At 44.7% G+C, this 72089-nt stretch overlaps 3 protein-coding genes and 4 long non-coding RNA genes across 7 annotated transcripts; 6 read left to right on the forward strand and 1 right to left on the reverse strand.

Annotated features, from left to right (window-relative positions):
- Window positions 1–744: 744 nt before the first annotated feature.
- On the reverse strand, window positions 745–2919 carry LOC135387141 (uncharacterized). The gene is made up of 3 exons (XM_064616507.1): window positions 2368–2919; window positions 2179–2255; window positions 745–1280 (listed from the first exon to the last, which is right to left on the reverse strand). Exons 1-3 carry the CDS (start codon window positions 2463–2465, stop codon window positions 1099–1101), a joined length of 357 nt encoding a protein of 118 aa, XP_064472577.1. The 5' UTR covers window positions 2466–2919; the 3' UTR covers window positions 745–1098.
- Window positions 2920–5696: 2777 nt separating this feature from the next.
- Window positions 5697–6170, forward strand: LOC135389516 (tigger transposable element-derived protein 6-like). Its single transcript, XM_064619555.1, has one exon. The coding sequence runs from the start codon at window positions 5697–5699 to the stop codon at window positions 6168–6170; it is 474 nt and encodes a 157-aa protein (XP_064475625.1).
- A 5594-nt stretch (window positions 6171–11764) lies between these two features.
- Window positions 11765–12907, forward strand: LOC135387142 (uncharacterized). Its single transcript, XR_010420888.1, has 3 exons — window positions 11765–12014; window positions 12297–12329; window positions 12618–12907. It is a non-coding gene; the product is annotated as an uncharacterized LOC135387142 (long non-coding RNA).
- Window positions 12908–32425: 19518 nt separating this feature from the next.
- LOC135388506 (uncharacterized) lies at window positions 32426–32932 on the forward strand. Its single transcript, XR_010421432.1, has 3 exons — window positions 32426–32508; window positions 32679–32747; window positions 32861–32932. It is a non-coding gene; the product is annotated as an uncharacterized LOC135388506 (long non-coding RNA).
- Window positions 32933–33591: 659 nt separating this feature from the next.
- LOC135387143 (uncharacterized) lies at window positions 33592–34205 on the forward strand. Its single transcript, XR_010420889.1, has 3 exons — window positions 33592–33694; window positions 33787–33858; window positions 34139–34205. It is a non-coding gene; the product is annotated as an uncharacterized LOC135387143 (long non-coding RNA).
- Window positions 34206–34473: 268 nt separating this feature from the next.
- Window positions 34474–35142, forward strand: LOC135387144 (uncharacterized). Its single transcript, XR_010420890.1, has 3 exons — window positions 34474–34547; window positions 34712–34774; window positions 35083–35142. It is a non-coding gene; the product is annotated as an uncharacterized LOC135387144 (long non-coding RNA).
- A 9842-nt stretch (window positions 35143–44984) lies between these two features.
- LOC135387145 (uncharacterized) lies at window positions 44985–46630 on the forward strand. Its single transcript, XM_064616509.1, has 2 exons — window positions 44985–45832; window positions 45952–46630. The coding sequence occupies exons 1-2, from the start codon at window positions 45098–45100 to the stop codon at window positions 46567–46569; spliced, it is 1353 nt and encodes a 450-aa protein (XP_064472579.1). The 5' UTR covers window positions 44985–45097; the 3' UTR covers window positions 46570–46630.
- The last annotated feature ends 25459 nt before the right edge of the window (window positions 46631–72089 follow it).

Genomic DNA, 72089 nt, shown 5'->3' on the forward strand with positions numbered 1-72089 from the left:
GCAAGCGAGCTGGTGAAGATGATGCATAATGTAAAACCCTCAAGATTAGGGAACACGAAGGGCCGGACATAACACGAAGTCTCAAACGTCTCAAAAGTTTTTGAGACTTTGTGTTGTGTCTGTCCATTCGTGTTTCCTAGTCTCAGGGTTTTACATTATGCATAAGCCATTTTATTTTATCTTTGTGATCTTGACCTTCAGTCCAGAACCTTTCTCACAAGTGTAATATCCTTTTTTACACTGTTTGTACGACACGTATTGTCCACGACAGTACAGTCTTCCCAGCCTTCTCACTCTCTGTGTCAGCATTTCAGGGACGAGGGCGTACCTGACAAAATGAAAGAGACCAGGAAGTAGGTGCGTTTCCCACAAGAAACTGTCGAAGAATATGCGCTCCACATGCGTCGATCTTGCACAGTTTCCAGCATTCGTCCAAATGACGAAATCACACCACTGGGGTCCAGCCGCTGCCATTTGTCCCTGGACTTGATAAAAGTAAGCAGGTTTTTTCACAGCTGGACCTCATTGTCTACAAGCTCACAGCAAAAGTTTTTGTTTTCACAAGCTCGAATGGGTGTTAAACCAACTTTTGAGAATGGGCACTTCACTTCCAGTAGCCCTACGTGTGGTCCATCCCTAACAATGTGATCAGGAGATGCTGCGAGGAACGGGTACACAGTGTGCACATGCAGTCCTGTTGTTTCTACCGAGACTTCTCTATCGTGTGCAACCATCAATGCACAATATGCTTGGACTGCCACTGCTTCCTTTCTTCTTCCATAGTCCATTGCCTCCGAGTATGCCGATGCTTTCGGATAGAGCACGTTTTACGAGACCATCGGGCTTCCTGCACCTGACGACTCGTTTGAAAATGGAGGAGGTGATGCTGACAACCCTCTCGTTGTGCCACGCCTTGTTGTCAGCCTAGCTCTTTGTCAGTGTTGTACTTGATGCACGTTCTTGAGCTATAAGCGGCTTGGTTGAAAACAGATGGCTGTTTACTGCTTGCATCGCTGTCTCGCATATAAGGCGGATGTCATCAGTTATGGACGGGTTGTGCTTTGGGACAACCTTTTTTGATAGAGCAGCATAGCGTAGTTAAAACATATTTGCGCAGCACTCTGCCATATTCTCCACAAGGTCCCTGAAGGCCTGGCTCTTCTCAGTTGTGTCCTTGCAGGGCTTGTAGACTCGCTTTCTTGACTCCCTTGGCGGCTTGTTCACCAGGTACTTTCGGAAGCTTATGTCCTCCAAAGGTGTGGGAGAAATGACCCTCTTGCCTGTAATTGAAATATCTTACTTGAACATGTGACGGGATACACCTACTCGTGTCTTCTGAAGGGCTCTTCACATAACTTTCCAGATTTTGTGTAAGTTATCAGTGACTCAGTGTGGGGCAATGGGGCGACATGATTCTGTGGTTCTTTGGAGGAAGGGCGACGACACGACTGACTTGTGGAAGAACGAAAGGGAAATTTGCGTATCTCCTAGTTCGGGTCACCAGTGTGTGGTTCTTGGAAGGAAGGATGAGTACATGACCGACTTGTGGAAGAACGAAAGGAAAATTTGATACGCGTGATGGTGAGTCATCAGCAACGGTGGCAGATGGCAGTCATCGTCTTCTGAGTCCACCGCACATCGTTGTTTTCATCCCAAACGTGAGCCGCGCACGCGCAGTACAGTCTCAGGAAAATGGTCCATTGATTATTTGCGTCACACACTCAGCCGCAAATGAAGAAATATGCCAACACAGTGTTCAGTAACCTTTTGTTGCAACCTGTTCATACTCTTGAAACAAATTTTTAGCTTTCAAGTTGAGATGAACCAATAAAATATTGCTGCGTCTGAGAACTTTTGTGTCTAGTCTTATGCGCCCGTGTCTGTCGGTCTTCTTCATGGCACTGTTCATGCTCGGTCTGACTCCGTATAATTCAGTTCTTTTTATACGCTGTGACTATTAAATGTCGACTTCACATATGTAACAGGAGCTGCTCCCACAACCACCCTAGCCCACCTTTCCTGGGGTGAACATTCCAGATTTTTAGATCAATTTGATAATCTAGATGATATGGTTTGCTGACACATATTTAAGCCCTCACCATATTTCTATTTGATTTAAACCCGATTTGTGCCACCAAGTGCACATCACCTGTAGAATAATTCATAAGATGTACAGACCTCGTGGGGGCATAATCCAGGCACATGGTAGGTCTGTACACATTGCTGTGCTGATTGCATGGCATGTTTTGCTCAACCTGAAAGGACCAGATGATGGACATGATCTTATACCAGAAATATACACACATAATTGGTGAATACTGGTGCACATAGCGCAATTGCAAAATGTAAAACTGAGTAGATCCTTACCCTGCGACGCATTGACAGTGAGCTCCACCGATGCCCCCGTTTCCTTTTCTATACCATGCTGACACAGTGTAGAAACTTTCTTCACTGAGGGTGAACATGCAGCCCTTATCGGCATGAACTCTGAGTTTTCCGTTTCGTCACTGACCATAACGTTGCGAACAAAACCTTCTTTCAACACCCAGCCATGATGCGCTTGGCGTAAAGTTGACGTGGTAGAGCCCAAATAGCGCCACGCTTCATCCATAGTGACATCAGCGCAACGCGAAAGATCACGCTACCATCGCAGTGGATGAAAGCAGAACGGCACGTTCTCTTCGTGAGTCATTGAAGCAGAAGGAAAAGAGAACGCGTATATCGACCGGCGCGGCTGGGATCCAAGGCGTAATAGGAGGTTATTTTCCAACCACCATAGCCAACCAATTGAGCTAAGCTAACACACTTATCCAACGACTTCCAAGGGCGCGTCATCTGTAGAGACCATAGGTGGGCATTTTGGTGAAACCTCACTCGCCCTCACCCTCACGGGCACATGCCCTCACTCGCCCTCACCCTCACGGCCCTCATGGGCACATGCCCTCACCCTCACGGCCCTCATGGGCACGTGCCCTCAATCGCCCTCACCCCCACGGCACTCACAAACGCAAACCCTCACCCATGAGGGTCTTATCCTCATAAGGTCTCCCGTGAGTGCACTCATGAGGTCTGACGGGCGCCAGGTCTGTGTGAGTGAAGTCACTGGTGAGGCCTGAGTGGTGTGAGGTCAGTATGAGGGCATTCAGAAATGAGGTCAAATGACGCATACCGCAAGTTATGCGCAAGTTATGAAGGCATTGATGGTATGGTTCCAGCGACACAACCACCGGCTGTGTGCACTTTAAAGGGCTGGTGTGCATGTATTTAGAATTTCGCATACGTCGCGCTGGGAACACAGCAAAGCGTCCTGAGCTGACTGATTACTTGCTGATATGGTTGCAGCGACCCAACTACCGGCAGGGTGCACTTTGAAGGGCTGGTGTGCCCGTTTTTAGCAATTTTGTCTACGTCGCGCTGGTAACACAGCGAAGCGTCCTGGGCTGACTGATTACTTCGTGATCAACTGAGCTTTGCCCAGGACACTTGGCTGTGTTCCCGGCGCGACGTAGACAAAACTGCTAGAAACGTGCACACCAGCCCTTTAAAGTGCACCCTGCCAGTAGTTGGGTCGCTGGCACCACTAGCAGGGCGGTTTAACGTCAACTCGAAAATGATGCGAAGGCATACACAGAAATACACGAAAGAAAGCGAGCCCTCAGTTGTCAGTCTCGCACCCTTTTATTGCACCGTCATTCTAGACAACAGGTTCTAGTCAGCATGGAGAAGGCTCCCTGGCTGTTGCACGTATGTGCCTCGTTGACAAGGTGGGACCATCGACGCTGTAATCCTTCTTCTCAATAAGAAGCTTCCGAATCCGCTTCCTGAGGTGCTGACCTTGTACACACGCGCGTATACTTTGTAGACCACCGTGGCTGCTGTCCGTAGGGGGTGCCGCGCTGCGATAAGGACCTGCCAGTGCGGCGCGCAGGCACTCAACTTCAAAAAAATTTTCTCGCTTCAGACAAAAAGTGTTTTGTTTAAACTTTCTGATCCGATTGGTATTGGGTCATTGTATCAAATGGTATAACTATCGTGCTTTTACTAGGACACCTCACTATGCAAATCGCGACTGAATGTCCACGACAAAGCGATTTTCGCTAATTTCATCAATTTGTTTCGACAATTTGTCTCGCGTTTTTTAATTTAAATCGCATACCGTCGGGTTCAGCACGTCGTCCGATTGACCGTTTTAAAGCCTTATGTGTTCAAAAAAGAACTAGAAAAACACGTCATTTGGTATTTATTTCGGCTGTCTGCCCCTCCATGAAGAAACGAAATAACGGACACCAAATGCATTACACATTAAAGTGTCTTGCTTTCAAAGTGCACTGTACAAGTTTCAAGCGTAGAAAAGCAAAAATCGATTTTTTACAATTTTTCGAAGAAGGGTAGGTTCTACGTCTACCCACGGGTAGACTTTAAAACGGCCGCCACGGACAGGATTTTTTTTTTCATAAAATATTTTGGCTAGACACTTTGGACACTGCCAGGAACAAGCTAAACTTTTTTAGCGTGAATCTGGGATGGTCGAGCATAAGGTCTGAGACGTTTGACATGGAACGACTCAGTGAGAGACCACTTATAATGTAACCGCTTATAGTGCAGAACCGCTTATAATGCAGCTTTTTCCGATCCCCAATATTCTTCCCATAGAACATAAGGCATAGGAATATCGTTTATAATGTTCCATCCCGACGCAGGATACCGGTTACAGTGCGGTCACGGACATCCTCCTCGAAGTAGGTGAAGGACCGACAACGAATTCCGAGGCGTGAATCACCCATCACGATGAACGCTTCTGCTACCTCCACGTGCCGAGGCGGGCGAGGAAGTTGTGCGAGGAGGTTTGCCACCCAGGTATCTTTGGGGTGTTGCAATATTGTTTTTTTGGGGAGTGGGTACCAGGTAAAATACCTGGTTTTAACGCTTTGAGCAGCATGGTTGTGCTGAAGTAATTTCACACTGTTAAGCCTAGAGCTGAACATCAAAGCGGTAGTGTATAATATAATGTAGAAGTCAGTGTTGTTCAAGATGTCAGTTTGGTTAACGCACACAACAGACTAGATCCCGACTTTCTTTTCAGTTCCCAAAACTGTAGCATAGCGACTGGTATGTATGACAAGAAATAAGAAACTTCATTTGATTTGGGTTTTTCTGAAGCACAAGCTATACTAAGGTCATAATGCGCCAAATACTAAATAAGAAACTAGCGCCGCACCACTGCCAAAAACTGACTTGATGAATTTGGACGTCATTCTCCAGTGCAGTTCAGTCTTCTTACTTCTCCTCCGTGTGGGAAAGTTTCCCACTCCTCTTTGCATTACACATTCCATTCGTCATTGTTCCGAAGCCACCGGAGGCTTGTCATCCAGCTTCAGTACTCCTAGTGTCACGTGTTTCAGTTTCCTGATTCCCAGTTTCTCTTAGTGTTGTACGCTACTGTACCCTGCACCGTCAATGGCCACAAAGCGGAAAGCTTTGTCATTGGAAACCAAAAACAACATTGTCAAAGACTTCGAAAGCAGCATAAGGAAAGTCGAGGTGTCGAAGAAGTAAGGGATAGCCGGTGCAACCGTGTCTGCCGTATGGAAAAACAGACAGAAGCTTCGTGAGGAACTACAGGAAGATTCTGCGTCGCTGACGAGAAAGTGGGTTCGTACGTCGAAGTACAAAGATTTTGACGCTGCATTGTTGAGATGGTTTTCAGAGATTTTCGCACAGAACGTTCCTGCCAGTGGTCCCATGCTGCAAGCGAAAGCCATGGGCTTCGTAAACCTACTCATGATGACTTCAATCCATTGAACGGCTGGATTCAACGTTTCAAGGATCGTCATGGTATCAGCAGTAAAGTCGTCGCTGGAGAAAGTGGAGAAGTGTACGACGCCAGCATCCAGGCGTGGCTCAATATCAACCTGGAGGCAATGCTATCATCGTACGCAGACTGTGACATCTACAGTGCTGACAAAGCAGAGCTATTCCACTACCTGCTTTCAAGCTGTACGCTTGCACTGAAAGGCGAACCCTACACCGACCGCAATGTGTCAAAGGACCGTGTTATGGTGTTGTTCTGCGCCAACATGGATACCTCCAACAAGTGTCGCTGGTTCATCATCGGAAGATCTGCACGGCCACGTTGTTTCAAAACCCGTGGATGTCTAACTGTAACCTAAGTGGCAAACAAAGCCGCCTGGTTGACGAAGGAGTTGTTCAGCAGTTGGCAGCACAAGTTTGACGCGAACATGGTGGCTCAAAAATGCCGAGTTGTACTGATCTTGGACAATTGTACAGCCCAGAATGTGCAACCCAAGCATACAGTGGTAAAATTGAAGTTCCGCCGCCGTACGCGACATCCAAGAGCCAGCCTCCTGACCAAAGCGTTATAGTGACAGTCAAAGCACTGTACGGAAAGCACATTTGCCAAAAAGTGGTTTTAAACCCTCATAGGAAGGAATCGCTCAATGTGGAAGTCAAGGCTGCCAATGCAATCATCGCTGCTTCCTGGTGGCAAGTGAAGGCTACCACAATCAAGAAGTGCTTCAGCAAGGCTGGCTTCGATCGTGATGCTGGCGCCTCTGACATTGATGGTCCTAGTGATGCCATTAGTGAAACAATCAACGCACAACATGCGGGGAATGGTCTTGTGGAGAAAGACTCTGTTTCGTCAGTGGACACTTTTGATGAATTTGTTAACACGGGAGGTGAGGACTATGGTGGCTGCGAACAAACAGCCACCGATGAGGCGATCGTGCAAGCCGTTCGTGATCGTGAGGAGTCCGTGCTAGAAAACGACTCAGATGACGATAGGGACCTGACGGCATCAGAGGTCTACAGCAAAGAGGCCGTGGAGTATGTGCAAAAACTGAGAGACCTCTGTACTCAGAATGGACTTAGCCATGAGGCGTTTAGTTGTGTTGTAACTCAGCAGGCAGATGTTTTTCCTGACAACCGAGTTATTGTTCTTGGCCTCATTTTGTGTCCTGGGCTTCATCTCACCTCGGATACCAGCCTCACCAGAACATATAATGGTTTCCGTCATCAGGAGACAGGTTTCATCCCACCGTCACCAGGAGACTCGACAGCGGACGTCGATGACATTCTGGAGGAGCCACTATCCACTGTTGAACAGTGGGACATCCTCGAGGACAAGCTACAGGACAGCGTTCTGCGAAAGAACCTGGTACGTTATTGGAATAATAGACATCGATCAGACAAATGTCCCTCGGATGTAGCCATGATGTCTGGCAGACAACATTCTAGTTCTGTGCAGCTAGTGCCGGTCTACCACACTTGCATCGCTGTTGTAGCATTTGACATCATTTTTTTACAAATAAGTAGAAGTCTATTGGACAAAACTGGAGCACACATTTTAAGAATTGGAACTGCCACACTTAGTGAGCACTTTCATTTGTTCCAGGTGGATCGCCTTGCTGTACATGGGGGCAGCACACTGAATGATGTCGTGCGCCTCATCATGGAGGCGTGCACAAGGAAGTCGCTTCAGCAGCTAATGACTGTTGAGGGCCGAAACGGAAAAAAGGCGTTTAAAGGCTCGCGCCTTTTTACTTGTGTCATGAGTAAGTAGCCTAGTCAAGTGACAGATACTTCAGCTGCAAAAGAGGCTTTGGTAATGGAGACCAGATATTCAGGTAGTCAAAATGCTGTTTTAGCACCTAAAATAAGCACTAAGAAGCCTGAAATAGGCACATATTGGCACCATAAAACCTCCTACTCCAGGGAATCAGGTTCGGATAAATTTTCCCTAGGTCCTATAAGTGGCGACATTGCTAACAATGACTAATTGCAATCACGATATCTTGGTACTTCCTAATTTTAACTAATATGCTCGTGCTAGCTTTATCACTGTACCGGGAACACGTCGATTTCAATTTACCTATGTAGGTGTCCACGGAATCATTACCGATGTTACACGTCATCCGGGGAACGCACGTTAATGCTGTGCACCCCGTACCCTGTTGTGAATAAATCTAGTCACCAGATTTGCGTCACAAAATGTACCATTAGATTCCTGTGACTGATACGAACCAGGCAAGGGTTATGGCAAACAATGCACACGCAAAAGCCCAGAAATTGACGCTACAAGACACGGAGGAATGCTTAACAAAAAAAGGGTACAGGTGCGAAAATCAAAATTCTCAGTCACAACTTAACACAAGGAGTGACAGCATTCCCTCGCCCACATGCAGCATGATACCCAATGCTCCTTTACCATTTAGCTAAAGATGTCCATTGTTTGTTGAACAGTGTCCTGTTTGCAGATAGTGGCAGTGGTAGGCTTATACATTGGAGATTATGCTAATAATACACAGAAATACCTGTAAAAAGCATATGCTACTATTAGGCAAAAGTACACGCAAAAAAGGCATTTGTACTCAAAAAGCCCAATATAGGCACTAACATACAGGCAATACGCATTTTGTCTGAAGATCTGGTCTCTAGTAATAATGCGTTTTTTGTACCCTTCCAATTTGTATACTGCTTGGGACACGCTTGTCTGTAATCTAGGTTTTGCAGCGTTCTGTGGCCTACGTGGAGGACTGTTGCAGGTAATGAGTATTAAACAGGTACTGTAGATCTCTCTGAACCTGTCTATTACTGACTACCTGCGACAATCCTTCACAGAGGCCGCAGAAAACTGCAAAACCGAAAAATCCAGATTTCAGGCAAGCATATCCGAAGCAGTACATAATTGTGACCTGTTGACGATTCAGATAAATGTTAATCTACCCAGTTACGTGAATTATGTGACATGTATACTTAACACCATGTCTACCAACTTCGAAAACTGGGGAATTTTAACGTCTAGGGGAATTATCTGTATAAGGGAAGATTGTCTATTTGAAGTTGCCATGGTGGCCCGGACTGTGGGCCGCTGTCGGATTCTCTTTTCCCATTAGTATTTCCTGCCGTCTCCGGTGTAAAACAATGTTACATTATGTCGTGAAAGTCAGGGAACTTCATTGAAACCGCCGGAGAACCTGAAGAGGTTGGGGAATTCTAACAGTAAAGTTTGGTATGCACCCGAGATGGATGATTAAAAAAATTGTTTTGTTTTGTTTGTAGGCGCTATCCACAAGAGGATGGATACCCTGAAGCAGCCTGTGACTGATAAGGAGATCACCTCCAAGATTGGACGCTATCTCACGTGTGCTGGCGATCGTGAGGGAGGTCGGAAAGAAAGGTTAAACAAGTAGAGAAATATAAGTGTTTTCTGAACATCTTTGTGGTTGTGTTATTCTTGTGGCTTGTGCAACAGTAATTAAGCAAGTTGTATTGGAAAAATTCATCGGGTGCAAGTCTGAGAGGCCAGTTGGCATGACATCGGGAACAAATCAAGTTCGATCGGCCCAATGTCAGGGCCCGACATCGGCCCAACGTCTCTGCCCGACATCGGCCCAACTCCGGGCAATGTGTCACTGCGGACATTGGCCCGACATTGGGAATGTTGGCAAGAAGACATCGGGCCGATGTTGGGCCAAGATCGGTGTGCTGCTTGGGTAAGCACTAAAATAAGCATCGACCCGGTGTCATACAGAGTGGTCATATTGAAAGTGTAACTAGTTGCAGTGCTGAGGAGAAGACGAGACGCAAGCGAATGCTGCCTCGCGACTACTTCAGGGACTACTCTGATTCCTATTGCTTTTGTATCCCTGCTCTTGCTTTTGTATCCAGCAACCTACTCGGGTCACGTTTTTCTGTCGGTCAAGGCATATCTGATCACGAAATGGTCATAGTACATACACAGGTTAAACGGCAAAATAGAGTTCCAGAAAAAACTGTCGAACCATACAGATTTAGTCAAGCGCCTGATAATCAGATTTTACACATACTTGAAGACCACTTCAAAACCTTTGTGTCATCCTCCATGTTGACGGAAACGGCTGCTGACAAATTATGGATCCAGTTTAAGCAGATAGTATTTCATGCTCTCCAGCTCGTCTCAATGTACCGCAGGCGAGTAGCCAAGCATAGACCATGGATCAATAGGGAAATAATCCACCTCAAAAGAAGGATCTCGCGATGTAGGAATAGGTTAAAAAGAAAAGCCAATTCTACGGAGATAATTACGCAACTAAAAACACTGGGAAGGCAACTAAATGTGGAAGTGCCTAAGGCTAAAAAGCTATATCTTAGTACTACACTGACCGATTTTATGACACATGAACCCTAGTTTTGGAGACACCTGACTTCCAAAAATAGGAAAGAAATTACAATACGTGGCACGTGGTAAAGTTATTGACTATCCCTATGTAATTGCGTGTCGTTTCAACCGTTATTTTTTGAGTGTATTTACATCAGAAGGTTTGGAGAGCTACCCAATACACACCACACCAGCTCCTCCAATCACGAACCCTCTATTTTCTACACAAGGCGTTTTAAACTTATCATTAGAAATAAACACAAAGAAAAGTTGTAGACCCAATAATGTTACAAACGAATTCCTGCGTCGTTATGCAACTTGGTGCACCCGATATCTACAAGTAATTTTTCAAAAGTCTTTTGAGACTGGCCTCGTGCCAACGGATTGGAAAATGAGTAAAGTGATTCCTATAGATAAGACGGGTGATCCTCAGCTTCCTTCTAACTATCGTCCTTCATTCATTAACTTGTACTTCCTGCAAGATTATGGAACATATTTTGTTCAAGCACATTATGAAATATGTAGAGGATAACAATTTACTCAGCTCTAGGCAACACGGTTTTCGGCGCGGGTTCTCAACTGTAACACAGCTTATGGATTTTCATTTTGATCTTGCTGAGGCATTGGACAGTGGTTACCAGGTCGACGTCATCTTTATTGATTTTGCTAAAGCGTTCGATTCAATTCCACATAAAAACCTAATCACGAAGTTAAAAACAATTTTAAATAATGCAAAGCTAGTCGGATGGATAGAATCTTATCTCCGGTATCGAAAACAATACGTTCAAATAGCCTCCACTAGGTCACACATTCTGGATGTAATATCGGGCATGCCAGAGGGCACCGTTTTAGGTCCTTTGTTGTTCTGCTTGTATATTAACGACATTCCCAACGTGGAGGGCCTGGTACTTACAATGCGTCTGTATGCAGACGACACAGTGCTTTATAAACGTATTTCTTGCATAGACGACCACGTAGTACTTTCGAGAGCCTTGGAAAATATTGTTCAGTGGTGTAGTAAATTCCAACTAAAAGTGAATACAAAGAAAACTGTGCTTATGCATGCATGTATGTATGTATGTATGCCTTTTATTTAATTTCCATTGGAAACGAGGATCAGGTAACAAAAATCTGTAACAAGAAAACATATTGTTCTGCCGCATAATTATTCTATAGGTGATGTCTCCTTAAAGGGACTGTCGCATCCGGAAACGTGGTTACGAATCCAATACCAATGTGTTCGGTACACTACCACCGAGCTATTTGCCAAATTTTCTCCTTCCAAAACGGACTGGGTGATGAGGAATCGAATTTAAAAGATCCGGTTTCGTTTTGATCCTCGAAAGTGCCAGCGCCAACAACATCGCGTGACGCAAGGTCGAATCTGGCTAATCCGCTGTGAAGGACGCTGTCGTCTGCCGCCAAGTCTGGGGCTGCTTTGTTTTTTTCCGGCACGTCGCCCGTATTCACATGTGACACTTTCTAGTGACTCGGATACTATCGCTACGCTTGCATCCTTCACGTGGGATGTCGTTTGGAAACCGACGCAGCGTTCCCGACTCCAGGAAAGCTTCCTTCGAAAACCTCGATGTTTGATTCCGCACGCCAAGGATACAGCTACAGCCAGACCCCAGACGAAGCGAAAGTTGGAAGCAGCTACATCACTAGCGGGTATCCAGATGAAGCAAGGAGTGTTCATGCTGTCCGTGTATGCTCCTCGCATTTCACCGATAATGTGTACCTGGATGAGAACATCATGGAAGTGCAACTTGGATTGACACAAAAAAGGAACGAATTGAAACTTGACGCCGTTCCGACAGTGTTCCACGAACAAAGCGAGCCAGCAACTTCGACAGTAAGTCACAATGTCTATGTAGTTTCCCAATCGGGTCTGTCACTCTTGCGCGTGAGTAACTTAGCAGCAAAAGACGAAATCGGTACAACGTAAGGTATCCCCTAACCTATGATTAATAACTAGATAAATAAAATACAATAAACAAGTTCAAGTGATGTCATTCATATGAACGTGATTGACTTTTCTCGTTGTCGGACGCGTTATCATGAAACTTTCACTGTTACTGAACCTGTGACTTTTGTGGAATGTGGTAGACATGATTGGTTTTCATGTGTATTACAGCTGCAGGCAGTTCGACAGGGTCAAGCGCAAGTGGTACGTATATTACTTAAATACATATAATGTGTTTACAATTTTTGGACACAGAACAATTCGCAAACTATGAACCCCGATCACTAAAAGGAAGAACTGACGCTGTTTGTGTGCTGGTGTTAGAAACAGGCACTATACAAACAGTACCTCTGTCCGTAACATAAGCGCCATAACCCACTTCCCAGTTACCTTTTATCTCTCTGTTTGTGAACTGTTTGTGTGCTGTAGGGCGGCGGTTTTTGCGGTTGTCATAGCCAACTTGAGGTGCACTTTTGACGTTCTGTGTTATAGAAGGACCAGGTGCTGCTGATCAAGTCCCATCCATCCATGAAACGGCATCAAACAATGTACGTGTGTGCACGGCAATTTTGCTGAGAGACCTGGTTTTTACACTAATGCCTTTACGACGCCTCTGACAAATTAGGATCTTCCAGAACAGTGCTTTCTTCATCCAAGTTCAAGAAGTAAAGAGAATGACTTCATGGCTTCTACTGACATCTCACAGCTACATGCCAAGACAAAATAACTTGACAGCAGGAAATGAAAAGAAAAAAAAAGGTCCATTTTAGGTCCACCCAAATCTTTATGCAGAGGCTGACAACAACAACGCTATTGTGAGATGATGAATGATGCTGATGCAGCGTTGAGATTAAGCCCTTGTTTCCTTTTTTGCAATGCTATACATTACTGCTGGTTAAATGTAAAATGATGCACCTACCTCCAGACATTAAAGGGGCTACCAGAGATGTAGTGTCAATTCAACAGAAAACCTGCATGTTCTACGAGGCACTGTCACATAAGCATTGGCCAAATTTGCTGTCCTGTGAGCTTTGATAGGATATGCCGTAGATAGTAAGAGGCCTCTTACTGTAAAAGGGAGGTGCATTAATCGAGTAGTGGGGTCTGCGGCATGAGGGCCATTTCAGGATGTACTAACCCTTCTAAAATTTTACACTTGGTTATGCCCAGAGATCGATCCAGATCCCCCCCAACACCCAGAGTTTTTTTCCTGTGTACCACTGTTATAATGAAACCGTCCAATTTACTGTCCAATCGTCCCGTTTTCATTGCAATTGAAGTACTTACAAAACTGTTTATTTTTTATTTTTGTGAGTCCCCGCTTCAGATCCCAAGGGACATTGCCAGTGTGGTGCACGCTGATAACTGTCTGTGCATAGCAAATAATAAATATCTGTGCGTGAAGAGTTGGATGTGGACTTGTGCAATGGCTCTTGAATGGACAACACTCAGTCAACACAAAGATTTATTCACATTTGCGTAACTTATTGCCTGTCATTATAATAATTATTATAATACATAGACAAGATGTAATGCTCTGCCAAGGATCTCTGAAGTTACAGTCTTGAAAGCTGTTTTCAAGACAGTGGCGCTAAAAAATTGGATCAATGGCAGGTATCAAAATTTGTTTTGCTGTATCAAGGCAGAACAATCTTCCATGGGAATGACAAATTTTGGACATTCCCAGACAGATGTATCACTTACAATGATAATGAGGTGTAACTGTACCATTAGTGAGTTATGAAACGTTACCTGAAATTATCTGACGTGTTATATCCCTCACATGCTATAATACTGCCAACGATAAGAAGCATTACACTATCATTAAAAGTATAACTGTCACTTATGGCCAGGTAGTTTATTGCTCCTGCCTATTCCTTTGCACTTCTCGGGATTACTGTGGTAACACATATTCTGTTTCACACTTCTCAATTGGAAACTACGCAAGTCTATTATGGTGTAGGCGTGAACAGGAAATGAGGCACACCTAAAGATGATACTCCTGATAGGACCAGGATGGAAAAACGTTGGCGAATCATGCGGACGACACACCCAGGTATCTGTCGTCTGTTTTTCGGTCCAAGGAATCTCCAAACTCAGCTTGTAAACACACAATAAGCAGTGAACCTGACGTAGCTGTAAAAAGAAAGGACACTTTCCTAAACACGTAGCATACTAATTTCCTGACAATCATTCTAATTTTAACCCGGCCCTTGAGTTGCACAGTTGGTTAGAGCCTTCGTAACTTTCATGGGGCATCCGTCGTGTGTGCAAACAACACGACAACTACGAAAATAAGGATTGCTCGACGTGCCTATCTATCGTGGGCACAGTAGGCGAAGACTGTGATCGTCGCTGCAATACTGCGGTAGATACACCACTAGAAGTTCTGGCCGATGACAGGGAGCTGGGAACAAAGTGTGATGCGTGCGTGTGGTGCGTGCCGTCATTGCACAACTCTACCACTTCACCAGCACTGCAGTATATAGGTACTCATCCAGTTCCTGAGGAACACAGACGACGCACAAACACTTGGATTGTTTCCTGCGTCGTAGTGTGAATGTCACAGGATTAAGTATTGAGCACTCCGATCATGAACGTACCTAAAGCAGTGGTCCTGAGGCTCGTTCTGTTGCGCTAACGCAGCTGCGGCACGTACATCACCAGCGACTTGCAGAATAAGCGGATCCGTCGAATATGGGCCGTCATCAAACATGTATATTCGTCACGGGAGCTATTACTAAAGGCATTTGAACAGCACGATTCGCCACTTCCGCGTTCCGAGTCCGCCATCTCCGTATGTGCCTTCGCCTTCGTCTCCCTGACCTTGCTCATGCAAGCTGCAAGCCGCGGGGACTCCTCTGGCTCGCCGCGTTCTTATTGGTCAGATTCCATGTGACGTTGCTAAAGATTCTCAGCAGGGAGTTCCGCTTGACGCCCGCTTCCGTCGTCTGCTGTAGCGCCGCTTACACACGAATTATGCAAAAAGTATTCCGTCGATCGGAACGGGACTTTCGGAGTCATGGTCAGTGATGGACGGGGAATCTCATTTCACTGTGCTTTCGGAATCGATCTGTGGTCGATGCGACTGTCCCTTTAAACATAGTCAATTACTACAAGTATCTTGGTGTATACTTTCAATCAAATCTTCCATGGACTAAACACGTAGAGACTGTAGTCCAAAGGGCTCTGGGAAGGTTGTTCCAACTGAAACGTCTGCTACGATACTCATCTTACGATGTGAGGTTAAAAGCGTATAAATCGCTAGTCTTCCATTAGTGCAATATGCCTGTCCAATTTGGGATCCCCATCTTGCCATACATAAAAATAACTTCAGGCTCAGAATAATAAGGTTCAGAAGAAAGCTGCCAGATTTATTTTTGCAGATTATCGCACAACAAGATCTGCATCAGGTTTATGTCGCAAGGCTAATTTGCTACCAGTGGAACAATGTTTCAAGCCACAGCGCTTGAAATATTTGTTTCAGTTGATGACAAGAATCCCGCCTTCTTCGCGTTTGATCCCGGATTGTCACATTTCTAGACACAAGCAGGATCGACATTCAAAGGACATCCTAGGTCGTACGGATCACTTTAAATACTCGTTTTATCCAAAAACAATACGTGAATGGAACAGCCTTCCGGCCGACATTGTGAACCAAGTTGATGTGTATACTTTTGTTGCAACTTTAGAACCTGTTTTGCAGTCCAGCGACCTGTAACGGTCCACTTGCGGACCAAAAGTATCACAAATAAATAAATAAAACAAATTTCAAGGAGTTCACATTGTCCCGCGATCGCGATCAATCTGGAAAAATATGCTACGATCTACTACAATAAGCTGAATGGTACCGAACTCTAACAGTGTTGCACAAAATGTATTGTTAAGCTTGTGTCTCTAGTGTTGAAGCAATAAATGTGACAACTGCGTTTTTGCGGCAGAACTTTGCGTGCGTCGTCAAGTTTTCTCCGAATTTCGGATATTACCTGAGCTGTAAATCGAACTCTGAAGAACTCTGTTTTATGAAAAAGCAACAGTAAACTCCAAAAACTCAGAGCCCTAACTATAACTAACTATACTTATTGCTATTGTACGTTGTTGTAACATATGTTATTGTATTGTGTGTTAATTACCTAACTATATGTTATTAATTGCAAGTATGTCAAGATTATTGGGGCCCTGCAGCACCCAAATTTAAGTATTATTGTACTGTGTGTGGACATTGATATTGATTGTAGTAAACATCTTTCAGATTATCCAGTGATGTCGCCATCTCATTGTATGTATTATTGAATGTAGAAGATGATATTAATTCAGATTCTCTTTCAGACTATTGTCGTCCCACTATTGTATTTGCCTGTAGATGTTGATATTAATTGGATTCTCTTTTCAGACTACCCTGAAGCAACACATTGCATTTAATAGTGAATGAGATTATGGTTTCCTATAATAAGTCCTTTTTCAGGTCATTGCTGCAGGCTATATTAGTCATCAAGTGGTAAGCAATGTGTCAATTGTTGATTTTGTGTTTTCTTTCAGACCCACACACCCTGAGGGATATATAGTTAAAGCGAGTATAATAGAAGCTTAGCATCTTGTTTGTCTTGAATGTTTCTTCTTTTTCAGATCGTGAAGTTTTATCGCCTGGGTTTTTCTCCTCCACAGATTGGCATTAACATTGGCACAATTCTCAGCACCATTGGCTTTAATAAATTACTTTCACTTGTACAAATGTGTGTGTATGTTGCTTGCATGGTGTAACCCGAGGAGGAAAGCCCAGGCATGCCTGAACACGAGAGAGAAAGTCGAGAAGGAAACGCTCGGGCAGCCGCTCCTCTGGTGGTCCAGTTCTTCGCCTATATCTAAGGCTTTATTGGGATGGCTCTTAGTATCCATGTGTAATGGCCTGGCACTCAGAGTCCTTGTGTCACTCCTACTAATGAAGTATTCAAATGGGTGGGTCTTGGAGTGCCTGATAAAGAAAATGAAAACCCTAAAAGCCCAAGATTGTGCGAATACCTCAGAAAGGAAAACATCCTTGCACTGCCTAGTAAAATGACACTGCAGAAATACCTGAAGTTCTACAAGACCGGATTTGGGTTCAGTACAAAAGTATGCCTGATATACTGAGCAAGAAAACTAGTATAATGAACCAATTCAAATGCCACACGGTTTCATAGTTGATGGGATGAAACTCTCGTAACCACTCTCTCTCGTGCGCGGGCTGCGACTGACCACACAGAAGGTTTTGTGGATCTGGGCCCATTCACACACGATTGCATACCATGGAATGGCTTTAATTAAGCCACAAAAGGGGCCGGTTGGTACACAACGTTCACCGTGATTTTTTTTTCTGTCTTTGTTCTTGCCTCACTATCACCACGTTGCTTCAATGTCTATAATTTTTGTTCCATTTGTGGGGAAGTGGACCCAGTTACGTGCCGCATTTGCCACTAAAGAGAATGTAAATGGAACTCATTTGACAAAGACCTTGCTTGAAGCCATTGTTCTGACAAAGCAGGCTTGCTTGATGGTCGACTTTATCACGTCTGATGGTGCAACGTGCAATACAAAGAGGTGGACAGAAATGGTCATTGGGGCATCCTCGACCAGTACAATGTGCAGTACAGAGCACCCTGTGGATCCAAACTGCCAGCTTAATTCTTTGTCAGACTTTCCCCATTTGATAAAGTGTCCAGGCAAAGGCCTTCTCACCTCGGACTATAAGGTGCTCGAGGGACGAGTAAGTGTATATGATGGGCAAAAACCTTATAACACAAGTGTAGCGTAATGTAACAGACACATCATGTATTGTGTACATGTAATGTAACATCCAGCATCTTGCTTGTGGTATATGCAAAGACTATTGTAATGCAGCACATTCAATTTTAAAACATTTCAGGGGACTTTAGAAGCTGTTCGTCAAACTTTGGATTTGGAGGGAAACCGTGTGACGTTGCAGGCAATGCCCGGCATCACCTCCAGCCACACTAATCCAAACAACTTCGAAAAGATGAGGGTCCCCTTGCATTCCAGCAGTTCAGTGTCGTTATCAAGTGGCTAAAACCGTAGAGGATTAAGATTGAGCGGGCTTGCGGTGACATCACACTGTACACGGTGCACCTCGTATATCTCTTTATTGCCCCTTTAAGCCAATATAGGGCAATGGCACTACGAATAAAAATGTCGTGTTACGAGTAACAGCAATATGAGTAACAATTAACGTAACGAGTAACGAGTGTTAACGAGAGTGTTGCAGCCGAAGTAACAGATTTCTGTGTTACAACACGTTTTTACAAAGCACTTGAATCAGACGGACAGCAAAGATGACAGGCTTCGAACCACTTAAAGTTGAATAGGTGCTCCTAGAATGTGTGCATGTCCCTTGTAAAAAATGTGTTGTGAATAATGTGTCGTCGATGTAAACAAACAGATCAAACACAACAGCTCCTGTTCAGCATCCATATACCATACCATATATTAAACGTACAGCATCCCGCAAATACAATGAGCATAAGAATGAAGTTGTGCAAGAGGAGGAGAAAGAACAAGAGCATCTGACAGTGCCCAGAGATGAAAAAGTCGAAAAGGAATACATTGCGTGGGCACTGAATAACACAGTCTCTGTTCGAATAATAGTTGGAATAACAGTCTCTGTTCGAAATATCGGCGGCTTCTGTCCTGAGGCAACTCCCTTCCTACATCTCTACCGGTTCGCTGGATTTCTACCCATCTAGGCCCCAGACTAGATGTGTGATTTACATTACGGGTGTCATAATATGAAGTAGCTGAATCCTTTTTTCACCTTAGCAGTAAGGAGTATATGCCATTTACCACACAGGTGGTGCACCAAAGTTCAACAGGGTCTGACAAGTTAGAACCTCACAAGGAAAATACTGATGCACCGGCCACAACAACAAATAACAAGCCTCAGTACACCTCCGTCTACAAGAATATGTGATGAATGGCTGGCAAATGTATCCAACAATGGGGGCAAGTCCGTTCTCTAAAAGAGTAAAGAGCTGTTACATGTGGAAGATGAATATGGTGAACAAGACAGTGCACTTGATGTGTCAAACACGGATTCAGGCACACACATGGAACCTTCTTGTGATGAACAAGAGGAGGCAGCTAATGATGAACTGACAACCAATGTGCTGTGCAATGAAAGTGCGTCAACATTTGAAAACACTATGGAGGAAAAATCTGAAGAGCAGGACAGCACACTTGATGTATCCAACACAGATTCAGGTATGCACTCATAATTCCCTGATCTTTCATAACATTTGCTTGTAGAGCAGTATAGTACTATTCCTTACACTGGCATCGGTGATACTACCTTTAGGCTGCTGTGTCTCTTCTCAAGTTTGTACTGACGCCACTCCGCATATTGCAAGCCAGGAAGACGAGAACAGGAGGCTTCTTTCGGAGATTATGCAACTGAGGACTCTGGATGAGGCAGCGTTTAAACACAATGACAGCCTTGTCACATTCTACACAGGGCTCCTAAACTACAACAAATTGGCAGCAGTGTTCAACCTACTTAAGGATCACACGGAACTCTTTGCCACAGTTTAAGGAAATTATAATTTTCCTGATCTCCATGCGTCTCAATGTTCCTCTTCAAAACCTTGCCTACAGGTATGATTTTTTTATTATTATGATATGCTGTATCAGAGATTGCAAAGAAAGACTTCTATTTAACAAGCTCGATGTCATTCCAGGATTGTAACCACATGTTTCATTCCTGAAGAATAACGTAATCGGTGTGTCTACTAAATTCTATTATTGAAATTGCCTCACTTTTCCAGGTTTTCCCTGAAGTTTTTGATGAAACTCGTGTGGCACATTCTAACGTCCCTTGAAATTGAAGGACATTGGAAGTGCCAAGGAGATTCATGTGTATCTCCATGAATGGTTTTCCTATGCCCATCAATTTCAAAACATCGTGAAATAAACCTCGTAACAGCAGTATATCCTATGTGAATTATGAAGTCACAAGTGCTGTGCTGTCAAGAAGTGCTGTGAAGTCAGAAGTCTTGTGCTGTAAAAGTTTTCTGCCTTTAGAGATGTTAAAGGGACCATGAAATGATTTTTTCTCGTTTTCATGAGAAAGTAAACCTTTTTCCGAGTCTAGAACCAAAATTTTACCTTCATCACGCGAGGAGTATTCTCGGGAGCGAATTTAAACGGAGCGGCGAAGGGAGGACAGCTGGCGCCGCGCCGTGGCGAGCTGCCGAGCGGAGACACAGCGGGCAACTTGACGGGACCACGGCCGGCTCGGCAACACGTCATCGTGACGTGTGGCCGAGCCGAAGGATCCCGCCGGGAGCATGCGCCGTAGGATCCCGCGTATGCGTTAATCGGGAGTGGAAATCTCCATGACAGCAGCTTTCGCGCGATCGGCAGATTTCGGCAGTGGCGGCAGCCACAACGCGAGCTCGCGGCATTACTTGCCATTGTGCAACACCGGTGACGTAACGGAGAACCGAAGTGCGGTCCGTACAGTTAGAGTGAAAGTTTCTGAATAAATTATTGCGGTTCAAAAGAATTGCAGTGCAGCGTGTCCTTTTCTACAGATCTTGTCACACATTACATGGAAGTAAATTACATGCAGCTGCGTTGGATGACTAATTAACTAATCCCATGATTTACCAGCCATTTACAGCTTCACTGGTGGCTTCATTAGACATTTATTGGCAGTTTCATTGACTCGATATCGGACCGCGTTGCATAGCTAATGTTGGACCAATATAAACATATTGGCTTGCCAATACTGGACGAATCGTGGTCCAATGGTGATGTGGTGCCTGGGTCCAATCTTGCATCTATCTCAGAACATAATTCGAGCACGGGCACTGGTTGCGCTAGAGTAGGGGTTTTGCTTAGCAAAACTAAGCAAAGCCCCTTAGCAAACCCCTAGCAAAGGGTACGGCTTAATTGGCGTATTATTTAGCTTTATTACGTTTGAACGTAGATATATGTGAATATAGGTTCTGTTTAATGAGAAGTTGCGTTGGCTTCTTCCCTCTTCTCCTGGTTCACACGCCAGTACATGCCCACTAGCCTTTGTGATCACCGTCCCATTGCAGGGGTCCATCACAATTGGTGGCAGCAGTGGGATGCGCTCCCGCGAGAGTCCGTAGACGGCGCAGCTCGAGACATTATTTGCCCTCGAGCGAGAGAGAGAAGCCCTTTTGGTAGCGATCATGGCCACTGAAGCAACCACCGCGGCGAACGTTGTTGGGGCAAGTGTTTTCGCATTGAGGGGATTGTACCCTCGTTGACGTGGCAACGTGATCGAGGTAACAGACTTTCTCAAGGTTTAGAGCAGGTCGGTAAGATGGGAGCATGGTCCGCTCATGGGCATGGGCGTACAGCTCATAGACGTCGCATGGTGCAAAGTGGTAGGAACCGCGTAGTTTCGATCGTGTCCTGCGTGTGGACTGCGCGGCCTACGACCACAATAATTTTAAGTTTGTGTCAGCTGCTCTTGAAGGCAGCGATATGTGGACGCTCCGTAGTTGCGATAGCAGGGCCAAGAAAACTGTGCTGCATGCTGTTCTTTGTGTTATTTATTTCCTTAATTTCATTGAGTAAATTGTTTCGAGTACATGCAAGACCCCACAGTGTTCTTCCCTGACTATAGAGTGCTTTCCACATTACATATGCCCGGCTGAAAGTAAATCAAACATTACCAGGCCAGAAACATTGTCCGATGGTTTCTGTTCGTGCTCAGAGTCACAGGACAGTCATAATCACTTCACCATTCTCTCCTTCTTGTTGTTGTTTACATAATTATTTAACCTAGATTTATAATCAGTTGCCTTCGTCACAAGGATATGCTGTGCGGAAGGAAGTTGGGTCATTCCCCTGGGAATGGTCCATGATTGTCAATCGACCATCACCAATATTTTTTTTTTTAAATAGGGTGCGTGGGGGACACTGTGAGATTAATCGTGCCGAATGTCCCAACTCGAAATATTGATTCCATGCGTTTTTAGAGCACCTCAGAGTTTGCGCCAGGCGAGAAAACCATACCACAGGTTTTCGTCCTCTTTTCGCGCGTGCTTGCTTCTATATACGAACCAATGTGGTTTTATGTCATCCGAGGATTATGCACCATAACTTAAGCAGGGCATGCGAAATAACTATCTCCCTCGCCCTCTAAAGTTGTGCCCAAATGTCGCCGTTTGTGCAACCTTTGTGATTTTATTCCGCGTTCCCTGCTGACCTTGTTGGAAAAGTAGGTACGGCTCCCTGTTTACTAGCACATGGGGAACGCTAACAAAAATTTTCGCATGTCTGCGATATACACTTGTTCTGTGAGAACCGTTGGAAAGTGACACACATCAAAACTTTGCATTTTACAGAAGAAGATTTCGGAATGTAGCAGACCACTTAAAAATCGCCGACCTACGTCATTCGATAGCACAATGCTTCAGCTACAACATATCAAAAATCTGGAGAATTACTTTTTGACAAACGCGAGAAAGGATTTTTTTTCTCGGCCATGGTTTGCTTGGCATTGGACGCGGAGAAGCACCCTTTCAGGCACATTCTGGTCTGACGCGTGAAACCCTGTAACAGGTTCGTTTTATATGCTTGGTACTAGTGTCTTCCTGGGTTTTTCGGCGGTTCGTCTTTTATTTACACTTGTGACGTGTATACTTCCGCGTCACACTAAAAGAGTAAAAAAGTAAAACCACAAGGTGTCGTGCCCAAAACATGCTCTGTTGAAATTTAACGCTCAGCACCGCTATTGTTATTCTTAGGCACCTTGTATACCGGGAAAGCTTTCCTCTCAAACGACGTTCGCTTCGCCGCGATTCTGCCCTCGGAAATTGGTTCGAAGTGGTGAAACTTCCTTGTCCCAGGCAATGCAATGCAGCGGCTGTGTCTTTCGGCAAGGATGGTCCTTTCTGCTGCAACTTCGTCCTCTGATACCCACAGGCAATTTATGCTCAGCGCGTCCTTTGCCCACATATAGAGGTCCCTTTGTGTTAGGATCTGCCCCTCCTGCGGCCACTGGAGACTGGCTTTGGCAGCGAGCCTTTTAAAAGTTCCTCCTACTCCGTCGCACGGCCCCTTGCCGTGTGACGTTGCGTGGAAGTTCCAGCAAGCGCTAACACCAAAGTGCTCTTTGTGGTAGCACATGTCAAGAAAGCTTTTCTTATTTTTGTATGGCGCAGCACAACCATCTGTGAAGTAATGCACTTTTGTGACCTCAGGGTGCATACGAAGGAATGAGTCTAAGAAGGCTCTTTGAAATTCGTGCACTGCGACATTTGTATGTTGGAGGCAGTCGGAAACTATCACGTAGGATCCCACGTTTAAGTTAGGACACTGGGGCGACTAGGTTTGCGGAATGCAGAGAACACAGAACTCTGGACCCCCGATAAGCGATAACCTACTCAGACTCTTGTACATTCGTGAGCTCCTGTCAGTCCGGTGCGGATACTGTCGATGTCACAACGATGTCGACGATTTGCAATGACTTGTCACCGTGGCCAAGCTATCTGGCATGTTCAAAGCGGTGGAAAGAAAGATCAGAAAAAAAATCTTGTTCAAATGCCTGCTGTGCCTCCTTCAAGCAAACTTTCTGTTAGCTTTGAGCTTTAGCTCATGCAATTTCTCGGTGCCTTGCAGCATGCGGTGCCCGCGGTTATGCGCGGCGGCATTCAGACACTTCTGTTTGTAGTGCTTTGCTCAGATATCGAAAGTAACTGGCAAAGTAACGCGTTACTTTTCTAGATGTTACTTCATTACTTTATCAAGCGAGTAATTACTAATTACTTTAGCGAGTAATTTGTAATGGTAAAAAATCACTTTTTCGTACAGGGTAACGGTAAGAGTAATCAATTACTTTTTTTAGTAACGCGTGTACAAGTCTGACTATTATCACGTTCTCGGATAGATGGGTATTTCAAGCTGTCGCTGGACTGACTTTGTAATTTTTTCGGGAAACTAGATTGCACTAGAAAGGACCCGCTTTCCAGAGTGGGAGTGGGGAACTGCAAAAGCAGTGCTGGATCAGTTCTACTTTACTGCCGCACTTTTCTTCCACACCTTAGGTTCCCTTTGTACACCTCATAGCCTGCTTTCTGGGTGCTAGTTTTATCATTCATTATTTTAATCAGAGCTTTTATTGATGTTCCTGTGAGCTTGTGATATACAGGGCGTCCCAGCTAAATGCGAACATATCTTTTAAAATTATATGTATCACTTTTTCCGAGATTAAATCAATTACAATATAGCATATACTGAAGCACACTCCTTAGGAGGGCATCAGCAAACTCCTAAGACAATGTCTTAATTAACTTTCAATAATTAACTTTTTAATTATAAAAGCTACGAAGTTGCCCCAATGAGAAACCTGTTCCTTTCGGTCACCTGATATCGTAGCCTTTTTCATAACAAAATCCGTTTAGTACATCGTCAGCAAAAAATTCGTGAAGGAACACCATTTTTTTTAAATATTTTGTTCATTGAGCATCTTATGAGACACGTCTTTCCTTCACCCCCAATGTGAGAGGGTCGAAGGAGCAGGTATCATCTCATATGGCCCAAGTGACCAGAACGCCCAAATGTTCATAAGACCCGAAAAAAATTTGGGCCTTTTGAGCATTTGGGTCAAATGAGAAGGGCAGGGTAAGGTGTCCAGAAGGCCAAAATATTCATATGGCCCGAATGGTCATATGGCCCGAAAACCAGGAGGGAAGACTAGGAGTGACCTAGATACTGTATTTTCTTTGCACATACGCGCAATATTCATTAAATGCTGAATGCGACAGAGGAGAAAAAGGTAACTGAACTAAAAATATTAATAAAAGTACTGAAATGAAGAAACAAATTTTCAAGCAAATAAGATATAAATGTGACAAAAAGTAAAATACAAATAAATATTGAATCCTTACAGCGTTCAATATTTCGCTCGGTACAGATTGGTAAGCTCTGTGTCTAATATATTTATTGAACAACTGATTCGTTTGCCGCATTAAAAGCTTTTCAACTTTCGCTTGAATACTGCTATGACGCACAATACGTAGCGCTTTTTCTGCGAAGGTATCCAAGCCGGGCACGGCAGTAGCGTAGCCAGAAAAAAATATTTCTGGAGGGGTTCAGGAGGAAATTTGCATAGGAGAGAAGGGTTTACTCCTCTTTCTCTCTTCCAGATGCGCTACCAAAGGCACGATTTCGGGAGGGGTCTGAACGCCGCAAACCACGCCTACGCATGGGACCGTTTTTTCCGTTCTAACCCATCGGTGCAATTTTTTCCGAGACCATTTTTTCGGGGCCGTTCGACCAAATGGCGCTCTATCAAATAGGCGGACACCTTCGAATTGATTCTGTACCTGAACTCTTTGGAGACTACATTTCACAAGGCGGAAGAAGCGCATTGTTTGTGTTCACGTGAGATGCGCGCTGCAGGAGAAGCATATTCCACTGAGTGACCGAGTGCAATTCTCCAAAATGGGCACTGCTTGATGAACATAATAAATCTCAGTCCCGAGCAAAATACCAAGCCGTAGCGATTCTCGGCAAAGTGTGGAATTCCTGCGCAGTCACACCTGAAAAGCAATTTTACAGAAAAATATTTCTCGCATATAACTCGCACTGATAAAAGTACCGCATTTTTCTGTGTACAAGCTCCGTTATATATAAAAAAAAAAGTTCTCTGAAGAAGTCCTATGGAGGATGATGACGCGCATATGATGACATTAGATGACGCGCAGGACTTCTTCAGAGAACTTCTTTCAATGTATAACGGCGCTTATACACTGAAAAATACGGTCGAAAAAATACACGGTTAGTCTTCCTTTCTGGTTTCCAGGCCATATGACCATTTGGGCCTTCTGGGCGTTAGGGCCTTCTGGACACCTTCTCCTGTCCTGCTCATTTGACCCAAATGCGCAAAAGGCCCAATTTTTTTTCGGGTCTTATGAACATTTGGACGTTTTGGTCACTTGGGCCTTATGCACACTCGGGCCATATGAGATATAACCGAAGGAGCACATTATCCCCTCTTGCGTCCTGGAAAAAGATTAAAAGAAAAAAGAAAATGCAACCCAAGATAAGGGCAGTTCCGATAGAGTCGCCCGACACATTTGTTTTGTTTCCGCAAGTTAAAGCTCATCTTCGACACATGAGGCGGCACTGTGCTCCTTCACCCTATCACATTGAGGGTGAAGGAAAGACGTGTCTCCTAAGATGCACAATGAACAAAATAAAGAAAAAGCCGGTGTTCTTTCACAATTTTTTTTTTTTTTTTTTTTTTTTTTTTTTTTGCGGACGATCTACCGAACGGATTTGTTCACCGGACAATAGGCCATTTGAAAAAGTTCCAGGGAGCAAAGCGCTCTGGCAGGGCGTGCCGGGAAATGCTGTGCGAAACGACAGCGATTTGCTATCGTCTCCGATCGTCGACGTCGTCGTACTGGTGCATGCGCCGTCGCTGTCGTTTTGCACAGCGTTTCCCGGCATGCGCGCTGCTCCCTGGAACTTTTGCAAATGGCCTATTGCTCTCCGGACAGTTGCTCACTGGACAATTGCTCACCAAAAACTGCTGAGGCCGGACAATTGCTCACCGTCTCTTTCACCACACTTATATTGTGATTTTATTTCGCGTTTCTGGCGCTTGACTTTTTTATGTTAGCTGAACTTCTCTTTTAGCTGTGTAAGTTGCTTCAAATGGATCTAGGAATCCACCAGTGAAGAGTGTGAGGCGAGAGGTCGTCCACTTGAAGGCACACCTGAAGCGTCTTTGTCAGGACCTGCGTCCATGGGGCATTCCTAGAGGATTATTTCCATAGGGGGGGGGGGGCGCAGCAAAGTGCTTCCAGGGGAGCAAAGCGTGCAACCACGTCACCTCCTTCCCTGGAAACGGACGCTGCGGACTGTGCGGGTGTTCACAGGTTCATATTATGATGACTGTGAGAAAATAATCATGACCTATAAAGTGACCTTGTCCCCCTGTCGGTACGCTCATGCCTGCGTCACCAGGATCTTCGAAGACACGAGACGGGGAAGATTTAAAATCACATCATTATTTAACCACTAAAATTAACGAATTTTCTATATCTGTCCAAGTCGGTTTAGCGAATGAAAGCCACATTTTAGCGTCCGTTAGGCTTAGTAGGGCGTAGACGGCTGAACAGTGCGGTGGTTAGTTTATTATTAGGTTGGTCCAAGTTCAGTGTTTGCACCGCTATGTCCAGGTTAGTCTAAGTTCGCTGTTGGCAGTTTCCCGCGCGCAACTGTGCATTGTATAGCCAGATAACATTTATTTACAGTAGTTTGCTTTGAAATAGGGATTTCGATCACTTCATTTCGAGGTACACCCAAGTTCAGCAAACAAATAAAAACTCAAGTATATGAGCACCATAAACGATAAATATGACAAGGAAAGCACTTCACCAAACTGTCTTGTTGAAGGCTTGTTATTTTTATTCGTATGGTACAACTGGAGAGATACAAAAACAATGTATGAAGAAGCTCACACATTATGCATGTTCCTGATCAATAAGGAATCACAAAAAGCACGAGAGATACACCCAGACGTGAAGAAAGTGTCTGAAAGTGAGTATCTTGTGACCTCAAGCTGTAGTAATGCCTGCCGCAGTGTTTCAAGAAAAGACTATGCATGCAGCTGTACGACATACTCCAAGACAGGGTTATTATGTCGACATTTTTTGGCAGTTCATTCGGAGTTCGGAGAACAAGTAAACCTTCAGCGCATTGTAATCGGGAGATGGTTCAAGTCATACCAACATGGCTTCATGACAGACAATGATGTTTCTGCAGACACCCCTGCTAAGTCCAATGATGAGTTGGAGCTTCTATCAATGCCTTGCCCTGCATTTCATAAAATGAATAGAAATCAGAAGTTTAACTATGCACTGCGTGCGTTGAAATCTATTGCAGATACACCTGCAGACTGCTCAAGTGACGTTTGCAAGGAGGCTTGCTCTGCTTGAAGGATGCAATGAAGTATGGTTGCAGCAAAACGAGGAAGGTGATGATAACATTGATACTCTGCTTGAAAGGTACGACACTGCAAATGTTCATGTCGATGGTGTTTCTTCACCACACCCTCAACAAAGCCGCAACAGTGATGTTGCCCCAGAAAACTGTAATGCAGTTGGAGTTGCAGAAGTCATGAAGGAAGATACACCATAGTGATCAAGCTGCCACAAGTCAGATGTCGACGGCGCCCAAAACAGAAGGCAGGTATTTCAGGAAGAAAGAGGCAGTGGAGCAATTTATTGTGCTGCACAGGGAAACCAGTATCCTAGAAGCAACTTGATAATAAGAGCAAAGTAAAATGTAAATACTACACGTGATTAAGCCGTTCTGATTTGTAACGGCACTTCACCTTTCCTTCAGTTCTGCTCAGTGGAATACTTGGCCAGCAAGTGGAGGAATCTGTGCTGTGTGGAGAGCGCCTCATAGAAGAATCAGACCTCAAAGTCCGGTCAGAGCGTCTCCCTAGTGCCGTGCTTGACACCCGTCTTAAACTGGTCCAGATAAGGAAGTACTTCTCAGAAGATGCATGGAACTTACTACCAGCCAGGTCTGGTCAGCCTTTTTTTTCTAATTGGATCGAATGTAACTCATTTCAGTGCCAATATCCAAATTTGTATTGCAGTTGTAGTGAAAGAGCAATGCAATAAGTGGTTTTGCCAGTTTTGCAAGAAAAAAGATTATGGTAGTGCGAAGATGGTGTGCTGCGATTGCTGTCTAGAGTGGTATAACTGGTAAGCATTTCGATCTCCTTGTGCAATCACAGCTGACTTGTATAAATAAACAAGCGGTGTTTTTGTTTTCTTTTCAGGCCTTGTTCTCATGCCACGGCAACTTCTATAAAGAAGGGCTGGTTCTGTGACATATGTGTTGCAAAGCATCACGAGCAGATGATTTAAAATCATATTTTGTAAATATGCGGTTTTGATGTGTAATTAAATATTTGTCTTTATGTTGACATCCAAATACTTTCTTTTTGTCACACAAAATATGTTTAATCCAGAGAATGACATCTTCATTTTAATGATTATGATCTAATGATTATGTTTGTTTCATTGTTACATGAAATAGTGCTCTCCGCTGCTAGTGGTAATTTGCACTTAAAAGCACTACTAACCTTTCTGAACAATTACACAATTTTGAACTGAGTTTCAATTAACATTTTATATAACAGTTAAATAACTATGTTTGAGATAGGAAATTGGTCCTTTTGTTGCCTTGTAACTCCATAGTGAACTTTCTAACAACTGTCCAGAACAAAGGCTGCTTGCTAAGATAGCTACGTGGTCGGGAATATTGTGAAGCCGAGATGGTTGAAGGCAAATGTTGTTACTGTCCCCTGCGACAGACACAGCTTTAAAGGTACTGTAAAGCAGCGCCGATCAAATGTCATTTCCCTAGTAGCACAAAACGTCGCAGAAACGTCTTTATTTGGTCAAATTAGGATAGAAGACGATCAGGACGTCAACGCGACGTCTAGAAGCCGTAATTTATAGTACGTTTAGAAGACGCGCCGATTTAACGTTTATAATACGTCTTCGGCATCTCTGTTGAAGAGATATCCTAAAGGAAGACCTCCCGTAAACGTCTTCCGTTCACGTTTGCAAGAAGTACCGAGTTTCCGTTTATAATACGTCTTCGACACCTCTGTTGAAGAGGTATCATTAAGGAAGACATCCTGTAAATATCTTCCGTTCATGTTTGCTAGACGTGCCAACTTTCCATCTATAATACGTCTTCGCCAACTGTGTTCAAGACGTATCTTAGACGAGGACGATTTGTGTACACTGAATAAGTTTACTTTCGGTGGACCTACTGACTGTCTCGAGCTAAAATCAGTAGGGAACACAGGCGTTGAGTTGACGGTGAGTTAATACTCCCAGAAATTTCCCACTTCAGTGTTGTTTCTGTGGGTAACTGAAATAAACTTAGAGACCTCACCCTCCATTTTGACTCAAAGGCGAGCACGGCTATCCAGTTTACGGTACCTTCTAAGACGAGCAATGTATAGTATCTGTTTTCCCTTTGCAAGGGACTAGACCACCTCTACGCTCTGTTTCCCCCACGTGCAACGCCGTGGAGGAAGCCTGCTGTTCTTACGGTAGGAGCACCTCTGCTAACGCGGTCCACCTTTGTGAACCGCATCTTCGATTTTCGCTGAAACGCCACGTGGCAGTGTTTCTTGCAGTTCTGCTTGGAGAAACAGAAAATGGAACGTGTGAAAAAAAAAAAAAGAGGCAGATCTCCGGAAAACTGTACCCGGTGGATATCAACAGGGATGAATTTTCTCACATTCAAATTAGTGTTCTAAACATTTTTTGAACGTCTTCAAGACGGCCACAAACACGTCTTCAAGACTCGGGAAAGCGTCAACTTATCCGGGGGTAGAAAACGTTATGTAGATCAGATTGAAGACGTCTCCTAGATGAAAATATGGTTGTGACCAGACCTTTCCTGGACGTTTATAAAACGTTTTGTGCTACTAGGGTTAGTGTGGCTATTCGATACTCCAAGCCACCAGGACAAAAACTGCGCAACTTTCATTCCAATCGACGGTGCAATTTAGAAAATTACAATTAAAGATTACGGGCATTACTGTACTAGGTATTCGAAATGATTCCGTGCTCCTGCCACATACGGCGGCAACCACATTGCATGCGTATAACACTGGGCCCGACATAACAATCCACCACAAAATCCGTCCCTGCAATTCACACAACGATCCACATCTGAGGATAAACGGATAAGCGAACTGAAATGAAATGCTGAGCCATTGAAAAAAAATGTGTCAGACGTTGAAGAAGCCAGACAGCGTCGGGACTTGTTTGTTCACAGAGGTTCACAGAGAGAGTTTGTTCGTTCGAAAGAGGCCGCGAACAGAAGGAGCCCGCAGGCGCAGTAGAGAAGCAGGGAGAGCTTCCATCGAACAGTGGCCAGTGCTGGGTTACTTCGCAAAAAACACTGTTAACAGGGGTTTCAGAATGCATAGGTAAACAGTGAAACTAATAATATGGTTATTAAAATAACGAAGTTCCGATGTAATAGTGTGTAATACCAATATTCAGTGTTGCCCGCTGTACAGGGGGTTGTTTGACACCAGGCGTCGCACCGCTCCAGCACGCCGCAGAGCCGTATATAGGGAGAGTTTGGCCATTCTTTGATCTTCCGCCGCCTGCGAGGCGGGGCCTGTTTGTGACGTTATCTTCGCCGTTGCTCCGCCCTACAAGCCCGAATCCACATGAAATCCACACAGGATGCGCTTCTAAGCCAGCCCGAGTCACTTGCGCATCTGACCGTCGCCATTTTGATGTTTCTTGCCAGGTGATCAACAAGTGCTTTTTGACAGTCGGCGTAATCGATCGGATTCGACGCTCTGGGCGTCCGGCCCGCTGCGCGATGGGGTTCTGTGTCGCACCGCGCTGCAGAAACTCAAGTTCAAATGGGTTTCGGGTGTTTCGCTTCCCCGTTGATCCAAAAAGAAGAAAAGTTTGGCTGGACAACATGAAACGTGGCGGTGGCTGGAAGCCCACGCCGTACAGCCAGCTTTGCGAGGTGAGAGAAATCTTTTGAAGTCTTTTGCTCCTGATACATTGTACGTTATTTTTATTTTTTCCTGACATAATCAGGCTCACTTTGAAGAGAGCGAATACGAGACAAATCGCGCCGATCGGAGACGATTGCTGAAGCCAACAGCAGTGCCCACAAAGTTCGACTGCAGCGAAACTGAACGACAAGGACGACGTCAAAAGGTATTTTTATGTGCTCAGCTGTAACAAACATTAGTTGCGTTGCTTGATTTTTCCAATCACCTATTATACCAACTTATCTGCTTTTTGATTCAGAAGCGATCCAACCAAGAAAACGAGGACCCGACTTCTAGAGCTGGATCTGAAGTTCGTGTGAGTGATGCGTTCTTGATTTTGGGGTTGGAGCTGGACACATGAAAAAGAAATATGAAGCTTTGCGGAAACGTTGGCCACAGCTGAGTTGCACAATGTATAAGACAAGAAAACTTAGCAAAAGAAACATATACATATAGGAGTAGTGCACATGTAAACAGGAAAATCGTGCAAATACTCTTGGATTTCCCTAATAGTCCCCCGAGTTCCCTCACATGCTGTCATCAGCTGGCGTGCAAGGAGTCAGAGCACCAAGACCAGCCACAAGTTTCTTCTCGGATGCAACTAATAGGGTGGGCTTTGTTCCAAGCGCTGACTATAATGCTGCACAGGTACTTCTGTCCATGCAGTTTTCATTACAGGGAGAAGCAGAGGGGCCTGCCATCGACAGTGCTGTATTGTCACCCCAGCCTCTGGTCGTAGACTCTGTCCTTGCGGCTGCTACATCAAGGTTCCGAGAGGTAAGAAACATGCATTCAATTGGGCTCGGGTGTTGACAGAAGACAACAGGGACGAGAACTTGAACTTGCTATGTCATACCAGAATCGAAACAATTTGCTTTACTTGACACTTTTCCTTTCCTCTGTTTTACTGTGTATTACCAACTGAGTTATTTCTTTTCAAAAATCAGGTGTCGCCAGAGCCACGAGATGGTGCCTGCAACGAGGAAACGTGTAGCCCTGTAGCAGAGCAACATATGGTAAATATAGTATTGACATTTATTTTTCAGTAATTTTACTGTGGGCATGCAGCTCTGTGTGCAACTGCAACTGTACAGTGCTCTGTGGTAGTGTAAACCTGACTTATATTCAGCCACAGCCTGCACAGGAGACAAGCCCCTTTTGTCATGCACACCATGACAGTTGCCTCGATGACATTGCCCGGGTAAGGTTATTTGCAGGTGAAAAATTTCTGTAATTCCAAATGGTTTACGAAACAACTTCCACATTGAGCCATTTATGTTCAAAGTGGTTTTAAGTGGTTCGAAATAGAGACGGTTTCATAAACTTTCATAAACTATTTGTAACTGTGACATTTTTCACCTCGAATCTAAAAAAATATTGCGCATTTATTACACTTTTACATTGTGTGTTTACGTTACATCAATAGTCAATAAATGGTAAAAGCGTTAAAAACCCTGTCCAGGGGAACATAACGAGGCAACACAGTGCTAAACTGGAAAACAACATAATTCATAATCTAACAAGATTACACCTTTCCACCTCTCCAAGGCCAAAATAAAGTTGTTGTTGTTGTTTTGTTTTGTAGTTCCCATTTCACTTCACACACATTTCATCGTGAAAAAATTTTGAACCCGAGAAAGGGACAGAGGAGGGACGACACGACACGTTCGTCCCTCCTCTCTCCCTTTCTCGGGTTCCAAATTTTTTCACCATGTACCAGCTGGGCTGCACCCTTGCCCTTTTGCCATTACATTTCATCGTTTTACAGTTTTATACTGTCTTTCTTTGTGTTCCCCTGCACTGAGCTTTTAACGCTTTTATCATAGACAACAAAACAGCCTGGTTCCTTACTCTTCTTAAAATAATGTACCACCTGGTCGATTTTCAAAATCAGGTGTCACCAGAGCCACGACATGGGGCCTACAATCAGGAAACTTGTGCCCCTGTTGCAGAGCATGATATGGTAAATATAGCTTTGCCATTTATCTTTTCTTTAATTCTACTGTCTGCAGCTATACGGTCTTGTTTGGTAATGTAAACCTTCCTTAATTGCAGCCGCAGCCTGCACAGGAGACAAGCCCCTTTTGTCATGCACACCATGATAGTTGCCTGGATGACATTGCCGGGGTAAGTTTATTCGCAGGTGAAAAATTTCTGTAATTCCAAATGGTTTACGAAACAACTTCCACATTGAGCCATTTATGTTCAAAGTGGTTCAAAATAGAAATTGTTTCATAAACCATTTGTAACTGTGACATTTTTCATCTCAAATCTCAGAAATATTATGCATTTATAACACTTTTACATTGTGTGTTTACATTATATCAATAGTCAATAAATGATAACAGCGTTAAAAACCAAGTGCAGGGGAACATAAATGTGCCGCCTGATCTATTTTCAAAATCAGGTGTCACCAGAGCCACGAGATGGGGCCTGCAATCAGGAGATTTGTTGCCCGGTTGCACAGCATGATACGGTAATTATAGCTTTGGCGTTTATTTTTCCTTTAATTTTACTGTTTGTAACTATACGGCTCTCTGGGGATAATATAAACCTTGCTTATTTTCAGCCACAGCCTGCACTTGAGACAAGCCTCTTTTGTCATGTGGACCATGACAACAGTCTAGAAAACATTGCTGATGTAAGTTTATTAGGTTGTAAAAATACAGCCTGTTATATGCCGGTGTATATGTGTGTCTTGTGTTCTATTTGTTAATCTTTGATGATGATCTTTAAACTAGAATGTTGACACACTGGACACTTCCCTTGAGCTGAGTGTGTGTTCTGCTTCAAAACTGGACACCAACACAGAAAAAGTAAGTTTTTTTTTTTTTCTGTTCCAACATTGGTGCAGTGACATAATGTTGTAATGTCTCGTTATCATGTCATGTCTTGCTTCCTTTGTGCTTGCAATTTTGTTTGTAGATATGATAAGGCAAAACAGATTATCCAAGGATATTGAGTTGTGGTTCATTTGCAGGTTACAGACCAGCCATTGGACCTGTCATTGTGCTCCTCCAGCTCAGTACCACAAAACTCTGAAGTAAGCTGAACCCGGCTTAGGCAGGCGCATACCACTTCCACCATATTGATCTTGATAACATTGTGGGGTTCCGGACTCACTATGTGCTGCAATTGCTATCACACAAACTTACACCTCTCATCAATAAATTTTGAGGTGACAACTGTCAGCTTACCGCATTGTACTTGAGGGATACACTGTTGCTAATTCAAGTCTAGTAAATGTAAGACAGAGTCCAGGAAAACCCTAATCAATCTGACACTATTTACAACAATAATCACAGACAAAATGTAATTTTGCAAGTGTGCTGAATGTCAGTGTCCTTGCAGGTCACAGGCCAGGCACTGGACTTGCTGGTGTGTTCTCCTAGCTCACCCCCAAATGCTGAGGTAAGTACAGTTTTTAGCCCTCAACAGAGTGTGGTGTTCACACTGGTTGCTGTACTTCATCGTAAAATATGTTGCTTTTTATCCATGCTGCCTATCACCAATGAAGAAAGGGACGCTCTCTTGGAAAGAATCAAGTGCCTGGAACGAGCCCGTGCCCGAGAAAGACGGAGAGTCCGAGTACTCGAGGGTGAAAAAGAAACACTCCGTAACAACCTAAATGGTGTCTTCAACAATGACCAGCTGGCAGCGCTCTCCCGACAAAGCAACCGTGGGTCCAAGTGGTCGGAGGAAACGATCAAGAAAGGGCTCCAGTTACACTTTTCTTGTGGAGCCACCGGATATGACGACATGCTGAAGCAGAAGCTGCCCTATATCCATCAGCCAGAACACTGAGGCGAAGGATAGAAGGTTGGACTATATGCATTTTTTTTTTCTCGTGAATTAAGGTTGTGGACTGTCCATTGTGTTGTAACAGTGTACTTATAACATCTATCTTTTGTAGGCATCAAGTTCCAGCCAGGCGTGCTCCAAGAGGTCCTCGACCTCTTGGAAGTAAAGGTGGTTGGACTTGGCCCTCAAGAGCGCTGCTGCCTTCTCATCATAGATGAAATGGCAATACAGCAAAAGATCGAGTATGACCCTACAACAAGCTCGGTACGAGGTTATGCCACACTACCCGTCCCCGGCAAAGTCGAGAAAGTGATGGCAACCCACGGCCTTGTGTTCATGTTGTGTGGAATCGCTACAAGATGGAAGCAGGTGGTTGCTTACCATTACACAGGTAATATTTGCATCGCTTGTAGCATGTAAGCTCTGCGACAGCAAAATTTTAGAATGCATGGTGTAAGGTGGATGCTTTTTATGTAATTGGGTCATTCCATGCCAAACGTCCCAGGCATTGCGCTCGACCATGTCGGATTTCTTTAATAAAAATTGTAGTTTATTATTACCTTGCAATAAATGCCCTGTCAGCTTATTTTTCACGAAAAAAATTTTTTCGCCCTGTAGCTGCCTCTCGAAATTTCCGACCGGGCGAGTTACTGCTTCTTTTTAAAAAATTAAGGAAAAATAACTTTTTTTTTGCCAATCTCAACCAAATTTCTTCTGCGTGATCACAATGAATGGGGCTTTCACACCACGAATCGTCTGAGCTCGCTCGATTGACTTATTCGCCGGTTTACGCCTACTGAAAACTGTCAAATTTAAGAAAATTCAAGATTTTTTATTTGATATTTACAAAATGTTCACAGTCGTTTCTACTGCTCAGCCCTCTTCTCCCGGAAGTATTTAACGAGATAAAAAATGTTTGAAACTCGGCGGACGTAAAACGCGCGAGGAAAAAATTGTCAAAATCGCGAAAAACTGCTAAATAGCCTACTTTCATCCTCTTATTTCACACTGAGGTGCTCGTAATAAAAATACTACACAAAGTGCAATTGATAGGACACCCCTTCAACATTTATTTTGCGAAGTTTTATCAAAACAATTTTCGTTTTAGGCGCGAAAAAAATTTTTAAAGTCTACCACCTCCGCGCCATATAGGGGTTGCTCCGCAAGCTTACTTCACCGCAGCACGCGCCGCCGCGTTCCTCGCGGAAGACACACGGACGCGGTTCGGCTCCCACCTGCAACGTTATTGGCGATGTACGGATACGAGGTTCAGGTCACCCATTCGGAAGATAACGTCCTTCCGGGGGGGGGGGGGGCGCATTCTGCTTATTAGTTTCCATGACAAGGTTGTCTCGTTGACAGCAGAAGAACCGTAATCTTGTTGCCCAGAAGAAGAACAGTCTCTGTTCGAAATATCGGCGGCTTCTGTCCTGAGGCAACTCCCTCCCTACATCTCTACCGGTTCGCTGGATTTCTACCCATCTACGTAATCTTGTTAGGTGGGTACAGCCGCGGCACTATGCGGCACTGGTGCAATAAAGTTTTGGGGGACGCCTGGTGTTTTAGCCCTTTGGCTACTACGGAGCAAAACAATCGTGGAAGCCACGCTATGAATGTGTCCAAGGTATCTCTTGTCAGTTCGAGAGAAACGACTGTTCTGTACGGCACCACAACTCTCCGAGCTTTTTTCATTCATGGAAGAGATACACCTGACCGTGCAAGCAGGCGAAGCCACGACTTCTGCTCAATGCAACAAACGTGAGTATCAATAACACTGCCACTTCTTACGTACGCTTTACATCGTTACCCTTACTAGGTCCATTCTTGTCGCTTGCCCTTCCTGCACTAGATTCGAACCGGGTTATTTGCGTGCTGCACCTTCCCGTTGAAAAGAAAGGCTTTAGTAATAAAGTTTCTTTCAGCAGGTAAGTCCGTAAACGGAACACGCAAATTTCACCACTTCAAGCCGCTGTCGTTGTCAACTGTTTCTGCTGGCCTGACATCATATTCGGTGACTCAAGCATTCGACGTGTCAAAGTAGATGAACTTAACGAATTAAGAGCACGGATCGAAGGGGGAAGCGGTGACGCTTTGTGCAATGAAGTGAGATTCCTGAACAAGTGCGGGGATGGTAAAGTTTAACCTTTTTCTTCGCAGCGAAAACAAAAAGTGTTTTGATAAAACTTTGTCAAATAAATGGTGAAGGGCCGTCCTATCAATTGCAGTTTGTGTAATATTTTTATTACGAGCACCTCAGTGTGAAATAAGCGGAAACTTTATTGCACCGGCGCTACAAATTGCCGCGGTTGTAGCCGCCGAACAAGATTACGGTTATTCCGCAGTCCACGAAACAACCTTGTCTTAGAAACCAATAATCAGAATGCCCCTGCCCCCGGAAGGACGTCATCTTCCAAATGGGTGACCTGAACCTCGTATCCGTGCATCGCCAATAATGCTGCAGGTGGGAGCCGAACGGCGTCCGTGTGTCTTCCGCGAGGAACGCGGCGGCGCGTGCTGCGGTGAAGTAAGCTTGCGGAGCAACCCCTACATGGCGCGGAGGTGGTAGACTTCAAAAAATTTTTTTGCGCCTAAAACGAAAATTGTTTTGATAAAACTTCGCAAAATAAATGTTGAAGGGGTGTCCTATCAATTGCACTTTGTGTAGTATTTTTATTACGAGCACCTCAGTGTGAAATAAGAGGATGAAAGTAGGCTATTTAGCAGTTTTTCGCGATTTTGACAACTTTTTCCTCGCGCGTTTTACGTCCGCCGAGTTTCAAACATTTTTTATCTCGTTAAATACTTCCGGGGGAAGAGGGCTGAGCAGTAGAAACGACTGTGAACATTTTGTAAATATCAAATAAAAAATCTTGAATTTTCTTAAATTTGACAGTTTTCAGTGGGCGTAAACCGGCGAATAAGTCAGTCGAGCGAGCTCAGACGATTCGTGGTGTGAAAGCCCCATTCATTGTGATCACGCAGAAGAAATTTGGTTGAGATTGGCAAAAAAAGTTATTTTTCCTTAATTTTTTAAAAAGAAGCAGTAACTCGCCCGGTCGGAAATTTTGGGAGGCAGCTACTGGGCGAAAAAATTTTTTTCGTGAAAAATAAGCTGGCAGGGCATTTATTGCAAGGTAATAATAAACTACAATTTTTATTAAAGAAATCCGACATGGTCGAGCGCAATGCCTGGGACGTTTGGCATGGAATGACCCAATTGCTTTCACTTGAAGCACAATTAGGCAGACAAGCAGCAGTTTGTTAGTTAGGCACTAATTACCAGACTTCAAGGTAACTCGTTACAAGTAACTCGTTACTGTAACTAAGTTCCCTTTTTTGGTAACTCGGTACTTTTGCGCCATGGTAACTTTCAGAGGAACTCGTTCCTTTTTCAGGAAACTTTGCCAAAGTAACTTACGTTAAGTTCCAAGTTACTTTTAACTCGCTTTTCACTCACGTCCACATATTTTCTTGCTTTCCCTCCCGTGCCTTCTTAGCATTTTTTGCCATAAAACGTGATAGTCAATCACTCACTGCATTTTATTTAGGGAGTAAGAACCGCTGCCTTTGAAATGAAGCTGGACTATTGTGCCCACAGGGAGTAAGATGCAAGCCGTTCGAATAGACATCTACCAGAGAAACGTCATTGTGACCAGGGTGTCGAACCGCAAAAAATACGGGTTCGGTTCGGGTTCGGGTTCGCGTTGTTTTGATTTCGTTCCGGTTCAGTTCCGGTTCGGCCAGGCCAGAAATCGAACCGGTTCGCAAACCGGTTCGCATCCCCGAACCGGTTCGCGAACCGGTTCAACGCTTCCGTTATATATGTTCCATAAAACTGCTTTTATCAGGAAATGCGTGGCTAATAGCTTACTGCTGTTGTCTGCATTGACGTCTCTAGCGGTGAGGTAGCCCTTTAGTGAGAGAAATGAGAAATGGATGAACACTTATTGCAACTAGAGTTCACGCTGTTGAAGCGGTGTAGTCCTGCTACTTTCTGTTCCCAAAATATCTTTTTTCACACGCGCAGTGCCAGCAAGATACACTTAAAGGAAGCCTAATAAGATGGACAGCGTAACATAGACTACAGTACTTGCCGGCACACTGCCTTCGCAGCGTGAATCGATCTGAAACCGTACTGAAGCATGTCGAAAATAGGCCTGCAAGCCTTACTCTGTCCGAGCTCACAGCAGTGTACTTGTTAATCCACAACACAACGGCAATGTGTCACGACGACACAACTGCGCTACCAATAAGCAGAACCACATTTACTTTTCAAAGCACGACCAATCAAACAGGCACCGTTCTGCGTACGCTCCTTCTCCACTTCTCATGTTTCTGACTTGTTTAATTTGTGCTGCTCACGTGTAAAGGGAAATCTTGGGCGCTTATTTGATCACATATTCGTCCTGTAGAGCTATATAACTGGCCTACTCCATTCGTGTTTCATTCGTCCGCGTGGCACCTGGTCTCTGAGGAGTAGACGCCGCACCGCGTGCGTGGGGCGCTAGCTGCGGCACTCACAAGGACAACTGCGCTTCAACATGTTAAAAAGACGCTGAAAGTATACTTACTATACGTCGTCGTCTGACTGCTAAGTGAACATTTCTGAAATTTATGATATAGGCGCGTGATGATGATACCAATGTGTCTTCGTTCGGGGATAGAGAGGAACTCTTATGCTGACTTCTTTTATGTCCGAACCGTTTTGTTGCGAACCGGTTACCGCTATTATTTTTTACGGTTCTGCTCCGGTTCGGGTTCAACAGTGTCATGAAAATTTCGGTTCGGGTTCGGGTTCGGTTCCGGCAAAAATAACGGTTCGGGTACGGTTTTCGGTTCGGGTTCGGGTTCGGTTCGACACCCTGATTGTGACATTGGTAGACAGATTGAAACCGAAACAAATCAGAAGGAGAGGGCTGGGTTACACGAACGGGCACATGTTCGCTGCCTCCAATTGAAAAGTAGGACCGAGGGTTGCGTCCCGTCAAGGGACCATATCGTAATCCCCTCAAGACCGTGGCTTTCGGGCGCGACCTTGTTCACCTCTAGCTTCGAGCGTAGTTCAGTTCTACCAAATTTTGCCGCTGTCGAACACTATGACGCCACTTGTTTACATACAGGGAGAGGTCTATTGTTGGACATAAACGAAAACGATCTAAGCGTGTTGCACTCCTCCGCAAGCAACTCAAGGTCTAACTCAACTGCTCACGCGCTGCACCTGCGGAATGCTATTTTGTGTCTGAAGTAACTTGGAAGTAACTCGTTCTTTTTTTAAGTAACTTAGAAACTGCGAGTTACATTTCAGGCTGAAGAACTTCGTTATTAGTTTAGTTATATTTTGGACACAGTAACTTAACTTGTAACGAGTTCTTTTTGACGGGTAACTTCTCAATCTATGCTAATTACTCAGATACTTTTAATATAAAACACTTCAGGGTAAAACCTCATTAATTCCTGGCTAATCACTTATTACTAAGCCATGCGTATGCTCTATGTTCTGCGAACTGGTTCTAGATACTGGCAATGCAGCATGAAGTTTTTTTTTTTTTTGTGAAACATTTTTGTGACTGCACACTGATCATTGTGCAGGAGACTCGTTCAGTGGGATTGATGCTGGAAACATGGTGCTGACCATCATTGAACGATGCTGCAGCATTGGTCTGGAAATTGTCGCTGTCACGACAGACATGGGATCAGGCAACAGATCAATGTGGCAGTACTTCAAGGTAAATGAATCAGCCTTCTGCATGTGACTTTTATTAAGCAGTAGCTGCTGTGGCCAGCAGACACATGCATAATATTCTATGTGAAAACGTACAGTATGGCATACTTTGTAGATAAACTCCGGAAAGCACGCCCGTGTTGCCAATGTTGCCCAGCATCCCGCTCTACACGGAAAGGACGTTCGGTTCATAGCTGACGTACCCCACATCGCCAAGAATCTGTGTGGGCACCTCATGAATGGACAACAAATCATTCTCCACCCTGATGACGTCAAGCGCTACAACTTGAAGGGCTGCATCATCTCCCTAGAACCTATAAAGAGACTTGCTGCTTTTCAAGATGAGAGCGTCTTCAAACTGGCCCCGAAAGTGACCAAACAAGTTGTTGACCCAAATCACTTCGATAAGATGAAGGTCTCCAACGCAATGACGATTTTCAGCCACACCACAGCGGTTGCGCTGCGCACGATGGTCGAGACCCACAGCTGGCCAGAACACTACTTGGTTACAGCGTGGTTTATTGACCAAGTGAATAAATGGTTTGACCTTATGTGCAGCCGCCACCCTGTGATGGCATTGAGCCTCCACAACCCGACCCACCATGAAGAAGCTCTGAAGTTTCTGAGAGACTTCATGGACATGTTTGGGCGACTCAAGATAGGCAACGGACATTATAAGCCTTGTCAAGCTGGTGTCGCCCTTTCGACTACGTCTATCCTGGAGCTCCAGAAACATTTACTGGAGGACCGGAAGTTTGAGTTTGTTCTAACCTCCAGGTTTACACAAGACAGCCTTGAGAACTTCTTCTCGACTGTCCGGCTCCGAAATCCAATTCCGACACCCCTCAAATTCAAGATGTCGTTGAAAATAATCAGTGTGTCCCAGTATCTAAAAGTGGCGACTACTGGATCATATGAAGTGGACGATGGGGCATTTTTCCTTGCAGACTTCGAAACAAACAGGCATCCTGTTGTGCCAGTGCAGGAAAGTGACGCGGATAACGTGACCTTTGGACAGCCGCACCTGACAGAGAGAGAGGGTCGCGCCTTTTTCTATTATTCTGGCTACATTGTGTCTCGTGTTGTGAAGAACACTGCAACCTCTGAGCAATGTAGGACCTGGTTAACTAGTGAAAGTGGCACGGCTTCGCAAGCTAGTGACTTTACGACTAACAAGTGCTACGTTCCTGGAGCATTGGTGTATCCGTCAGACACAGTGCACATGGTGCTTCTGACGTGTGAAAGCTGCTTCACTAGAAATATTGGGACATGCATGAGTGAAGACAATATCATTTCGAAGCTGATGCAGTTAATGTGTGATGCTGTTATACATGTGGACTTTCCAGCATGCCACGACATAAAAAGAAGACTGATTCGTCGATTCTGTCACGCACGGCTTCAGTTGCGCCTCTCTGAACTTACACGAAAAAGCAACACAAAGACACGAGATATGGGCAGCAAAAGTATGTGCGCGCCTCATCGACAAAAGTGAGTGGTTCAACCATGTACACTATTGTGCTTTTTTCTAGGTCAACATGTACATAGTGTAAGTATTTTTCTACTTTGGTGTATATAATGTAAACATTTTACTGTAAATAATTGTACTGACAATGTATGTTGTAGATACTGTAAATATGTTGTATATATACCCCCACGGTTATCCCCACCTTGAAGTGGTCGTGGGGCTTGCGTGCCTCTGTGACTCTGTGGGCTAAGTCAGCACAGGGCCACCCATGCTGAACAGGTCACAGGTGAGAGGCCAGATAAAGAGGGATGTTTCAACTGAAAGTTGATGTACACAACTGTTTATGTATACGAAGTCAACAGTGGATGTCAATAAACATGTTTCTTTCAATGCTCTGTGTTTCCTTTATGACTCTGGCCGTGTTGTAACCATCACCTCCAAAACCTGTGTTTTGTCTACAATAACTCGATGTAATTGGTTTCACAACTGTGTCAACAAATTTATTACTAAAATCGTACTCTGTTTACGTGCACAGGCTTACGCCAGATTACTCACTGCAATAAAGCTTACGTGCGGCGCAATTTACGCCTGACATCGCAATCGCTGGACTGACGTTTACCCTACGAATGCAACAGCGCAGCGAAGTTTGCGAAAAGCAGATTATATCGCCGTTCATCGTGCAGAAACATTCACAAAATCACGTGAACACTTGCGAGAGCACAAAAACAGGCCTCATCGCTTCGCGATATCAGCTTTCCACAATTGACAAGTCATGACGGTCCTGTGAATTAAACGAAGTTCGCAAAAATCTAGTTTTTCACCTTGTACCCTGTAAACGAATTTATAAAATCGCGTAGACACTCGCGAGGCCACAAAAAGTAACGTCGCTTCTGCCCCACACTGTATAACAAAGAATATCGGCCGCGTCAGTCTTCTGAATCCAACTAAGTTTGCAATGAACACCACTGTATCACCTTTGTACAATAAAAGTATTCATAAAATGGCGTTGACACTTGCGAGTGCACAAAAAGGTTACAGCGCTTCTGCTCCACAGTGTAACAAAGCAAACATCGGCCACGCCGGTCCTGTAAGTGGTATTCTTCCTTTACCTTGTGCATTCCTAAACTCCGGCAAAGGGGATTATGGTAGTTAATACATGAAAAAACGTATATCACAGCAAATATCGCGACATTTCGCGGTACTGCGAGCACTGACGCAAGTTGCTCGCTCGCTTGAATCGCCAGACACGTGAAGCATCAATATGGCGTCGCCGGAACCGCCAAAACAATACTGGACGGGCGGGGCACGGCGTCATCGCCGACGCTAAACCATGTGATTCAACACGCGCTCCGCCCAATGGCAAAACTCTCCCTATATACGGCTCTGCCACGCTGCATTTTTCATGGCAAATTAAAAATATTTATAGCGCGTTGTCGGTCGTACGGTTCCGCATATGGTATTTAGAAGCAACAAAGTATCTAGTCACATCACCGGCATATTATGCTTGTGTACTGCTTTACAGTACCTTTATGCTGTGTCTGTTGTGTGTCCCATTTCTTCGTATGTCGTCGCTTATGGTCAAATGATCCAACGAGTCAAATGTTCCAACAGGTCATAAGCTCCAAAAAGTCACGTGACAGGCGAGTCAAAAGCTCCAAAGCGTCAAATGCTCCAACCGCGTCAAAAGATCCACACGGGTTCCGTATTGTTCAATATTATCTCGTCCTCTGAGCGTCAAATGCTCCAACCGCGTCAAAAGATCCACACGGGTTCCGTATTATTCAATATTATCTCGTCCTCTAACCAACTTTCTAGCGATGCCTTGTACCAGAAAGTTTTTTTTTTTTTTTTCGAAGAACAACATCCAGTGAAACTCAAGTCGAAAGGGTAACGTACTCTTCAGTGTTTTCGTGTCCCCTGCCATGTATGTAAACGTGTTAACATTGGACATGGTCAATGACCGTAACCCCTGAACGACAGGAATGGGCTTATTCTGGGAAGCAGGACGTCGTGTGCAAACTTGGAGTTGAAGTCAGTAATACCGTATTGTTCAATATTATCATGACCCCTGAAAGACAGCAATGGGCTTATTCTGGGAAGCAGGACGTCGTGTGCAAACTTGGGGTTGAACGAAGGGGTATAAAACCTGGACTGGGCGGTCCGAAAACATTCGGGAGCAGAGGTCATCTTCACGGTTCTCGCTGTCCGAACTGCAAGCATACATCCACCTTGATTGCCTGGTTGAATGGACCTCGACATGCCGGACGATTCGTGAATGCTTCTTTTACAGATGCACGAGCTGTTATCGCCTGAGCAGGTTGGCGAGGGGAACCAACGAAACCTGGTCTGTTGCCCACGTCACGCTGCAAAACGGCGTCATGAGGACAGACCCGGATCATCCATCGACACCGCACAGCTGTGACCCCGCCGAGGATGCAGAGGCGGCCACAGTCCTTTCCAGGCGTTACATGTATGAAGTCCGAACAGACGTACGGACCAGCAGAAAGAGACCTCGGCAGGCATTCGACGAAGCAGTGTCTGCTGTACAGGTCAGGTTTCAAGATGACGACGCGAGTCTTCAAAATGACATCAAACGCCAGATGAGCACCAGCTACGGTTTTGCCTCCAAAAGACGTGCGTTGTCGCGCAATCGACACGCAAACATTCCGAAGGGAAACTCCATTGACGCCATACTTCCGGAGCTGCGAATTACGAAGGATGGCCAGCAATTTCTTCAACTGGAAGACAAGACTGAAGGGAGGAGACTGCTCGTATTTTACGCCGAGAAGGACCTGGACGCCTTCGCAAACACGGAGTACATCCTGGGGGATGGCAACTTCAAGTATAATCCATCCGAATTTCACAGCCCTGGACAGCTGTACACAATACATGCAATTGTCAAAGGCGAAGCGCACCCCATAGTGTACGCATTGATGCAGGCAACAGATGTGAGAGCGTACCAAGCGGTGTTCCACACCTTGAAGGAGTCCATGGTGCGACGATTTGGTCACGTCGGGAGCCTATCCACTACGGCGACCTGGCTATTTGACTATGAGTCTGCAGCAATACGGGCAGCACTCAATGTGTTCCAGACAGCGACGGGTGAACCCAACGTGAGTACGAGATCAGAGTAGTGTTCTCATCTTATTGGCTATATTGTTCTTGCTGCAACGTATATAAATGTTTCTTCTTATTCCTTATTCCTTTCCTTTCTTCTTCATTGATTACGCAGGTGCGAGGCTGCGCCTTTCACTATGCCAAGGCCATCAACAAGAAGCGAGACGAGCTCGGTCTGAAGGTGTTGTGCAGAGAGAACGCCGAAGTCAACCGATGGTTTGTTCGAGTGAGGCATCTGCCGTTCGTTCCTGACGACTTCCGCCTGGCCTTCGCCGACGACATCCTTTCTGTGAAGCCGGACCTGCCTCCACTACATGCGGCGCGTCTGGCGCTGTTTGACCGGTACTACCGAGCGTACTGGCTCACGAACAGCCTGCTGAAGGACCGCTGGGGACAATTTGGGAACCGAGGACCGAGGACCACAAACCACGTAGAAGGCTGGCACAATGGCCTGCACAGTCGGTTCACGTGTCGTCACCCAAACCTGGCCGAGTTCCTGGAGTTCCTGCGAGTCAGTCAGCACGCCGTGCAAAACAGAGTCCAGGCCCTTCTGTTGGACCCGTTGGCAGTGCCAACCCCGACGTCAGCTGCAGTACGGGAGAGAAACGCGAGCCTATTGCAAGAAATGGACTCCTTCTCGTGGTACTTGAGCACAAGTCCGGTATCTTTTATGGACCTGACCACGTACCTAGACAGAATCGCCTTGGTTGGTGTCCTGCCGTCGGAAAGTTAGCGTCCGCACATTTTGTATCTAATGTAAATATTGTTATATTCCAATTAAATAGTTGCTTTCATTTCCACATCTCTGTTCGGTCATTTTCCCTGACCAATTGTATAACCACGGGGCGTCAAAAGATCCAACCGGGTCAAAAGCTCCAACGCGTCAAAAGCTCCAACCGGGTCGAAAGCTCCAACGCGTCAAAAGATCCAACGGGTCAAAAGATCCACTGTTGGATCTTTTGACTCGTTGGAGCTTTTGACGCGTTGGAGCTTTTGACGTGGAATCGTATGTCGTCGCCCCTTGGCATCTTTCACTGACTATGTCATACCAACTACCTCGACTTTGCACTTTGATAAACTTTGCACTTTGGTTTGGTGCCTCTTTAGTAGCACCCCAGTGTCACACATGAAAAACCTAACATGAAATTACAGTGTGTGAGATGATGGACGAGCACTCGCCAAGACGGTGTTCAAGCTGTCTTCAATCGTCGAGCACCCCCACGAACAGCCTCACGGACATCTGTGGGTACGCAGACCACGATTTGGGAACCACTGGGTTAGAGCAGAGTTTCTCAAACGGACGGAGCAGTGGTTGGGCACCGCAACCCTCAGTTTCGGCTAGATAATTAGCTCAGAACACTTGAGCCCCGGCTCAAAATGTGGGTCACGAGAAAGAAAGGATGGAATGTCACAATTTGCTCTCCCTTTGAGGACTACAAAACTTCCTGTCCCGGCTTCACTGGCTTTACCGCAACCGAACGGCGCATCGGGTTGGTGACGCCAGCGCAAAAGTGCGTCGTGCGGAGAGCCACATTCGGTTGGACAACACTAAGTAGTGCGCACAGCATTGGTCATATTTTAATTGATTGCTCATTGTCACTTGATAATTTTCTAGCATATTTCAGTTTTTTCTGCATCCTCGCGCAACAGTTTATCTTGAATCAGTTGCTTCAACGTGATCTGATGTAAGTTTTCAGCAAGGATACCCTACACACATGGAAAAACGTACAGAAGTAATGAAGCTGTCCATTCTGAGGCCCTCCAAAAGCGAAACTCTGGCCTCGATGGAGAGCTTGGTGGAGTTATTATTCTTCTGTTAATGATGCTGATTGTTTATTTCGTGCCAACACACAGGGTGTTTATTTTTATTTGTTACATAATTTTTATTAAAAAACTATAGAGCAGAATAGATGCCGTTTTTCCAGGTGAGTTATATGGCCAGGCGAACATTCGCTCGAAGAAAAAGAAGCAAGTAAATAATGCAACTGCATGATCGCTAATTACCTAAAATTCATTACCTCTTTAATTAGCGGATTTCACGCAAAAACGAAATAGAACAGGAGGTATTCGTCGTCAAAAGCAATTTCATGTTTACAAAAGACTTAAACGCACACGTGCGTAAAAAAATCCATTGCTGAATTTTGCTATGCAAGTGAGCCAAGAGCTAAACACTTTTCTAGCGCAGAAAGAGCGACGTGCAATCCACGTGAAAGGGCCATGTGCTTTGGAGTGAAGAAGCTGGTTGGTGTAGGAGCTGGTCTATTGGCCAGATAGACCACTCTTCGACTCAGATAGGGCGAATGTCGCGTCATTTCTGCGCTCGCAAAGTGGGTGTTTCTTGTTTCAGCTCATTTGCACAACAAAATTCCAGGATGAATATTTCAAAACAGGTACTTTTAAAGGATTTTTAAACATGGAACACATCCCGTTCTGTTATCCCGCTTTTATGCAAAATCCCATAATTAAAGAGTTAATTAACCAATGTTAGGTAATTAGTGACCTAGTAGTTACATACTTTCTTCCAGAGAATCTTCATCTGGCCATATAACCCAACTGCAAAACCATCATCTATTTTGCTCTGCTAGTTTTTAATAAAAATTCAGTGACGAATAAATATATACTCTCTGCAGGATGCTTCTTTGGCTTCAGACAGCGACATACCTGTGATAGTCCGTACAACGCAAAAGAACACCGTGTGAATGTAATCTGGAACAAATCCAGACAACATTCCAAAATGTGGCATGTTTATTACTACAGCTGGCCCTTATGTCCGCAGACGAATTCTTGCCCTCTAATGACTGCTGTCACTGCTGTTTCATCAGTCCATTCCCTTGGAGTGTTAGTGGTGATAGGGTCCATGGCTGAGGCATAGTACTCCCCTTGATGGTAGGCACCAACTACATCTGTAGTACCTGTGAAACCCAACATTGTTTTGCATGGGAGGTAGAGCTGCGGTGTAAACACGGCAGCATAATTAAATAAATATGCTTTTAACAATGCTCCTGACTTGGTCTTCCATGTCACACCACTGAAAATATCCTTTGCATCATCCACAGAGTCCGAGGAAGGTGTTCATGTCCGGCTTTCCTTTACTACACATGTGCTTCTGTCTCACAGTTTGTGGCAACTCGTTTATCGTCACGTGAATGGGCCAAATTGATATGTTCACTGATTTAAATACTTGTGCCCCATCACTATTTAATAAATTAGAGAAGTTGTCAGGTGATGACAACACCTGACCGGCCTGGTATAGGGCTTCATACTATACTCTGTCTAAGATACCTTCAAATTTGTTTGCCTCTCACTTCTGTACTTCTGACAACCTCTTCTCTAGTGGTCGGTTGACACTGTACTGTGGCGCTTCATCAGATGCTCTCCGTAAAAGGAGCAAGAGTGAAAGAGGTTGCGCCTTCAGCTACTGCTAATTACATCTTTTGGATTTTCTATTTATCACTATGTGATGTACGACACTATTGCTAGGCAAACATTGTGCATCTGTGAAGGCAGAGTGCAATTGAGGATATTACACCCAAGCTGGAATATATTCTCTGATAGATTACCATATGTAGTGCATTGATCCAATAAATTTTCAAGTCGCATTGAGTCTAATTCATTTTTGCAGGAATTCATTTACACTCATTGGAAGCTCTGCAAATCTAATCTGACTATACCACAAACAAACCTACTGGCAAATGGAAATGGAAAACCACTTAAATGAGAAATATGCTGGTGTGGCTCAATGGTTCAATGAGACATGACGGGGACATTCAATAGGTTTTAAGCCACCACTTCTCATTACATCTCATTAACACTTACTGTGATTTCTCGTTAAGAGAGAGAGAGATTATGGGTTTAATGGCGATTTCTCGTTAAGGCTCATTGACTATTGCACTATTTTCAATATATTTGTCCCAAATCATCTATTGGAAATGAGAATTTTCATCGTCGCTCAATGAGATTTGTGTACATGATATCCAATCGGTTCAATGAGATTTTCATAAGATTTTAAATGAGACAGTTTCCAGCAGGGATTTTGAAGGAGGCAGGACTGAAATTAAAAACCCGATAAGTGCAGTCTGCTCAAGGCAGAGGTAAAATACTTGGGACATATCATATAGCGACAAAGAGTGAGGCGTGGCCCAGAAAAAGTGAGGTGTAGTCAGTATTCCCGAGGCCGAAGAAGGTGAAAGAAATACGACAATTTCTTGGCCTCGTAGGTTAATTACTACAGGAGGCACATTGCGGGATTCGCAAAAATGGCCAGACCACTAACGCGTCTTACTTCTAAATCCGTTGCATTTCATTGGGACGACAGCCCGGAACAAGCCTTTAGGGCTCTGAAACAAGAACACATCCATGCGCAAGCACTGAGATTCCCAGATTTTTCCCATCGATTCATCCTCATTACGGACGCTTCGAAACACGCTATAGGAGCGATACTCTCGCAAGAATTCGAAGGGCAAGAACACACGGTAGCGTATGCCAGTCACCAACGCAATGGAGCCGAGCAAAAGTATGCGACAATGGAGCAAGTGTGCTCAGCAGTATTGTGGGGAGTGCGACACTTCAGATGCGACTTGTACGGTGGGTGGTTTTCTGCGGCAACTGATGCCGGTCGTTAACGTGGTTTATGAGGAAAAGGGACATGGGTTCTCGACTACGTTGGAATCTACTCTTACAGGAGTACGACATGGAGATAAGGCATAAGGCTGGTAGCTTAAATCAGAACGCTGATGCACTTAGTCGGAGCGCTGCAAGAAAAGTCAAGTTCGTGCCCATCGCTGAGGAGGATAAGATTACAGCAACACAAATAGATGATAAACGACTAAAAGCAGTTATGGCGGACTGTGAAAGAGCGACTGATCGCAATAAAGGTAATTTCAGTTTGGACAACAGAAGGCCAAGGGTACTCGTGTGGCAGAAACCTGATTCACATCTCAACACCCACGAGACTAGACAAGCTGGGCGTGTCGCTGTACCAAAGGCTTTACTGCAAAGGGTCAAAGGTGCCTTCACAACACCACTTACACAGGACATTTGAGAGTGAACAAAACAAAGGCACGCATATCATCCGTTTACTACTAGGAAGGAATGTGAAAGGATGAGAGGGCGTACTGTGCTACCTGCAAGTCTTGCGTGCTCCGAAAATCACCAAAGAACGTGCCCCCCACACCCATTCAGGTTTTCCAAGAGGTGAACAGCGGACAGCGATGGACATCATGGGTCCCCTTCCGGTTCAAACTCAAGAAACTGCTACATCTTGATGTTCATTGATCACAACGCTGATGCGGAAGCCGTAGCCCTGCCCGATTAGAGGGCAAATACTGTGGCGAGGGCGTTTGTCGAGAGGATAATTTTGCGACATGGGCGCCTCGACAGCTGCTAACTGATCGGGGTTCCAACTTCGGGAACGTAAAACTGTGGCACCATTCTGGCGACATTTATAAACTTTTTAAACCAAATTTAGCAACTAGAAGCAGAGAAAGAAAACACTGGCTGTGTTGGCTGCTGGCCCTCTACCTCTCCACCTTGTCAACCGAATGGACCTGCATAATCTACTCAAGTCCTTCGACAACAGTTATCCAAAAGTATGAATCATAACGATTTCTCGAGTGTTGTTACTTGGGTTGAGACAATGCTGGCTCAGGATAACAGCCCTGCGAGGTTTTTCAAATAACAGGGAGCGTGTGATGAGAAAGGCCTGTTCAACAAAGATGGCTTCGCTCTAGTAATAATGACGGAACCATAGCAAAAGCTGTTATCAAAACTGGGCTCAAAGACCTGCATCGGCTCAACTCATGGCAGCAAAACAACACTGTGATGGTGCAAGTGTATCTCACAGAGTGAGATATATCTAACAATAATAATGAGGCATTGGTCGCAGTAACAAAAATCAAGCTCAAAGAATAAGTAAATAAAAAGTATAGGCACAAATGGGGATGATACAACGAGGTCGTCACGAGTTTCAGTCTGCAGTGTGATGGAACGTGAACAGGTGGAGTGACAATCCTCCTCGTGTCACTTTCTCCTCAGCACGGACGAAAAAGTGAAAGCGGTCAATGTTTAGCCTCTGGAAATTTAAGTTTTTGCAACTTTTTTCCAGAGTAGTATTGTGGTAGGCAATGTACTTTTGGGTGAAATAGGCTATGTCTACCATGTAATTCTTGTTTGTATCACAAAAAGTCTACTTTGACGAGGCAATTTTCCGACGTCGATTTACAAAAATATAACAAATTCAAACAAACCAAGAAAAAGAGGTTCTGACGTCAGATATTGAACCAGTTGGCAGCACCTTTTTCCGGGTTCTTTGAATTAGTTAATTTCTAGGCGCCTGAGGATTTACGTGTATGTGCCGTTCCTAATTGTTGTCTGCCTCTGCCAATTCTTGTTGTTTACGTTGTCACAAAATATAGTTTCTCACCATTAAAACTTTATCAAGGCACTACATCGTGGAGGAACTTTCATGAAAGCAGACACGGTTGTCTACATAATTTTTGTACAATGGGATTTTTAAATAAGATTTTGTAACACGTTACATGAAACCCCCTCTATGTATTTGGCTTGCATTCAAGTACATTTGGTGCTCACTTTTTCTTCTTGTAGGCACAAATGGGTATGACTTCTCGTTGACAACCCTCATGACCGTTGAAGAGTACGGTGCCGGTGTGAGGGCATCTGAGGGTAGTCAGTGAAGGCATGTGCAGGAACTCTCGTCACAAAAGTGTTTATCTCATATGATGCATCAGAGTTGCATAAGGCGTGGAAGACTGTGAGCGGACAGGCAGAGCGAAGGCTCCTATGTGCATGGCACATAGGCCAAAACTAATTACTAGAACAAAAGCGTTGTTCGTTGGCAACTTTGATATGTGTTAGATGCCAGGAATCCGCCACTTAAAAAAAAAAAAAAAAAACTTATTGCACATGTGTCATACTCCCCTTCTCCTTGCTACCTGCAGGATCTCGAAGTGGTTGGAAGCAATCAGCATTGCTCTGCAGCCATGTCGGTGAATTGCGTGTCATGTGGCTGCAGAAACTAGTACCTTAAGGGCAAAGCGTTCTGGTTTTTCCGATTTCATTGCAAGCGGTTATATCCTGAGAGACGGGATTCACGCAGTAAAGGAGGCTGGGTAAAGACAGAAAGCGTTGGGAGCCGACGCAATACTCAGGTGCGCACTTCGTCGCAGGTAAGAAAGTTATAGCACATTTTAATTAAGTAATTCCTTGCTATACACTATTGACTCAGTCACTCATTGCTGCATATCTGCGTGTCCTAGGCGAGCCTAGCAACAACAGAAATTACGTCAATTATGTGCCGACAGTTTTCACCTATCGAAAACAAAGCAGTAAATCCGTTCTGGGCAGATACCAACGGTTCAGTAGGAGATTGACGTTGAAAGATACGGCGTCTGAAAAACACTGCGTTACTTATGTGCGTTTTCATTACTTTTAGGCTGTATTTGATTCCAGACCAAAGCACAACAAAACGTAACTATCACAAGAGTCAGCTCTACGGCGTGGATATGGAGCGAGTTAGAAATATCGATACAGTATACACGCGGTTGAGTCGTGTGCCGCAAGGGGAAAACACTCTGACCAATCCTGATATTTCGCTTGTCTTGCCTATTTTCTGACCAAGCAAATCAAGTAGCCAAGGCCTCAAGACACCATCAGATATTGTGACGTCCGCTAAACAGACACAAGAGGCTGTGCAACCTCGCTCAGGTCTGTATTTACAGACTCCCATATCAAATCGCTAATATACACCAAAGCTGAATAATATTACATTATTAAGTTATATTATTACGTTGATTAATATTATATGTGAATACGCTCCATAAGGGGATGACATAGTGCATGTGTATAATATTGTGTATCTACACTGTGCAGATCACTGTGAGAATACCAGCACAATTGAAGTAGAAGATGCAGTATGTTCTACAGTGAATCCAGGTTAGTGCACATAATCATTTACGTGTCAAATCGCTGCAATTTCAACTGTTGGACTATACCATCGTTTACAATTTAGACCTCAACAGCGGAGACCTAAAAACTGACAAAGGTTGTGCTGTCACTACATTCTGGTGACCATGAGGAACCCTGTCCCCTAAAAGTAGCACGTCTTCACCAGGAAGTGATTACACTCACAACCAGGACCACTATCTTCAAGCAGAGCTAAATGATGCAAAATCTCGCCTTCTGAGTCTGTCGCTAATTCAGAACAGCGTTGAGTGCCGCTACTATATGGGACTTCCAAATTTCCGAGCCCTTCAATCCTTATTCGACATGCTTTCGCCCCATGCCTCGGTGATGACGTACTGGTGCAGCTCAGGGAAGAAACAAGATGAAAGGCGGGGAAGGATCAGAGAGAGACATCTCATGGAAGAATTCTTCTTGGTACTTGTAACTGTATTTTGATCGCTACTTCACATCTCCTTCCTTGCTTGATGAGCTTTCTGCAAGACGAATAGCAGGAACCGGTACGGTGATGAAAAATCGAATTCTGAAAGAAGTAAAACTGGCATCTGAAAAAGATCTCAAGGTGACAGGTCGGGGGACGTCTGAACAGTGGACAAACAGTGACGGTAAAATGTGTGTTGCACAGTGGTACAATAACAGACCCATCAACCTCATGTCATCAGTGCACCAAAAGGATCCAGAAGATGAGTGCAGAAGGTGGTCATGGAGCTCCAAGGAGCACATTCCGGTTAAAAGGCCCCATATTGTGTCGAAATACAACCAGTCTATGGGAGGGGTGGACATGGCGGACAGAGTGATCAGGTACTATTGGATTAGTTCCAGAGTTAACAAGTGGACGATCAGGACGATATTTCACCTGGTTGACATTTCCCTTTCCATCCCATGGATCCAGTACCAAGGAGACAACATGCAGATGCAGAAAAGACGAAAAGAAATTATGCAGTCCATGGAGTTTCGAATGGCAGTTTCGTGTACACTGATAGCACAAGGAAATGAGCAAGAGGAGTCTGAAGTGGAAGACGATGACGACGATGGATGGGAGCCTAAGAAACGGACACCTGTGCCGAGAAAGTCAGGACAACGGCTGCCCAGCATTTACCAAGACTGGCCTCAATTCCACATAGTTCAAGGTGCCGCAACAAATCGTGCACAAAGAAGGCAAAGTTCTCCTCTACGAAGTGTAAGAACTATTACTGTATTACACGCGACTGTTCATGTTTCGAGAAGGCACACACCAAGAAAGCATGATTTAGACAGTATAATCAATAAGCAGTTCTTTGGCTAACTTTGGCTAAAACTCGAATCCTCCTGGATACTTCTGCAAGTAAATTCAGTGATAGATAAGTGGAAGGCAGGTCTGCTTCGCTTGCTTGGCGCGACAACGATTCAAATTTCAATACTGTGTTTTTCCACTCAATGGCAGGTAAGTCAGTTCCTATTCCATTCTGCCGCTTAGCGTAGCATAGCATAGCACCGCACCTGTGGCGTATACGCAACATTTCGGCCGGTAGAATTTTTAGTTTTCACGTTTTCTGATCCTTGTTCTGGTCTTTCTTGCTCAGGTATCAACTAGGTACTGCTCAACTCATATCTGCTTCAGAAAAGCATCTGCATGGACGCAATAGAATGGATATACCACTCTGAGTGGTTGGAACATCATCTTTCGGCTTAGCAGCTGCACAGGTTCCTTTGTGACGGGTCAACCTTGACATGTGACACTACACAAGCAGCGATATGGACATGTTTTCTGTCATGCTGGATTTGTGAATGTGTGTGCCTGTGCAGTGAATTTACTGATCTACTGTGAAATCTTCCACGTAAGACATATCAGCTAACAGTGAATGCGAAGTTGCTTTGGCATATTACTCGAACTTGAGACAGGTTTGTTCATGTGAAGTTTGTGTTTGGCGCAGATACAGAAGATTGCATATGTGTGATTTGGAAATACCAATCCCGAAAAATAAAGCACCTTGTGCAACAGAAAGAGCCAACGCTTCCGCGTTTTATTTATTTCACTGGATGCGAACGAAAATCCAGAACCGCCAAAGCGGGGGCGAGAACAGAGGGGAAAGGGAAAAAGAACGCCTCGGCAGCGTCGCTTTACGTCACCCGTCACCCAGGGAGACAAAATAAAACAAAGCAAAAAAACTACTCTACCGAGGCCCAACGATTGGCCCGACGTCAGAGCTCACGTGAGTTTTTCCCAACAATAGAAATATACTACACGTTCATTCCCCTGGCGCGAGTATCCAAACGGTCGGTCGAACGGAGGAGAAAGAAAAACGACAGAGGAGACATCGCGTCTGCAGGCTCCCAAAGCTCCCCATAGAGCCCATAGTTTGAGATAATTCAGGCAACACTGGACATGCAACCAATGAAAATGAACTGTGATGCCTACCTTTCCGCCAATCAGGAGTCTCTCAGTTTGGCTCGCCTTTCGGCCCGGTACTGGCTATCATCGGCTTTTACTGGTTTTCATGCCCGACGCTTGTTATTCCGTATTCCAGAACAACTAGGAAAATTTTTGACAAAATACACATTTATTTGAAACATCGTACTGATTCAATAGTCTGACACAAATATTCACCGTGCCTACAGAGTCCAAATCGTTGCGTTCGTTGACCAAGTTCGAACTCGAAACACACACACACACACTACTCCTAGAAGTGAGCGACGCTCACACGAGTGCACGCGATTTCACGGTTAGCATCTCCTTTCGTTGGTTGCAGTGCGAAGGTTTCAACGAAGCGGGCAATGCTTGTCGCACGGACACCGAATCCTGTCTCCGTTGTGACTGCATTTGAAAATGCGACGGCGCTCACAAGTGTTCCTCAGGCGTGAGCTCACCACTGCATTCCAGTTCTGAACTCGAGAGACTGTTCGTACGTAGGATACTTGTGTCGGGAAACATCACAACACGCGCTGAGTCACTTTGACACACGAACAAATCTGGGACTTCTCTTTGAACAATGCCGTCATACCGTGGTGTCAACTGACATCGTCGAGACGCGAGACGCCGCTGCCACTTCTCTCCCTTCACTCTTCTCTAACTGCCCGCCAGACAGGCAGCCCGCGAAAGAATGCTCTTTTGAAACTTTGCCAACCAATAGCGGAGCGCGCAATGTCCTTCGGCCAATGGGTATCAACTATGATGCCTGACGGAGTAATACCACGTGTTTATGACGTGTAAACATTTTTTTAGAGCCGCGAAGAGGGGGAGCTGTGGGAATCCTGGCGTCTGTCCGGCCACGCGTGTTCTCTCGGACTGTAACTGTCGTGCACGCAGACGCTAGCGGGTAGTTTGAGGGTTTTGAATGCTTTAGATTTAGATTGTGGCGAACTGCTAACAGGCTCCAACAGCTCCCCATAGAGCCTATAGTTTGAGATAATTCACACAACACTGGGCACACGACCAATGAGAGTGCAACGTTGTAGAAATTATGCAATGCCCGTCGGCCAATCAGGAGCCTTAACTTTGGCTGACCTTTCGACCGGTTCTGGCTACCATCGACTTCTACCGGATTTCACGCCTACCGCCGTTACCCGATATTCAGAATAACTGAAGCTTCTTTTGGCTAAAAGAAATATTTATTTGACACAACGCACTGATTCAAAGATATGATACATGGGTGCACTGTGAATATAAAGTCCACTACGTTGCTGGCGCACTGTAATCAAGTTCGAACTTGAAGCAAAACGAACACAGCTCTCGAAATCCAACGGGGCCCGCGCTTGTTCTTCACTCTCCAACCGCTCCAACTCACGAAGCATTCCAGTTCCGGAGTTGATATACTGTTCGTGGGATAATAGTCGTGTCCAGGAACAGCACAACACACGTTGAATCACATCGACGCATGAATAAACCAGCGAACACTACTACAAACTGTTCTGCCGATTGACATCACCGAAACACGGAACACAAGAGGACGCCTTGCCGGCCGATTTTATGATGAGCATCTTCTTTCGTTGCTTGCAGAGCGGAAGGCACTTGTGTGGCACGTAATCGTAATCCTGTCTTTGTTGTCAGGCCTCAAAATCCAACGGCGCCCGAACGCGTTCTTCACTCTCCAACCGCTCCAACCCACGAAGCATTCCAGTTCCGTAGTTGGTAGACTGTACGTGGGATAATAGTCGTGTCCAGGAACAGCACATCACGCGTAGAATCACAAACTGTTCTGCCGATTGACATCACCGAAACACGGAACACAAGAGGACGGACGCCGTGCCGACCGATGCGAGCTATTTCGAAACTATGCTGAAACGGCCGCCGGGACGCTGCACACACATGCGCGCGTACAAAATGCGATTTCAAAACGTTGTCGACCAATCGGAGCGCGCACACAGTCTGGGCCAATGAGCTTGCAACGTTGTAGATTGGCGCAGTGGTACATACTCTACAGCCGCATCCTCGGTTACCTGAGGAGGACTGCTGCTAATGTGTGAACGGAATGGCACATCCACCTGATCATCACAACAGCGGGAAGACGAACATGACAGGGAATCCCCGCACCTCCAAAGGACGCAGAAATTGTCAGAGGAAGTCTGCACTCTTTCCGACGTACCGCAGGTGAACGGTAAGACACGTTTGATTGCTTTTTGTGACAGAAGGAAGTAATGCAGGTTTATCACGTTAAGTGTATTACGTACATTTACGAGTCACTCGGTACGTTAGCGGAGTTTCATTGTGCAGTGCATTGCCGTAACTTGTACGTTTCTGATATGCCGCTAATCACATTATGTGTGGTTATGCTAATTGCCCCTCATGCACGTCGCAGCCGTTCATTCACTGTAATCTACGAACATTTGTGACAAGTGCGCTTTGGTGTTCAAATACGAAATCAAGATCGATTGCCTATCATAGCAGTGATTTTCGTGCAGAGTTACGAATCATCAATAGATTTTTTTTTTTTTTTTTTGTTCTCCCGCAGCCATGGGCAACAACGACGCACATAGCTCAGCATTGGCTTCTGAACTGCTCTTCGATGTCGAAGCACACAAAGCTCCAGTGAAACCTGTTACAAGACGTAAAAAGATATGTACTGTAGCTTTTTCGAGGCAGTTCCCGAGGACAAATAAACTTGATTTGTCATACACCATCGCTTTGATTGTCGGCTTTGGGACAGCATGATCGTTGCTCTGCAGCAAGCACCGAAGACAAACGGACGAGGCTGGGGCTAGGGGGGGGGGGGACGAGAGGAGAGAAGGGGAAGGAGGTTGGGAAAGGAGGTCGGTCTGCGCATGCGCACTGGGCCCCAGCTTTTTTCCCGCGCTGCTGCTCGGGGCCGCTGTGAGTGGCTCCTGGAGATCACGTGGTTTGGGCGCCCTCCATTTTCCCTGGACCATTGCGTAAACGGGAGCCTCCGGCGGATGGCGCGCGTCCACCATATTTTGGGCAAGGATGGAAGCGTTGCCCGCACGCGGGCATTTCATCTTTCATAGTATGGCTCTGTTTGAACCGCGCATCTGGGGTGATCTTTTGTCGTCCCCCGCATGGGACTTGGTCTGCTCTCTCATCGAATCATCGCTTTTTTCATGAGTGCATTGTCCATCTGCACTTGTAATGTCAGTCTGTTGTTGCGTGCCCTTCTGCAGCCAGCGTGGTGTGAGAGACGCCAATAGAAACAAGGCGTGTGCACAAAATGGTTGGCATTTTGTGGTTCACATGATACATGGCTTTCCAAGTAACTATCGTCAGGAGCATTTTGTTGCCATTCTCAATGGACGGACTATAGATACCTTGCAGGCGAAAGCATAGAACATATAGCAGGATAGTAGGAAGCATCGGCGAAAGCACGCAACACGGTAAGGTCCCACATTCAAAATACAAGACTGGTCGTGAAATGTGCATAAAAAGCACAATACAGCACGCAAAAACATGGTGTACCGTATCTGAAAGTCGTCAAGGCGATGCAGATGGAAGTTGAATCCGTATGTGACCTGTTCTTGCTAGTGCGGCCAGTGGTGCCAGATACACTCATATGTTCACAAAACAAAAACAACAAACAGATCGTGGCTATGTTTACAAAAGGCGTACACGTCTTTGGGAAAACCCATCTGGTATGTGCGTCAAGTCTCTCGACCACTGAATATTTTCGTTCGCTTACCATACACGGCACCACATGAACAACGTGCCAAAGATATGGCCGAATGTTGTCTGCTAGAAGGTGGCCAGACTGACTTTTGAAAAGGGTCTATTAAAGGGACGGTCTCGTACAGATCGAGCGATTCCGAAACTTAGCTGAAATTATATTCAAGAGTGCTACAGAAACACAGTCGCGAAGTTTCAACCAGAACAACGAAGTGGTTTTCGAGAAATTTGAAGAAATATGCCGTGACAGCAGACGACGGAAGTTGCAGCTGGATTCAACTCCCTCTCATGCAACGTCACATGTGACGTGTTTATGGTATTTATGGTGGCAGGTCGCCCATTGGGCGACCGAAGCACAATGCTCAATCACAGTCGGAGGTGTATGCGCTTTGCGCTTGGAAGTTGTCACGCGCGACGTCGTAATGTCTGACAGCAAATTTAGCGATAGTGATGGGTCCCTGTCACTAAGCGGTGAAGATGAGCTCATCGGCGCCGACCGATTGACTAACGGGGACGTTGATGAACCTTTAGCTGCTGACCCTTTGCCACAACAACGTGGTTATAGCTAGAGTCACGAAATAGCTACGCTCAGAGTATTGAATTCCTTTTCCCCGGCCCTGTGCCGACAGAATGCTGGCAACATTGATCGCGCCGCACACTCATTGGACGCCAGCGCCTCCGCGACTCCATTTTGGATACAGAGCGGCAGTGACCGAACTTCGGTATTACTTCAGCTGATTACTCGCGTCTTTGCTGGAGTTATACGTATTTTTAACACTCAGCGAACGCTCCGGGTGTGCTCTGTGGCAACGCGGCATGACCGGTTGCTGCGCACTCGGCTGCAAAAGCCGTAGTGAACATGGAAAACGAATGTTTCGTTTCCCAACGGGAAGTCGGAATGCTGATCGTCGCGCACGCTGGCTGCACGTTGTACAAAGGAAGGACTTCGTTCCTACTGCGTCGTCACGGCTGTGTGAGGTGAGTACTTCCACACAGGCTTTAATACAGGGTACAAAAAAAAGGAAGAAGCATGCGTTGCATGGACGAACGCGCTCACGTGCGTTTGCTTACGTTCTCAGTCCCTCCAAAGCACATTAGCTCGAGATGGAATGAGCCCCAAAAGTGCAATACGAATGACTCAACTTCGTCTTTTTCTTTTTTGGCGTACGTGGTGCCTGTGTGCGTATGTAAAGTTTTCAAATGCAGTCGCAAGCACGCTGACAGTGCAATGTTCCTAATACGCGGCATTTGAATTAGCGGTGAGGGATGAAAGCCATACATAGGACTGCATGTGGAACCCCAAATATACTGTAAAGCTTACATTACTTTATTTGTATTCTAAATGTAAAATAGTGCTTGTGTTGTATGTTGTCTTCATGCTGGTTTTCTCGCATATAAGAGCATGCACCATATTAATTTCTATTTCATACAGGACCACTTCGAGGACAGTCAATTTGAGAGTAGGAGAGCTGATAACAGACGGCTCTTGAAGCCCAACGCTGTTCCTTCCATATGGAAACCAGAAGACGCTTTCCCCAAAAGAATGTCCTCCAAGGTACCAGCACAGGATGTTGTTCCACCTTCGATTTGCTTGACTAGAGTTGAAAGTCCTGCACAAGAATCCACAGCAGTTGTTCTGTCCATGTGCACTGATGACATTGCAGCTAGCCAATACGGTGAGTAATACAACATGATGTCAAGGTTTTGACAACAGCGTTCTAGTCCCCAGAACTTGGTCCTCTTACAAACATTCTGCATTGGCAGATTCAGTTAATTTTGGCAACCTTTGTTTCACAGAAAATGCGCAAGTCGATGGTGTGACTGTGGGTGACCTACCCTCAGTTATTCAAAATACTTTTGAAGAAGGTAAGTATATGTGCAACGTGTTTACATTTATGTACCAGTGGGAAGCTTGACATGAGATAATTACTTTAACATCAAGGATATGTCAATGATCCAACAACAGCGTTGCAGTCAACGGGATTGAGTCCTGTTAAAAATGTTCTGCATTGGCAGATTCGGTTAATTTTGGCAACCCTTGTTTCACAGAAAATGCGCAAGTCGATGGTGTGACTGTGGATGACCGACCCTCAGTTATTCAAAATACTTTTGAAGAAGGTAAGTATATGTGCAACGTGTTTACATTTACATACCAGTGGGAAGCTTGACATGAGATAATTACTTTAAAACACATTAAGGATAGTCAATAATCCAACAACAGCGCTGCAGTCAACGGGATTGAGTCCTGTTAAAAATGTTCTGCATTGGCAGATTCAGTTAATTTCGATGATCTTCATTTGACAGAAAATATGCAAGACAGTGTGGCTGTGAATGACCTATCTTCAAGTGTTCAAAGTGGTGTCGATGAAGGTAAGTACATGTGCAAAGTGTGCATGGTTGTACTTGACAATGTTTCATGCATCAGATGTAGGGCTCGTAGTGTTGGGGCTGATGGAGTTCCAGTCCTCTATGACTGCTTCACCTACTACAAGCCAAGCTGGAGGTTCTGAAGATGGCACCGAGCCACAGCCACCTGGGTCTCCACCTGGTATTTGCTCTCAATCAGTGCAAGTTGTAAAAGCAAGCAGGAAGAAGGCCACAAAGGATCTGGAGGAGGAGATTAACAATCTCCGTCGTAAGCTAAACCTTGCGTACAAGAAGATCCGCAAACTTGAAAAGAAGCTTGAGGCCATAGAAAGTAAGTTACCTTTCAGTACGTAGTGCACAGCACTGGAATAAGCCAAACGTGGTGTAATTACGTGTGTAATTACTGGTGTAATTTCCAGATGATCCCAGAGGACATCTCTCACGAGACCAGCTCGTCTGCATCCAAAGTACCGACATGCGAGGTAACAGGCGGTCCGAGGAGACAGTAAAGAAAGCTCTGAAGATAAGACTCTCCTGTGGACGCGGTGGCTACTCCTTCCTTAGAGAGTCCAAAGTACTGCCGCTGCCATGTGAACGTGTGTTGTTAAAGAGGATTGAAAACATCAAGTTTGCTCCGGGTGAGCCCACTTTCATTCATCATTTCTTCCTACCACTGGCACTTGTGGTATTTAAATAAATGCATTACATCACATGTATATTACATGACAGCAACCCCAGTGAATCCCAATTTTTTTAAATATCCATTTCTTTTACAGGAATACTTGAAGAGCTACTTCCAGCACTTGAGAGCAAGATGAACAGCATGGCAGCTTCCGAAAGGCACGCTGCTCTTCTCATTGACGAAATGCAGCTGACACCAGGGCTGGACTACGACTCCTCCACCAAGACCGTCATAGGGCATGCAACCATGCCTCCATCGAAAAAGACCTGTAGTGGCGATGACATCGTACATGCTACCCATGGGTTGGTTTTCATGTTAGCAGGGCTGTCGTCAAGGTGGAAGCAAACAATAGGATACCACTTCACAGGCACGTATGCATGGCTGTGCTCTAGCTCGGTGAAAAGGAAACAATATGTTTTGTCCGTGCAGGATGATAATGCAGAATTTCATGATCAGTAATATATTATTCCAGGTGACTCTGTGTCATCGGACACACTGAAAGACATAACTTTTGATGTTATCAAGAAATGTGAAGCCATTGGCATGACAGTGGATGCAGTCATATCTGACATGGGGCCAAGTAACAAGGGCTTGTGGAGAATGTGCGGCATTATGGCATCACGCTCTGGGGATCCAACAGTGTCCTGCATTCACCCGTGTGCTGCTCCTGGTTCCACAAGACAGCTTTACTTCATTGCCGATGCACCACACATCTTGAAAAACATAAGAGGCCACCTGGTTCGTGAGCAGCGCTTTTACCTTCCTGATGATGTGGTTTGCCAACACAAACTTCCAACAAATGAGGTATCTATAGTGATCAGACACTTCTTGCATAAAGCATAAAGAGCCTTTCAAGCACACTCTTCCCTAAATGAAGTGGCTTTTTTTTTTTTCAGGTCTCTGTGTCGTACATAAGGGTTTTGGTGAAAGAAGATGAGAAGCATGACTTGAAGCTGGCACCACACCTGAAGCCAAAACACCTCGATGCGACACATTATGACAAAATGAATGTTTCTTCAGCCGTAGCTGTCTTAAATCATGCTGTCGCTGCTGGCTTAAAATACCTTGTGGACGCAAAGAAGCTCCCAGAGGCTGCGTTGACAACTGCTTGGTTCGTGCAACAAGTCCACCGTTGGTTCACACTGGTAACATCCCGCTCCTTCAGTGTGGCTATGAGCAGAGCCAAAGAAAACAAGTACGACGAGGCAGTGAATTTTCTGACAGATTTCATGAGATTGTTCCAGAACCTGACAATCAAGAAGGTGGGCCAAGCCAGTGCTTTCAAACCCGTACAAGCAGGTGTAATGGTGACAACAGCAAGTGCCTTACATCTTCAGAAAAAGCTGCTGGAAGATTACAAGTTCCGGTTTGTTCTCCTGAGCAGACTAAGCCAAGACGCACTAGAGAACTTGTTCTCTAGTGTTAGGAGGAAGCATCCTGTGCCAAGGCCCATTGAATTTAAGTCAACACTCCGTCTGATTACAATGTCTCAGTTTTTCAGCCCTAGCCGGCATGGCAGCTACGAACATGACGACAGTGTTGACCTCCTGGAGTACGTTGCATTGAGGCCTCCAGTCGTACCACATGAGGAAGATGAAATTGATCTTGAGAGCAGTGAATCCCTCAACAGTATAGACGACGCTGAGCAGGAGTCCCTGTGCTACCTCACTGGATACAGCGCCAGGGATGTAATGAAGAGATACAGTCTCTGCGAGATATGCACCTCATTCTTGATAGATGATCAGGAAGTTAATCACACGTCGTTACTAGCACTCAAGTCATACCGATCATCAGGGGAAAACCCGTTGTTTACGCCACCCAAAAAAGTCGTTGAGCTGTTGAACAACGCAGAAAAAGTTTTCAGAAAATTTGAAAAGAATGTGACAAAGATCCCCATGAACATGCTTCGTGACACCATCCTAACTGACAACATGCCTGCTGGATTTCCACAGTGTCATGAGCTTGCTAAAAAGCTGCTCGACCACTACCTTCTGATGAGACTTCGGTTTCAGTTGAGGAAAATGAACACTGCAGCTAAAGAAAAGCAATCCTCCAAGTGTGGAAGCCGCAGTGTTGCGATGAGAGTCCTCGTCGAAAAAGTCCAAGCATCACTTCCAGGAATCACATACACTGCTGAATTCAAAAGGCCTTTCTCAGGTCTACCAAATCAAACTCACAAGCATTGGATCAGAACAGGGGTGGGCAGTAATTATATTTTCGTATTATAATACTAATACATAATACTCCACAAAAACACGTATTATAATACTAATACAAATACTTTTCGAAAATGTGTATTATAATACATAATACTAATACTGTATTATAATACATTATGGTAATAAAGGAATACATGACATTTTGAAATGCCCAGGGCGTACACAACATTTATTTCACGATTTACAGTGCCTGTTGTATGAAACAATAGATGCATTACTGATTATTTGGCTCTTATAACATTTTCTCAAAAATTCAATCTTTGAGTCAGTGGTGGATCCTGGGCGGGTGGAAACAGTCAGTTTATACCACTGATCTCGATTGTAAAAGGCTGGATCGCGGATAGGGAGCGCGAGCGTGCGGCAACCGGCCGCCATCTTACTGTACCCAAAACAGTCGCCGCAGCGATCATGGCAACTTCTTGCAATTACGGTCGTACCAACCGTACCGGGAAGGATACAGGGCCGAAATTTCTACAGGTGAGTCGTTCTTTATCAAGGAATAAATAGGCGTCCATTCTGTACATTTATTTGACAATTATGAAGTGTTTTTTTGCCCAAAACCAGCACTGGGTGCAAGTTGTTTGATCGCTCTTCCGAGGTTCAATCGAACACACTTGCATTTTACCCGCCGGCAAATACAGTTTGAGTGCATAATATGCTGGAGAGAACATGTTACGCTACACTGATAGTGGTGTCATCAATATGTGCGAGCACTCGAGCGCTTTTCTGCATGCATTGCTAGCACGGTACCTAGTGTTGTCTACGGAAGCAAGTGCGCAGTCATTTCTTTGAACCACCTCCGCGTATAAGTTCAGTATTACGTCGTAATAAGACCAAGAGGGTCACCTTTTTTCATGTATTGGTATTGTTTTGTGCCTTGGTTTGATTTGTGACGAAGAATCCTTGTGGTGTGAGTTGGATACCGCCTTTGTGTCTGAGCTATGTTGTTAGCTTGTTGCGATAATAATAATTTGCAGCTTGTCGTGTTATTTGTAGCAGTGTGGTCTCTCAATACAGGTTTCCTCACGGGGGCTACCCAGAGGATCGTCTGAGTCATCGAGCATCATCTGTGTCATCGTCTGATGCGATCGAGCTTACAGATAAGTATCATGTTCCTCATTCACGGGTTCCAACTTTACGGGGAGGAACCACCCCAGTGCACGCACTGTGGTAAGCCTCTCTCAATTTTGCACATTCTCTTTACATGTTCACATCATGAAACACATCACTTCAGAGAGTTTTATATACACCTTAGGCCCCTTCACCCACCATTGTGTCTTGGTGATGAAGCTATAATTCTTTTTAGAACAGCGTTTAAACGTTGAAATTTTTAAAATATATTGGAATTGTAAACCCTGTTTTTAACTGATGTTTTAAACATTTATGCAATGCTCTTACTAAACAACATATTTATTTTTAACTAGTTGCATCCTAACCAATGTTCTGTCCTTCACAGCTGCCCCGACATACGCAAGAAATGGGTGCAAAACCTGAGCAGTGCCCACAAACTTCGATCACCGCAGCACCTCCAAAAAGTAAAAACATATGTGTCACATGAGATATTTAAAGGTATTCATAGTATATAATACCTTGTATAAACTGTTGTAGATCTAACCCACCTCTACAGTATACACCCTCAGGAATTAAAACTCGTTGTGGAACTGTGATCATTGTTTTAGTTACTAGGCATGCACATATATGCTATAAGAAGAAAATTATTTCTTGAGAATGCACTACTGTTGATCACACTCATGCAGCTGTAGGTTTACCTTCGGCCTCTTGGAACTCTCTGTAGTTGCCTTAGCTGCAGGAAGAGTGTCCTCCAGCATGTCAACTACTTGCAGAAATACTGACGTATTTAAGATTATGACACAGTTTGAAGGATTTCAATTCAGGAAATTTGCAGTGGCAGGGCCTGCCAGAGTGAAACCTACTGAATATTTTATGGTGTCGAAGTGGCAGTTCCTTCAGGGTAGGAATATCAAATTGGGAGCAAAAAGCTTGAAATTAACAAAGTGTTGTTTGCATTAAGCAATTTGTAACATACTGAACACATAGGCAGCAAAACAAAAATTTAAAATTCAGCATGTATGAAAATTGGGTGCAACAAATTTGCATAGTGTACCTGTACATTGTCATTCCTGAGATATATATTGTCATTGCAGGGAGGTCACAAAACAATAAATGTATTGTTTTGTCACTTCCCTGCACATTCATTGTGATGCTTGATATATGCCAGAATAAATGTTGAACTTGAAAAATGTATATTCTCTTTATTCATAGAGCATAACATCACTTATCTTCTTTACAAAAGCATATCGTGTTACATCTTTGTCACGCAGAATGCACAACCAAGAAAGCCATCTTCCATTAAACATCACGTTTGACATGATTCAGTTGGTATCATTTCATAGACAGGGTACACCAGGGCTCCCGTTTCAAGCTCTAAATCGTCATGTTGCAGTTTGGAAACCGTACATGTGTAGTGCAAGAGAGCCCTCACACATTAAAATGTAAGATGGCAGTCACTGTTAATGCAAAGTAACTCCTATGAGAGAGACTGACGCTGCAGAAAAGTATGCAAACTGCGGAAAGTGTCACATAAGATATTCAGAAATCGTGCCTGGTTTCACGGCACTGCTACCACACTCCCTTTTAGATGACGATGATAATGATTGGAGTTTCAGATGTGCAGCTGCATTTTTTGCAACGTGCTCCACATAACAAGCATGACACAGTCAGCAGTGGATGGCAGGCCCTCGTCCCTACGCAGCTTCGTTCACGCTGCAGTTCTATTCAGCAAAAGCATGTGAGTACGCGTGAAGGACATTCAATTTCACCTGCAAATAATCAGAGCAAGTGAAGGAAGAAAAAGAAAAGTGCGGTACTTCAAAAGGAGATAAGTCTTGTGTCTCAAGGTGGTGTTACCACTTACTAAGTAACTTGATTAAGTTTACATCAATGCCTAGATTAACTGGCCTAAGCGTGATCTAATTGCGTGAAGTAATTGTTTAAGATGCTTCGGTGTGTTCATATTTGCGAGGCATTACGTCGAAGACACCACTGTCGTTCACTAAAAGACTCTTTCTTGCTTGATATAAATCACACTAAACGCATACGCCTGTCTGAAACAACGGCTGTGATTCTACGGGGCGGTTTTTTTCTACCATGCGGGTATATCCTTTCTGGGACCGTTCTTTGTGGAACAATTTTTGTCCAGAACGCAGCACGTGAGATTATATACATGATTGTTGTTAATCTCACATCGTTTCTTATTGAAATATTGGCTGGGAAACGCGCTGTAGTACAATCCCCAGCGCTACACTGCAGTGACGGTCTAGTTTCGGAATGCAAAACATAACGTAATTAAGAATCGAACGGCAGGACACCTGTGAAACACTGTTAGGATACATCAGTATACTGGCACCTTACAAAATTGTATAACGACAAACAACGATCAACGCCTGCAGCGCAATAAATACTCACAATCTCTGTTGCCTCCCATTGTTTTCTATGGGCGCACAAAGCGCTTTAGGGCCTCCCAACATGGCGGCCCGAATGCGTGCATCTCCCCCACGAGCCCCTCTCCCATGCGCGATCCAGCCTTTATACATAGAGATCAGTGGTTTATACATTGGATTTCCTTCTCTCCCCTCCCCTACTACGCGCCCCGACAAAGACACCGCCCCCCCCCCCTCCTCAAACCAAGGATGTGGATCCGCCCCTGCTTCGAGTGCTCTCCTGCACGGTCGAAGCAAAAAACGTCTTGTGGCGTATTCAATATGCCACAAGACGTTTAAGACATGTCCCTTCTAAGCCTAGTCAGGGTTGAGGGCAACTGTCCCTTCTGAGCTGCCCCCCCTCCCAGCGTGGGACGGGGGGCGAAGATTTCCCTCGTACCTGAAGTAAAAGCCTGCCCTGGTGCGTACATTAACCTTGGACACAGAGCTAGAAACACTTCCGATTGTTCCTTTCTTCCTGAGGAATTTTATGACCAGAGAGTGTACACTGACTAATCCCCGAAAGAATAGGTGTTCAAAGAGATGACGACCAAAAACGCGTGGTGTGCTGACCCACCTGACCGGATTATCACCATGCTGATAGCGCATTCGGGGTGAACGAACACATCAAAATCGGAGAAGTATTACTAGGGTATTATAATACTTGTAATACGCGTTTCTGCGTATTATAATACTAATACAAATACATTTTTAAAACCTGTATTATAATACGTAATACTAATACAAAAATGTATTACAGTAATACTATTATAATACAAAGTATTATAATAGTGCCCAGCCCTGGATCAGAATGGATTCAACTTGGGGACATGATACCCACTGATTCATCAAGGCCACTTCAAGGAAACAAGAAAAAGGCCCTTTTCAGGGCCACCCAGCCTTCTGCACAGAGGCCAGCGCCTGCGTAAACCCATTCGCATAAAAAAGATTATTCCTGGCTGTGTTGTCTGATGACTTACATGAGTAAAAACTTTGAAAATGTAAGATAGCAGATTTTGCATAGCTGTAGAAACAGGTCATGTATAATTGATCATCTGTATGCAATAATGGGATAAGTCTAAAAATCCCAAACTGAGAAATGTGATCCGATTTTCCGTCCCATTGACACACTTGCATTTCCAGTTTCTTACACTCATGTAGTGGGCCAGTAAATTGCAATACGGTCCCAAATTTTATTTGGCAGGTACATACCGGTATGTAGAATTCAATGCAGCAATAACAGTACAAAAGGGGACAAGTCAACTTATCTGCTTATTACATACAAAGGATCAATTATATGCACAATGTTGTGACCCAGTGAAATCTGTCCTAAACTGATCCAGGCTGTGCTTCTCCCTTAGTAGGAAAGCTGCAGTTCATGCATAAAGTGCAAGTTACACTGCACAGTGTTAACATTTATTTGATCAGTATGCGTGAATCAATTATGCAGCCTTCCTCATGCATGAAGGTTCCTGTTAGAGACACGTGATATACCGCGTCGATATAACAGTACTGGTCACGCCGTATGCAAGAATTGTAGAGTCAGCAAGTTGTGATCCAAGCATGCTAAGACATGCGTTGATAACAGTTTGTCTTCATTGCTCTAGTATGTTATCTGCATGATGCGTCAGCACCATTCACGGCAGCCTGCGTGTTGCAAACTAACGAAACTCTGCAAACTCATATCCAAGAGCAAACATAGGCAAAACGTACGATTTTTGCGAATAGTATCGATCAAGCGCATTGATATCGTCCGAAAATGCAATTAACAGGGTCAAACAGCACAGAATATGCCGCATAACTTATTAGTTTCTGTCTCCATCGGACGGCATTGCACGGATACCACGACAATATACTGCAAAAACGAGTCCAATATCACAGCGAACTTGCCAGCGGGAGCGAACGTCATTACTCATTAGGAATGCGCGAGTTATTAATTCTAGCGTTAGCTGAACGAAACCCGTAACACAGACGCAGCAAACTACGGGAGTAGCAGACGATTTTAGTGGATACAATATGGCGTCCCTACATAGCGCCCCCTGGTGTTAAACTTGCATTTGTACATCAGTTTCATTACTCTGAGCGTAGCTATTTAGTGACTCTAGTTATAGCCAGTGGAGTAGTGGATGATCCGGAATCGATTGACGGGTAAGACTCATCCATAAAAGCGCACTTTTTTGCGTATATATGTTCCGCCTGATCGTGACACCATTCTAAATTGTACAAACATTGCAGGTGTGTGTGTAGCTACTGCTCGCCAATACCAGGATGTGTTGTGTGCACAATCCGGAACATGTTTCGATCCGTCACGTACACATGGTGTTGTATTCTCCTGAAAGGTGTTGTAAGGTTTGTTTTTGTTGCGCAGTTTTTTATTTGCATATAAAAATGTGCGTTTCATGGTACGTTACGCAAAATTTCAGACTTGGGCATTTTGTCATATGTATCACAACTTGGATAGTCTTCTGAAGGAAGCTGCTCTCTCTATCCATTCCCGCAAGCGCTAGGAGGTTGTCAACGTGATAAGTGAAGGCTTTCCATTCATGTCATTACACCTGGAGCAAATGACAAAATCAAGGATAAGCTGATCTACGTCAACGTCTTCAATTACCCCTGGCCTATAAAAAAAAAAGGCCTTTTGAGGACCATCCAACATATCTGCATCAAAAACCATGCTTCTGCATCGAATAAGCCCTTATCATCATTGATGATTATAATATTTCATATCAAAAATACCTAGACGTGCATTACGAATGTGCAAGATGGAACAGCCTTATTTTTGCTAATGTTATGGAAGTGTGTTCATGAGCCCATACTGGCTCAGATTTTGATTGTGTCAGGGGTTGCACACTAAGATGTCCAGCACGTTGAATATAAGAGTTGGAAATGTTTAAAAACTTTTAAACATATCAAAAATACCTAGACGTCCAGGACAAATTTGTAAGATGGAACAGCGGTTTGCAACTTGTCGACATGTCGTCAGTCTTATTTTTGCTCATGTTACACTGGTGTGTTAATGAGCCCATACTGGCCCACATTTTGATTCAATATTGGGTTGCACACTAACATGTCCAGCACGTTGAATATGAAAGATGTGAAAATGTTTAAAAAATATCAACAATATCCAAAATACTTAGACGTGCACGACAAATTTGTAAGATGGAACAGCGGTTTGTAACTTGTCGACATGTCGTCAGTCTTATTTTTGCTCATATTACACCGGTGTGTTCATGAGCCCATACTGGCTCAGATTTTGATTTGATATCAGGGGTTGCACACTAACATGTCCAGTACTTTGAATATGAATGCGGAAATGTTTAAAAAATATCAAAAGCACATATATGTGCATGACAAATGTGCTAGATGGAACAGCGGTTTGCAACATGTTTACATGTCGTCTGGCTTATTGTTGCTCATGTT

This window comes from Ornithodoros turicata, chromosome 3 (assembly GCF_037126465.1).
Source record: "Ornithodoros turicata isolate Travis chromosome 3, ASM3712646v1, whole genome shotgun sequence".
Lineage (NCBI taxonomy): Eukaryota > Metazoa > Arthropoda > Arachnida > Ixodida > Argasidae > Ornithodoros > Ornithodoros turicata.

What these genes read in the sequence shown, in the direction of transcription:
- LOC135387141 (XM_064616507.1), bottom strand. Translation starts at nt 2,465, where the DNA reads ATGTTCACCCTCAGTGAAGAAAGTTTCTACACTGTGTCAGCATGGTAT. An exon ending in CACTGTCAATGCGTCGCAGG is followed by an intron (nt 2,256 to 2,367) that starts GTAAGGATCTAC and finishes TGGTCCTTTCAG; the next exon opens with GTTGAGCAAAACATGCCATG. An exon ending in CTGGATTATGCCCCCACGAG is followed by an intron (nt 1,281 to 2,178) that starts GTCTGTACATCT and finishes TTTCAATTACAG; the next exon opens with GCAAGAGGGTCATTTCTCCC.
- LOC135389516 (XM_064619555.1), top strand. Translation starts at nt 5,697, where the DNA reads ATGGTTTTCAGAGATTTTCGCACAGAACGTTCCTGCCAGTGGTCCCAT.
- LOC135387145 (XM_064616509.1), top strand. Translation starts at nt 45,098, where the DNA reads ATGAGGACAGACCCGGATCATCCATCGACACCGCACAGCTGTGACCCC. An exon ending in CAGCGACGGGTGAACCCAAC is followed by an intron (nt 45,833 to 45,951) that starts GTGAGTACGAGA and finishes TTGATTACGCAG; the next exon opens with GTGCGAGGCTGCGCCTTTCA.